General features: G+C 38.4%; 1 non-coding gene across 1 annotated transcript; it reads left to right on the top strand.

Annotated features, from left to right (window-relative positions):
• Window positions 1–50,596: 50,596 nt before the first annotated feature.
• On the top strand, window positions 50,597–50,704 carry LOC112739457 (small nucleolar RNA R71). Its single transcript, XR_003170392.1, has one exon. It is a non-coding gene; the product is annotated as a small nucleolar RNA R71 (small nucleolar RNA).
• Window positions 50,705–72,089: the final 21,385 nt, after the last annotated feature.

Below are 72,089 nucleotides of genomic sequence, written 5' to 3'. Positions count from 1 at the left end.
TACTCCCAAACCCCCAACAAGAAGAGGAACTAAAAGAGCACTAGTGGCAGCGCCTTCTTCAACTGTAGTCAAGCCCTCAACAAAAAGAGTTAAGAGGATCATCAAGGTTGATGAAAAGGAGAAAGCCTTTGCAGCAAAGGACACTGCGTGATTTCCAAATCGCTACTGTGAGCAGATGTTCCCTATTCTGGCTGAAAGGAGCTACAACAACGAACACCTTCTTATCCTCCCGCCCAATATTGCTACTTTTGTTGAGCCGCAAATTGAACGAAGACAATGGGGTTTCCAATAGAGACAGCCAAGGCAGGTCAATCTTTCTTGGGTGGTCGAGTTCTACTCTAACTTCTACCTGCCAACCCTGCAGTCTGTCTATGTCCGTCAGAAGCAAGTCCCTATTACAGAAGAGGCCATTCAACAAGCTCTGGGTCTCCCCCTATTCCAGAAGGAATGGACGCCTTTCAAGAAGCCGCACTCAAGCGCCAGAAGTACCAATTTGACTGGGACACTGTTTTCAGAGTTATCGCATTACCTGGCAGCCGTTGGATCTACGGATACCATCGTACCCGCCCTAAGGGAATATCAGCTTCAGCACTTACCTTGGAGGCTCGCGTATGGGCACAGATCATGTCCCATTACATCTTTCCGAGCACTCACGAGTCCTCCTTCACTACAGACATGGCCGTTCTACTATGGTGCATCCTTACAGACCAACCTCTGAGTCTACCAAGACATATCCGGAATGCCATGGGACACATACAAATTATGGACAACTTACCTTTTCCCGCCTTGGTCTCAGATCTTGTCTCAGCAGCCGGAGTCTCCTACAGAGCTGGGGACACCAAAGCCATGCTTCCACGGGATGATCAGTATGTCCCTAACGGGAAATACCTCAGACTTCCAGCAGCCACTACAAGCCTTCCTACTACACCGATTGAAGATATCCCTTCTTTAACACCACAAGCACCTACAACAAATGAACTGCTCCAGCAGATAATCAAAAGGTTGGATCGGCAAGAACACAAAGCTAAGATAAGAGAGCGCCGTAATGAGCGCCGATTCAAAAACCTCAAGGAACTACTCAAGGGACACTTCAAGGACTCAGACACCCCGGACTCCACTTCCTTTACCAGCACAGGGAGCCATGATGGTCCCAACTGTGGAGATACTGCTACCAGCCCACCCCTGTTCCTAACAGATGGCACCGAGGACGGTGCAAAGCCTTAAGTGTGGGGAGGTCGGTCAGTACCTGACTTCCGGAGGTAATTTTTCTTCCCTAGCACCAATAAATTAGGATATTTTAGTTATATTTTCTTTCTTTTATAGAATAGGATAAATTGCATAGTAATAGGTTAGTTGCATGCATATTCTACTTGATTGAAAAGACAATAAGTTTTTTCTAAGACTCTATCTTTGGAACAAAATTTCACTAATTTTTAAAAAATTTTTTATGATAAATCTGCTTGAAGTTGTATTTGGAACATGATTTTTGAGCTAAAGAACACACAACCTATGAAGATTTGAGCCTTTATGCATGGTTACATTATTTAACCATAAATATTTTATTCTTGTGTGTTTACTTCTCTATGATTGTAATCTATATTTTGTTTCACCCTATATGTCCAATATTTATTATATTTGTATGCTTGCATATGATTGAGGCCATTATTTGTTTAAACTCACTTATCCAAATTAAGCCTACCCTTTTCAATTACCTTTGTTAACCACTTTGAGCCTTTAAATCCTGTTTGTTCTATATTTCACCACATTACTAGCCTTAAGCAGAAAAACAATTGTCTATCCCAAATTGAATCTTTGGTTAGCTTAAGATAGAATTGTGTGTACTAGTTAAATATGGGAAATTGTGGGAACAAAAGTTATTAAGGGAATGTATCATGATAATGCAATGGGAATTCGGATACCTACTCATGTGAAACTAAAAGAATTAAAAATCTATGTGCATTAATAAGCTATGTCTATTTTTATGTCTAAAAAAAATCAATAAATAAATAAGGGGACAAAATTACCCCAATGCTGAATTAAGAATTCAAAGATCAATGCACATATAATAAAATTAAAATAAAAAGTTGATACATGAGTATGGAATGTAAAAGGGAATTCTGGGTAGCTAGGTATGAATTCTAAGGTTACACTAAATATATATAGGTTAGGTTAAAGCTTGGGTTAATTAAAGATTCAATTTATAAGCTCACTTAACCATATATGTATCCCTACCCCTACCTTGGCCCCATTACAACGTTGAAAAGACCTCATGATGTTTGCATTGGTATATTAACTGTTGTTGATTGGTTAGGAGAAAAACAAAAGTTAGAGAGCATTATTAGAGAAGGATAGAGTGATTACCCTATACACTAGAGAGATTAGAGCGTACATACATCATCAGTAAGGGTTCAATGCTTGAATTTCCATGTTCCCTGCTTTCATGAGCTATCTTCTTGCACTTTTATCTGTCTTACTGTATAATGATAGAATTAGTGGAATTTGATTTGCAATTGTTTTGAAGAGCCTATTTACTTTTGATCAAGTAGGTAAGAATCATATAGTTGCATTCATATATATAGGATTGCATTGCATTGCATGAGTTTCTATATGTTCATACTTATTTATTTTATCTCCTTCAATTAAGCGTGAGAACATGCTAATGTTTAAGTGTGGGGAGTTTGATAAACCACTATTTTTTGGTTTATATTGTGTTTAATTGTGTGGTTTTATCATGATCCTTACCCACTTATTCATTAATTTAGCATGCATTTATATTTCCTTCCTGAAATTATTACATGATTAAAAACTGCTTCCTAGGAACTTTTAATTATGCATTTTAATTCTCCTTTATTCCATTCGATGCCGTGATCTGTGTGTTAAGCGTTTCAGGCTTTATAGGGCATGAATGAGTTGGAGATTGGAAAGGAAGCTAGCAAAAATGGAAGGAACACAAGAAATTGAGGAGATAACCAGCGAGAAGTGACGCGGCCGCATGGCTCACGCGACCGCGTGAAAGAGGAGAAATCGCAGTGACGCGGCCGCATGGCTCACGCGACCGCGCGGAATGAAAAATCACAAGCGACGCGGAGGCGTGGACGACGCGAACGCGTGGCAGAGAAAAATGTGAATGACGCGTCCGCATGGATGAGGCGATCGCGTGACATGCGCGATCTGCATAATCTAGAGCCAGAACAGCAGACTAGAGCCAGAACAGTAGAACAGCAGACTAGAGCCAGAGAACATGCAGAAACCAACACAACATTCATTCTACAGAGTTTTAGTTTTAGATCTAGTTTACTCCTCCTCTAGGTTTTCTCTCTACACATTCATAGTTCTTAGGATTTAATTTTTGATTGCTCTTTGCATTGGGACACTGAGAAGAGTTATTACCTCATCAAGACTTCGTCATTCTAGTTCGTTTTCTTTACTTGGTTTACTCTTCCATGTTCTTTGCTTTGTTTAATTTTACCATTGGAATATTTTTAGGATTATTTAATACAATGGTCACTTTTATTTTTAATTGACTATTTTGATTTTTATTTACAATGTCTTTCTTTAATTCCTTTTCATATGCTATGAATTTTACATTCACAATGAGTGAGTAGTTCCCTAACTTGATGGGGAGTTGATTGAAAGGAACTCTTGAGTTGGAAAGCTTAAAAGAAAAATTGTAATTGGGTTTATGGTTGGATTGCCTTCTAGTCACTAACACCAATTTCTTTTAATTAAGTTGATTGCAACTTGTGAACAGACGTAGCATTCCAACTTGTTTGACTTTTCCTTACCTAGTAAAGGATAACTAAGCAGGACAACCTTTAATTGTCAATTAATCTTGAGAGTATTCCAACAATAATAGGGATTCCAACTAATCAACTCCCAGTCAAGGCTTTTATTTACATTATTCAAATTCACCAATTTAATTTCCTGTTTACTCAACTCAAACCTCTTTGAAAACATCTGATTAATAAAATAGCACACTTTTCTGCAACTCGTTGGGAGACGACCTGGGACTCATACTCCCAGTATTTTAATTTCAATTTTCTGTGACACCTTTTTAAATTGATAGGCAGATTTCTGGCAAGTTAAGAACTATACTTGCAATGTATATAAATTAACAATTTTTAATTCGCCAATTTCTGTCCGCATCAAGCACATCACAACCTTAAGCAGAAAACTATGATTTGCCTTGGATTGAATCCTTGATTAGCTTATGTTGAAGGAGTGTGTTACATTTAAGTGTGGGGAAATCTTTTGGGAAACTTTGGTAGTAAAAGAAAATGTTCAACTTGGGTATTTCATTGAAAACCTTGGGAAATGGGTACACTCATGTATGAGCTACTAGAATCGTATGCATTTCACTTGAAAAAAAAAATCATCATCATAAAAAGGGGGATTAAAGTTACCCCTAAGTGAAAGAATATCAATAAGAATTGCATGTGATATGAATGATAAGCCATACATGAGTGTTTGTGAGAAAGAAATGATGGAAGGTTAGGATTGCATTTGATTTTGATTTAATTGATATAGGTTGAGTTGGATACCTAAACTAATCAAGGATTCAACCATTTTAGCCCACTTAGCCATATCTATCCGACCTTAACCCCAACCCCATTAAAATCATATGAAGTCCTCATGATAATTGTATTCATGCATCACTTGTGTTGATTGTTAGATGAAAAGCAATCCCTTGAAAGTATGATTAGAGAAGACTTGAGTGATTGAAACCCTAAACACCGAGTGATTAGAGTGTATACACACCTAGTGAGGGTTCAATTACTCAACTCTATGTTTCCATACTTCTTGTCATGTATTCTTGCAAGTTGCTTCACTTTGATGAGTTGAATCAATTCTTTAGATCTTTGATCGCATTGTATCATTTCCTTGCTTGGCCCTACTTGTCTATACTTGCTTGGGAATTTGATTGTTTGTTTTCACCAATTTCATATAGATACTATAGATAGATAATTAGATAGATGCATAGTATCTACATACTTGCATGCATATAGGTAGTTGCATTTAATAAGTTGATTACCCCTTTCGATCATTCTCCTTATTGGTTTAGCATGAAGAAAAGGTTATTTTTTAAGTGTAGGGGAGTTGATGAGTCCATATGTGATGGTATATTTCGACTCACTTTGAATGGATTTAAGCATATGAACTCACACTTAAGCACCAAAATAGCATACTTTTGTGTTTGATCCCTAATTTGATCTTAAATGTGAAAACATGCAATTTTGTGCTTTAATAGAGCAATTTAATCCCACCTTTGTGCCATTCGATGCCGTGATATGGTTTGTGAGCGATTTCATGCCTTGAAGGCAAGAATACAAGGATAAAAGTGGAAGAAAGCATGTACAAGGGAGAAAACATGAAGAAAACAAGGAAAAGCAGACACAGCGAAGTGTGCGTGCGCACAGCCTTGCATGCGTGTGCACAGACAAGAATTTCCATGTGTGTATACGCACGCACCTGTGCGTACGCACATGTCAATTTTCAGCCGCGTGTGCGGACACACGCGTCTATGCGTCCGCACAGGTCCCTGCACGGGAATTCATTAATGAAGCATGTGCTGCGCGAATTTGGAGGCCCTTGGCTCATTTTTGGAAGGCTGAAATGCTATTTTGGAGTGCTATATAAAGGAGACTTCAATACTTATCAAAGGGGGGAAGCATTGGAGCAATTTTTACATAGTTTTCATAGTAGTTAGGAGTAAGAATAGTGTAGAGTAGATAGCTCTCCTAGGGTTTATCAATTTCCATTGTAGCATTTTATAGCAAGCTTTGATCCTTGATTTTACTTCTTCAATTGTAAGTACTCTCAATTTCCTCTTTAATTAAAGCACTTTTACTTTCATTTCCTTTTGGTTCAAGTTACTTTATTCATATTGTAATTTTGTGTTTCTTGAAGTTTTGATTGATGAATTTTATATTTCATGCTTCCCTTATGGTTGATTGCTTATTTATATTTGGTTTTGTTGATAGTTGGTTATAGTTTTACAATTTACTTTGCAAATTTCCATGTTTCACTTTTATGCACAGAAGGTGTTTGTGAAAATGCCAACTCTAGATTTTGAGTAGATTTTCCAACCTTGGCTTGTGGTCTGAGTTTCTAGGATACTAGAGTCATAATGTCCGACATTTAGTGCTAATTCTTGGGTAGTTAGTTGGCTCTTGTTTCTATTGACGCCAGCCTTTTATCAACTAGTTTGGTAAGTTGGTTAGGACTTATGGATTAAGGTCAATTATGCTTGCTTGACTTACTCCTCGATGGTTGGGGTTGACTAGGCGAGATTGACTCATGATAATTACCATAGTTGTGGTTATGGTAATGATAGGATTCCTTGGATCCTCAGTCGCAAGTCGAGGCTCTTTATTTGCATTTTCACTAGTTTTGATTCTATTTATCCTTGCTTGCATCGATTCTCAATTTTGATAATTGTTTAGTTCATTTATCGCTTAATTCTTTTAATCTTTTGTTCTTTGATTGCAAAACCCCTTTTTGCCCTCTTCACAACCGAAAGAAGTAACATTTCATTTGCATCCTAGGGAGAACGATCCGATGTTTCATTACTCTCGGTTTATATTTTGTTTTGAATTGAATTATTTGATTGGGGAATTCATTATTGATATAGACTATACTTTCGACGACGGAATTCTATTTTGTGAAAATCAAGACTAGCAATAGTTCTCTTCATTAATTACTTTTTATAACTTTCGTCGCTTTGCTTGGTCTGACTTCTTCTGTTATGCTACGATTTAGGAAATTGCACGATCGGCAAAATTCCTTCCGGCAAGTGCACCGGTTATCGTCAAGTAAAAACTCACAATAGAGTGAGGTCGAATCCCACAAGGATTGGTTGAGTGAGCAATTCGAATTAGAAGTATGTTCTAGTTGAGCGGAATCAAGATTTAGATGAGAATTGCGGAATGTAAAATTGCATGAATTAAAGGGCGAGAAGCTAAATTGCTGAAATTAAAAGGGATGGGGGTGATTGCATGAATTTAATTACAGAATGTAAAGAGAAAGTGGAAATCGGAGATGGGGAGTTCATTGGGTTTTAGAAGATATTGAGATCTCCGAATCAAAACATTTTTATCTCTTCCTCAAGCAATGCGTTCATTGAATTTTGCTTGGCAATCTTATATGATTGGATCCCAATCCCTTGGCTCACCAATTCTTTCTAAAAATGAACAAATTCCCAATCCCTTGGTTTAAATATTCATAAGAAGAGATGATGCTCGATCACTGATTATACCACACAGTTTCATGAACCACAATTTGGTAGGATTACATGTCATAATATCCATCCAAACCCCAATCCAATTCACTGTGAGAAAGCTTCTCTAGCATGAATCCTCCATTCCTTTCCCAAGGTTCCGAAGGATTCCAATTATGGATAGTTTCTTTCCCAAGACAACTACCCAATGGAATTAGATTGAGAAGCTTTCTAACAAAATTCAAGAGAAAAGATTGAAGAAGAAGATAAAACTATTATTGATTCATTGAATTACAATAGAGCTCCCTAACCCAATGAAAGGGGTTTAGTGAGTCATAGCTCTGAATTCAAAAACTAAAAGAAAATGATCCAAAGTTCTCCCCCAAAAAGTAAAAGTCCCCCTCAGGGGATGGATTCCCCTTTTTCCCCCCGTGTTCAAATGCAGAACTAAGGCCTTTAAATAGGCTCCCTAAATTACAAAATGAAAATGAAATTCAAAGCAAATTACAATCAAATGAAAATAAACTATTCTAGATGATTCTTGTGGCCTTGATTTGGTGTTGTTGATGGGCCTTGCTTGCTTGAAGGGCTGAGTGACATAATTGATCCAAAAAGGATAATGATCCATTAAACTACACTCAAATGTTGCACCCCCTTTCTTGAGTCGTCACTTTGTTCTCTTGTCAACCTTGCCAATTTGATGCCAAATATAGACTATTATACCTAGTTGGAAAGCTATGGATGTCAGCTTTCTAACGCAACTAGAAGCACCTCAATTGGATCTCTACAACTCGAGTTATACTCCATGGAAGGTGAAGAGGTCAGCTGGCCTGATTGCATGTTGGTACTATGCTCTTCTATGCACATTACGGGGCTGTTTTCTCCCTCAATTTTTAGTATCCACCATGCATGCCATATATGCTTGGAAAGCTCTAGATGTCTTCTTTCCAATGCATTTTGAATCACCTCATTTGGAGTTTTGTAGCTCAAGTTATTTATGTTTGAAGAAGGCATGGTCAAGCTGTTCCATATAACACGTTTAAGCTTCAGTTTAAGGTTAAACTGAAGCTTAAACGTGGAAATGGAAAAGGTAGCCCTGGAGGTCGAACACGTTTAAGCTCCAGTTTAAGGTTAAACTGGAGCTTAAACGTGGAAATGGAGAAAGCAACCCTGGAGGAGAAAACTTGGTCGAACACGTTTAAGCTCCAGTTTAAGGTCAAACTGGAGCTTAAACGTGGAAATGGCTCCCTGGTGCACTTCCCATTTCTGGCGTTTAACCTCCAGTTTAAGGTTAAACTGGAGGTTAAACGTGGAACTCCTTCCTGAGTGGCATTCTCATTCTGGCGTTTAACCTCCAGTTTAAGGTTAAACTGGAGGTTAAACGTGGAATGCTTCTTTGGTGAGACTTTCATTCTGGCGTTTAACCTCCAGTTTAAGGTTAAACTGGAGGTTAAACTTCAATTCCAGCATTTCTTAGCCTTCATGATTCTGGCGTTTAAGCTCCAGTTTAGGCTTAAACTGGAACTTAAACTCCACATGTGATATTCAAGCTTCCTTTATTGATTTTGTTGCTTCCTTGCCTAGCCTCTTCTTTCCTGAAATCATCCAAACAATTGCATCAAAGTCTTGCAAAAATTCATGAGAATTCTTCCATTCATAGCTTTCAAGGAATATAACTAAAAACTCATGGAATTTGCATCAAAATCTTCATGTTGAATGATTTAAGACAAGCATGACTATTTGGCCCAAAATGATTACTTAAGGCTAAAGAAAATGCATAAAACAACTAAAAATAAAAGAAAAAGGCTAGTGAAACTAGCCTAAGATGCCTTGGCATCACAACACCAAACTTAATCCTTGCTTGTCCCTAAGCAAGTTCTGAATTATTGAGAAGAAAGAATGAAACAGAAGGTAAATTCATTAGCCATATCAGTAAGTAATTGACATTGATTAATGGGGTGTTCATGCAGAAAGTTGCTGCAGCATCACTTTATTGTTTCTTAGGTAAGAATGTCACTTTTTATGTTTCCACTAAAACACTGCTATGGCCTCTTGTTATTCACATATCCTTGGCAAGTTTCTTTTCTTTGTTTTTCTTTTTCTTTGAGCTTATTTGCTCCTTGTTGCTCAGTGTCATGTGTTGCACAAGCCTTTGGCATTTTCTTTTTCTTATCAGTGCACTACACATATCCACTACAGGCATTTTAGTTCACATTTCTTCTTGAGACATTGGTACCCAGCACCTCTTTGTGTGACTAAATGTTTTGTATTTAGGTTGCTCTTGATAATGGACTTTTGGTTGATAATCCCGGGTTAGTTAACCCAAGTTACCAAGTGTTGAAACACTCCTCAGAACCTATTCATCCAAGCATATCCTTAATACATAAACACCACAGGCATTTGTCTCAGAAGTTCAAACCATTGGTGCCTAGCTTATTTTCTCAATTTTTTTGCTTTTTGGTTGCCCTTTTTCAGTGGCTTTTTCTTCTTCTTCTTCTTTCTTTTTCATGGCCAAAGACATTTATTCATCAAGATCCATAGACAGCATCCTAATTTCCACTAAAAGTGACAATTCTAACTTTATTTCTTAGTGAGCTGACTATTCAATCAAACATGCATACCACCACTTAATCTTATTTGATTTCTTACCAAATGGAATTGAGTTACTTTTGTTCAAACATTTCTTTTATTTTATGGAAACAGAACAAGCATGGCAAGCATTTGTTTAAGAAGATGAAGTTATCCAGACACTTAGACTATCACTTATTTGAAAATTAAACAAACAGACAAACAAAAACTGCAATGACTCAAACTTAAAGCAGGGGTGCATGCAAACTTCAAATATCAGCAATTCAAAGTACAAGCAATTAAGTGACAATACAACCTTTTAGCATCTTCTTTGTTGTTCATCATCCTTCCTAGCCTTGGTGTTCTCTTTGATGATGATGTATATTCCTTCCATGAGATTGATTGTCTTCCTGCAAAGCTATTAGAAGTTGCTTGTTCCCCAAGCACTTTGAGAATTGGTTAGCATGGGTGGATGTTTGTAGGCCTCTGAACTTAGATTGGTGTGTGAACACGAAACTTAGTTCCTTGCCATATGCAGCAATTGGGATTATATGCAGAAAACCTCATGTGCTTTTATTAAGAAAATAACTATGAACTAGAAATTAAACTATTGTTTAAGTAGTTTCCCTGATTGGTTGGAGCTAGTGACTAGTCATGCTGAGGTAGAAATGTGCTTTTAATGAAGTTTTTGGTGGAACACCAAACTTAGAATCTCACATTCACCCTTGAATTGTTTTGGTGTGCAACACCAAACTTAGCTCCTTGCAATACAGATAAATCTACTTAACTCTTTTATTGAAATAACTAGAAAAGAAAAACTACCTTTGGTTGGCGTTATATGACGGCTAGATACATTCTGCTCCTGAAATTGCTGATATGATGGCTAGGATCCGAGGTATCGTTATATGACGTCATGTCTGGAGCTTTGAACTCTTTTGGAACTTTAGCTTTCATAATCTCTTTGCTGAAGGGATCTTGGTCCTTGTGGGAGTTATCTTCATGGTTTGAATGAGTATTTCTGGTCTTGAGGTCGGCCTCGAGCTTTAGCAGCTTATCCTCTAGATCTTGTCGACACTTAGTTTCTCTGTGGAGGTCTCTTTCAGCTTCCCGCTGATGTTCGGCCTCTTGTTCGAGCTGTTTGAGGCGATCTTGTTGTTCTCGGATGGCTTCCAGGATTTCTGTGTTTGTGTTGGAGGGTTGTTTATCCACTTTTTTTTAGGCACATCTTTTAATGTGGCATCCGTGTTTTTAAGCGGAGTTCTTTCTTCCAAACCAAAGTTGTGATCGTTGACAAGGTTGTCTGCCATGGTGACAGGATGACTTCTAGGATCCCTGGCAACGACGCCAATGTTCCGTGGGTTACCTGAAACTGTAGGTCGATCTCGGTCGAGATCTGCGGTGGTGGTCGGAGCCGTCGTGTCTGACTTGTTGGTTTTGGTTGTACTACTGATCCTTCGTCACCGGAGGGTGGTGGTACCTGCAAGAGACTCCAATGCCTAAGTTAGCATGGGCTTTGAGCAGGTTTTTAGTATAATTAGAGTATGAGTTATACCTGGGTGCTCCAGTGTATTTATAGTAGTGTGGGCTGACCTTTCTAGATAAGATAAATTAGTTATCTTATCTTTATCTTTAGGTGAGATCATCTTATCTCTTAGGGGAACCACCTTTATCTTTCTAGGTTTTAACTGCCTTTAGATTGGCTGTGTCCCTTCGTTTGGGCCTTTCTTGGGCCTTTGTTGCTATTTGGCCGAACTCTTTAACGAAGAGGTCGGTTGCTTTGATCACTCCAGGTCGGATAGCTCGACCCAGGGTATGAACACTAATGTTTATCAACCTCTCACTCCAAGTGGACACACCTCCTCATTACAAATTTTTCCCTCCATATGCTCATGCACCATACCCTCTATATGAGACACAACTATTTTACTCTCAAGCCCCTTTATTATTCCCACCACCAACTCTTTCTCAACCTACATACCCATCACCATATATTGGACAACCTAGCTTCCATCACCATCCCACTCCCATTAACCTCTCTCACGAGGAGCATAACATTCAAGCCCTCATCCAAGAACAACGAGAATTTCAAAGAAAACAAGATGATTGCATGACAACTCTTGCCGAAGTCTTATCCCGTCTGACACCTCCTCATTCCACCCCTAGCAACCTTGCTCCCCCACAACTTGGGATGCTATGTGATCTACACTTGCCACCTCCATCAACTCTAAAGTCTAGCATTGATGCTATAACCCCCAAGGAGGCAAGCCACTTGAAGAGATACTTTCAACCCACTCTACCTATGGGGGAATCCATTGATGTGGGTGAGAACCGTGTTGAGAGTGGAAGAGAGGATGAGCTCAAGATAGGCAACCACCATGAGCCCAAGGAAGGTCTTATTGATGAAGAAAGCTCAAAAGAGGGAGAACTTGAGGATGAAGAGGATGAAATTACTTCACAAGTTTCCCATGACCTAGAGGGTAAGCTACCACTCCAAGAAGCAAGGGAAGATTTGAAACCACTTCCACCCCATGTTAAATATGCATTCCTTGACAAGGAGCACAAGTTCCCGGTGATAGTGGCAACCGATCTTTCCAATCAAAAGGAGCAACGACTCCTTGAGGTTATCTAGAAGTATAAGAAGGCAATCAGATGCAGCCTAAGTAACATTGTGGGGATAAGCCCTCAAGTGTGCCTTCATAGTTTTTCTTGGAAGAAGGTGCTAAGCCGGTCCGACAACTGCAAAGACAGCTAAACCCCACAATCCTTGATGTAGTCAAGAAGGAAGTAACTCGCCTCTTGGAAGTGGACATCATCTATCCCATTTCAAACAGTGAGTGGGTAAGTCTGGTCCAAGTAGTGCCGAAGAAATCTGGAGTAACCATGGTGAAAATAGAAAGTGGAGAGCTCGTTGCAACCCGAATTCAAAATACTTGGCGAGTGTGCATAGATTATCGCAGGCTGAATCAAGCAACGCAGAAGGTAAATCCCATTATTGCTTTCTAGATGGATATACGGGGTACTTCCAGACTCATATAGCTCCTGAGGATCAGGAGAAAACCACTTTTACTTGCCCCTTCGGAACGTTTGCGTATAAGAGAATGCCGTTTAGCTTATGCAATGCACCGGCAATGTTCCAAAGGTGCATGACAAGTATTTTCTCAGATCTTTTAGAGAATTGCATGGAAGTTTTTATGGACAACTTCAGTGTTTATGGTAGCTCCTTTGATGCTTGTTTAGGGAACTTAGCTCAGGTACTAGAAAGATGCACCAACACTAACCTTGTGTTGAACTTTGAAAAATGCAACTTTATGGTGAAACAGGGTATAGTGTTAGGTCATATTATATCTAAAGAGAGAATTTCTGTAGACCCGGCTAAGATCGATGTCATTTTGAGTTTACCTTACCCCTCCTCGGTGAGGGAGATTCGTTCCTTTCTTGGCCACGCAGGTTTTTATCGCTGGTTCATCAAGAATTTTAGCCAAGTCACTTTACCCCTCTCCCGCTTACTTCAAAAAGATGTGGATTTCATTTTTGATGAGGATTGCAAAAAGGCTTTTGACAAGTTAAAGGAAGCTTTGACCACAGCTCCTATTGTGCAAGGCCCAAATTGGGATCAACCTTTTGAGATCATGTGCGATGCCTCGAATCACGCCGTAGGTGCCGCGCTAGTACAGTGCGATGGTAAAACTCCTTACACTATAGCCTATGCTTCAAAGACCTTAGATTCGGCCAAGTCGAATTACACCACTACCGAAGAAGAGCTCTTAGCTATTATTTTTGCGCTAGATAAGTTTCAACCCAATTTGCTAGGCTCTAAGGTAGTGGTGTATTCAAACCATGCCACATTGAAATATTTGCTAAAGAAGAAAGAGTCAAAGCCTAGACTCATTAGGTGGATATTACTCTTGTAAGAATTCGACTTGGAAATCAGAGATAGAAGTGGGTCCCAAAATCTGGTAGCGGACCATTTGAGTCGGCTTGAACATTTAGCTTCGGATCCCACTCCTATCAATGACTCATTTTCCTTCGATACCTTGCAAGCAAAATCCCAAAGTACCCCTTGGTTTGCCCCAATTGCTAATTACTTGGTCACCTGCGTTTTTCCCCCACAATTTTCAAAGCATCAAAAAGATAAATTGAGAAGCGATGCTAAGTATTATCTTTGGGATGATCCATATCTGTGGAGTCATAGGGCTGACCAAGTGATTAGATAGTGTGTGCCAAAATCTGAGTTTCAATCTATCCTTCAATTTTGCCACTCATCTGAGAGTGGGGGTCATTTCGGCCCACAGAGAACAGCAAGGAAAGTTCTAGAATATGGATTCTGGTGACCTACTTTATTTAGGGATGCCAATCAATTTGGTAAATCCAGTATCAATGCCAGAAATTTCGAAATACCTCACAGAGAGATGAAATATCCCAACAACCAATGATTTTTTCTGAGATTTTTTATTTTTGGGGCATAGATTTCATGGGGCCATTTCCAAATTCCAATGGGTTTGTTTATATTTTGTTAGCAGTGGATTACGTCTCAAAATGGGTGGAAGCAATTCCTACCCGTTGTGATGACACCAATACCGTTGCTTCATTCTTGAAAAATAACATTATCTGTAGATTTGGGTCACCACGAGCAATCGTGAGCGACTAAGGAACCCAATTTTGCAACAGGAAAATTGAGGCATTGATGAAAAAGTACGGGGTCATCCACAAAGTCTCTACAGCCTATCATCCTCAAACCAATGGGTAAGCAGAAGTGTCCAACAGGGAGATCAAAAGATTCTTAGAGAAAGTGGTTAATCCACAACAGAAGGATTGGAGTTCCAGATTGGGAGATGCACTATGGGCATACAAGACAGCTTACAAAACCCCAATCAGAATGAGTCCCTTTTGTATTGTTTTTGGAAAGTCTTGTCATCTTCCTATTGAAATCCAACATAGAGCCTATTGGGTGGTGAAGGATTGCAATCTAGATTGATGGAACGCAAGCTCCAATTGGAGGAATTAGAGTCTCTTAGGCTAGAAGCATATGAGAATGCTCAGTTTAACAAGGAGAAAGCCAAGACATTCCATGACCAAAATATTAGGAGGAAGAGTTTTAAGATAGGTGATGAAGTGCTTGTGTATAATTCGCGGTTGTGATTGATGCCCGGGAAGTTGAGATCTAGATGGGACGGTCCATTCAAAGTGGTGGATGTCAAGCCTTATGGAGTGGTGGAAGTGATTCATCCTATCAATGGGATCAAGTTTAAAATCAATGGTCACAGCAGGGTGAAACTCTATCACCCTCAACCCAAGAATGCCAATGAGTTGGAGATTTTCCTCCTTGGAGAAGATTCAAGTGACCAATGAAGCCATGCAAAGTCCAACTTAGGACTCTAAACCAAAGTGCTTGGTGGGAGACACCCCACCATGGTAACATTGTTCCAACTTTATCTTTTGTTTATAGCTTTTTGAATTAGTTGCTTTCTTGTGGTATAATGATTAGCTTAGTTTTGATTTGGTATTTTTGGATTGAATAAGTCGAATTACTTGTGGATCATGAATTTGTGCTTGTTTGAATGATTTGGGGTTGGTATGTTACTATGTTATAGGAGGGAACCTTAGTTTTGAAAAGAAAAAATTTTTTGTGAAACAGGGCACCTGTGCGTGCGCACCAACCCGTGCGCGCACACACAACTGCATTTTTTGCTTTCTGTGCGAGCGCACTCCCCTGTGCGCCCGCACACCCTTTGCAACACCTTCTGGTCGCAGCGCCAGCACTACCTGTTCGTGGGTGCTGCCCTGTGCGTGCGCACTGCCTCGTGTGTACGCACGCAGTCCCTTTATCGCGCTTCTTGTGCAGCCGCACAGACGTGTTCGTCCGTACACCAATTGACGACCCCTCTGGTGGGAGCATCATCACGATTTGTGCGTGTGAACAACCTCCCCCTGTCTTTATCCTTGTGCGTGCACACGGACCTGTGTGCGCACGCACACATGACTTTATACCTTAATCATTCTAAAAAGAGAGAGAGAGAGAGAGAGAGAGAGAGAAAGAGAGAGAGAGAGAGAGAGAGAAAGAGAGAGAGAGAGAGAGAGAGAGAGAGAGAGAGAGAGAAGCTTTCTGTGGGAGCGAACGCCCTTGTGCGCCCGCACGCATTGTTGCGACCCCTCTGGTGGGAGCAATCGCACGCTGTGTGCGCCTGCATCCCTTACGTTTTTCACATTCTGTGCGTGCGCACCAACTTATGCGTATGCACACACCCCTTTATCTTGCGACCTCTATACACGCTGCCTGCTGTGCATCCGCACACGCTTATACAACCACTCTGGTCGCGGCGATCGCGTGCTGTGTGCGATAACAACCCTTCTAATTTTCGTGTCGTGTGCGTCCGCACAGGCCTCTGTTCGCCCGCACACGACTCGTTTTGGGCGTTAATAGGGCAACCTGCCCAGTTGAGCAGCAGTTTTCTTTCCTTCTCTTTTCTCACTGCTGCTGCTCCATTCACCTTAGCCCTCGCTTCCAGGCGACCCTGCCGCCGGCAACCGCCTCCGCCAAGCAGCCGCCACTACCTCTCTCTCTCATAACTACTCTCTCTCATACCTCTCGCTCTTACTTCTCTTTTCTTTTCTTTCTTTCTTTCCTTTCTCTTTTCTTTTCTTCACCACCGGTGAGTTTTCCTCTCCGGCGTTTTTCGGCAAACCCAACCGTCTCAAATTTGCAGTGGCTATAAGAAGTGCCATTGTTTCTTCCCCTTTTTTGCAATTGTTTTGATTTTATTTTTATGTTGCTTAGATTAAATTTAGTGCTTTTTCTTTGTCTCCTTGTATTGCAAGTGTTGATATTTGATTATGGGTTGATTATGATTGAATTTGAGCATCTATTGTGATAAGTTTACACATTGCATACCACATGTTTGATGAAATGCCTCAATGAACACTTTGTTTGATTCATATGACATGGCCATCATATGTGTTCAATTTATCTCTTGTTAGATGAATTATGCAACTTCAATTATGACTTTTGATGTTAGTTAAGTGAACTCACCAATGCATTTCCTTGTTTGTTGATGTTTGATTTTGGTTGCAAATGCATTGTGTTATGTGAAATCCAATTGTCATTGTTCATCTCAGAGTTTTGATTCGGTAATCACTTTACAATTGTTCAACTTTAAATGATGTCTTGATCAAACATCTTTTGACCTTAAATTAGAACATTGCACATGTGGTTACCACTTCTTGAGGATGAGCAATTGACGCTTCACTTTGAGTGAATGGTTATTGTTGTTGTACACTCTTTTGCTAATGAAATTTCTTGCCAGCAACCTCAATGACCATTACATTCAAAGCGTGTTAGTGAATCAATTGGTGCGAGCTTGAAGTTGCTTTTATGTCCATGCTTTAACCTTGCAACTTAAACCCTTATTTGAGAAGCAGTGAGCTTTGACTGTGAAACAGTGTGCTTGCCGTGATATCCGGCCAGTGTGTGTTCCAACCGCGCGCACCATTGGAATATACACACCGTGTTTTTGTAAACCACACTATTTTAAGAGCTTCTTTTAACCTTGTTAGTGCTTCCTCAGTAATTTTATTTTATTGTTGCCCTATGATCTCTAAAATCTTTTATTTCTATTTCCAGGATGAGAAAGAAGGGTAAGGCACCGGTTACTTCACCGGTTGAGCAAACTACCGCTCACTCTCCTGATATTTGGTAGAATCACCAAGGTAATAGATCAAATACCTTGGTTAACCAAAGAGCCGACTCTCAATATGAGGCTATTGAGAAGCGCACTATCCATTGGGAGTGGCCATTGAAGGTTCTAAGCCAATACAAGGTGACTATTCACCAAAGGATTGCCTCGCTTCAGTGGGGATTTCTCGAGCGAGAACCCATTGAAGTCAATGAGACTATGGTGCGGGAATTCTATGTGAACTACCAAGATTGGGAACCGAAGTCAATATTCCTCCGGGGAAAGATATTGGATATATCCAATCAACCTCTAGAAGCTAGTCTGAACATTCCCCACATTCTGCTTGACAAGGATGATTATTTCAAGATAAAAGTGGATGTGTTCAAAGGAAGAATATCTCTGACTCCCATTCTTGAGAGAATAGGCCATCCTGGTACATCTTGGGAGTATAGTAAAGGGAGAAATTCTGTTCCCACTAGTATTGCATACTCTGATTTGAATGCCGAAGCTCGTATATGGCATCAGATTGTGGCGGACTACATCATCCCGAGCACCTACACTACCCATGTGAGATTTAGAACTGCTTTGCTACTGTGGGCTATTATGGAAGGGAAGCATATAGCCATTGTACCTTTATTGCGCAAATCGATTTGGAAATTGGTTGAGAAGAAGAATATTAACATTGCATTTCCGTCGATGGTGATGCGCTTAGCAAATGCAGCGGGGGTAGAGAGGCGACCAATGGATATCATGTTCGAGTTTCCAAGAGGCAACAAGTTCATTCCGAGGGGAGTTTTGGATGGATCATCAGTTAAGACACCCTCAAAGAGGAAGGCACCCGTAGCACCACCATCAAGTTTACCAAGCTCATCAACTCCTTTACCGGTTCTCCGGTCTCTTCTGGATTTATTCCGAGACATCTTGCACGATATCCACCACATGGAGCAATTGGAGCAGCAGCATTTCGAGTGGATATCGGCAAAGTTAGAAGGAAGAGACCCCGGCCCAGCTCTTGAGGCTTCATCCAAGCTAGTTGGGGAGGAGTATATGATGAAGGTGACCCGCCCATTCCCGATACCACCAGCTGAAGGTGGCCCAAAGTTCTTATTCTCCCGGATCCTAAGCAAGCACGGAAGACCGTGTAAGAACTAGGTGTGGGGGAGGATCGACTTCGTAGGGGTAAAAATTTCTTTTCTTAAACTTTGCAATACTCTTTTAGTCTTTTTTACTCAATTTTAGTAGCTTTATCTGTATTGCACCTTAGTTAGTTTGTTTGTATATATCTCTTTATAGTTCATAGTTATATGGTAGTTAAAGTTGCATGTTGCATGATAGAATGAACAAGTTGGTGAAACACCAAGGAATTTCCATGAAATCCTTCTTAAGGCATACCATCGGTTGAATTGAAGAAAAATTTTGTGTTTTCCAACTTGCCTGAAGTATTCTGTTCGTGGAATCTAGAAAAGAGCTAGAACAACATACCTTGTAAGATTTGAGCCTTAATGGATGGTTGCATTTTTCAACCATAATGTTTGTTCTGGTGTGATTTTACTCTTTTTGATTGTGATCATTGATTTGCATGATTTTTTATATCCTGTATTTGTTGCTTGGATGCATTTAGCATGATTGAGGCCATTTTTGATGTTAAACTCACCAACCTATATGGCCAACCCTTGTACTCACCATTGTGAACCCCCTGTTGAGCCTGAAATTCCCTTTTGTTATTATTTTAGCACATTATTTCCCCTTAAGCGAAAAACTATTGATGTCCTTGAAATATTCTTTGATTAGCTTAGGTGGATTAGTGGACATATTCTAAGTGTGGGGGGAAATTGTTGGGAAGCATTGGTGATAGAGGCATGGAACTCATTTTGAAAAATTGGTAATTGGAAAATGCTCATGTGTTCTTTGTTTTAGGTCATATGCATCTCTTGTGCTAACACAAAAAAAATGGCGCATAATAGAAAGTGAAATAAAAAGTTGAAATAAAGGATGCATATGTTCATGTTTTGAAAAGAAAATGCATGAGCAAGGTGAGATAGGAGGAAAATTGGGTAGCTGGGTTGCATTGTTATAAGTATATAGGTGATGTAGGATTAGGTGGACACTTAAGCTAATCAAAGAACTAATTCTTTAAGTCCACTTAACCATACTTATCCTATCTAAACACTGGCCCCATTACAACCCTCAAAAGACCTCATGATATTTGTCTTTCATGCATCAAATACTAGTTGATTGTTAGATGAAGTGCAAATCTTTGAAAAGCATGATAAAAGGAGAATTGAGTGATTAAGCCCTAAACACTGAGCGAATTGAGTGAATACACATCCGGTGAGGGGTTCAATTGCTCAATTCTATGTTCTTGCATCTCATGTTGTATTTTCTTGCAAGTTATTTGTTGATTAGTTTTGAACAATTCAATTTAATTCAGTGTATAAACTCTTTGCATTTGCCCCAAGGCCTTTTTGTGATGGATTGTAATTTTATGGTTTGTTTTACCAACTCTTTGCATAGTACATATTGGTAGTAACCCCTAAGATAGTTGCACGTATTTAGGTAGTACATAGAATAAATCGTTTTTCTTTCATCTATCTCTTTTGAGTGTTTAGCATGAGGACATGCTAGTGTTTAAGTGTGGAAGAATTGATGAATCCATATTTGATGATGATTTTTGGTTGAATTTGAATGGATTTCATCATATAAACTTGCACTTATTCCACTATATAGCATGCACTTGAACTTTCCTCCTAATTTGTGCTTGATTATGAAAACATGCTCTTTTGTGCCTAATTTAATTAATTTTATTCTATTTATCTCCCATTCGATACCTTGATGTTATTTGTGAGTGATTTCAGAGGTATAAGGTAGGAATGGCTTGGAGAAAATCGAAGAAGAGCATTCAAAGTGGAGGAAGCATGAAGAATCAAAGGAGAATAGCTCAGCCTAGTGTGCGTGCGCACAGACCTGCGTGCGTACACACAGCCATCGGATCAGAGCCACGCATGTGCGTGAGCCACGTCCCGCGTCTATTCAAGCATCGCCTAGTGTATGTGCGCACAACCTCCTGTGCGTACGCACGGGTCGAGATTTTTTGCAGAGTGTGCGGACGCACATGCCTTCATTAAAAGATCACGTGGCTCACGATTTTGGTGGATTTGAGGCCCATTTCTGAAGCCATTTAGCTCCTAAGGAAGGGAAAATGGAGACCATAGGATAGCATAACATTAGTGTAGCTTAGGAGTAGTAGTAGATAGCTTTAGTGTAGTTTTCCTTTAAGTTTTTCATCATCTTCTCTACTAGGGTATATACTAGGGTTTTTACATTCAAGTGCCATTTTAATTTTGATTTTGGATTTTGCTAATTCCCATTGTAAGTATCTCTTTGTTACTACTCTTTATAGTTACATTGTTCTTACACTTTCTTATATTTCAAGTTATAATTAAATTTTACTTTTCTCTTGCAATTTCTATTTCTTGTTGATGAATTTGATTATTGATGATTGTTGCATGCTTTCTTGAGTCTTTATTGTTGATTGAGATCATTTGTTGCTTTTGGTTTCAAGCTTTTTCTCATTTTTTCCATGTTTAAGGTTTTCGCCCACCAAGTGTTTGACAAAATGTCAAGTATGATTTTGGGCTAGTTTTATATCTCTTGGCTTGGGAAAAGTGAGCAATTGGGTTCCTAGAGTTGGAATGTCCAATATTTAGTGTCAATTTTGGATTGTTAATTGTTCTTGTTCCCACTAATGCTATGTTGTTGCTAAGTTAATTAGCAAGCAATTTAGGATTTGTGGGTTAAGAACACTTATGATCATTTAACTTACTCTCCGATGTGAGGTTAACCAAGTGAGATTGATCCATTCTACTTGTCATAGTTGTGGTTCCAACAAGGAAAGGATCCTTAGCTCACTCCATGCCAAGATGACTTTTATGCTTCAATTTCTTCATACACATTTACATTAGTTCCTTTTACACTTTACTTGTCTATATTGCATAGTTACGTCATTGATTTCTTTATTAGTTCATTTATTATAATTTTGCATGTTCTTTTATTGTTTTATATGTTCATCTCTTTATTGCAAACCCCATGATTCTCACAACCAAGATTGCACACTCATTGGTCTCAAGTGTCCTTGGGAGACAACCCAGGAATTGAAACTCCCGGAATTGAATTAGTTTTGAATTGTGACATATGCTTTGGATTGAACATTTGATTTGGGGATTAATCGTTGGTCCAGGCTATACTTTCAACGATAGAATTCTAATTTGTTAAAACCTAGATCGACGGTGAATCCGGCCAACATCAGCGATTTTTGGGCCACCAGGGCCCAATTGAGTGCTATATGAAGGAAGGCCTCACTCCATGTGAAAAGGGGGAGAAATTAGGGTTAGATTAGCATTATGTAGGTTGTATTCTAGAGAGAGAAGCTCCATCTTCTCTCTAGAATTAGGGTTTCTTAGTTTAATTTCTTGTAATTTCTAATTTTAATTGTTGTTTTCAATTAATTTCATTTATGTTTCTATGCTTTCTTGTCTTTATCTTCTTCATTTCTTTTGTTAACTTCTCTTTTATGTCACTTTTAATGTTATGAACACTCTTTTTTATTTTAATTTACATTTAATGCAATTTATGTTTTATGTTCCTTTAATGCTTTCTTTAGTTGTTGTTATGATTTTCTTGCTTTTGGTAGTTAGGAATTTATTTTATTGCAATTTAATATTATTTTATTTTCATCCACACTAAGTGTTTGATAAAATGCTTGGCTTAGTCTTTACTTAGTTTTTCTTCACTTTTAGCTTGGAATTGGTGACTTTGGTGACCCTTGAGTCATTGATGTCCATTCTTGTTTGATACATTAGAGTAGCTAGTTGATTTCGTCTCCATTGACTCTATGTGACCCTTAGTGTTGACATAGGACTTATGGATTGAAATCAACTATGCCTATTTGACTTATCTTCGATGTAAGGTTGACTAAGTAGGATTAACTCTTCATAATCATCATGTGTTTGTGGTCAATGTCTAGGATAGGTAGACTTAGTTCTCAATTACTTGCCAAGTGGTTTCTTGCATTTGAAGTTTCCTTTCCTTGCACTTAATTGCTTTGATTTTATTGCTTTGATGTTTTATTTCTTGCATTTTTAGTTTCACACTCTTGGTTGAAAAATTGGGTGTTTTGGTGAAATTGAGTTGTGGATGTCCATTTCGCATTGTGTGAGGATTGTTAATTGGTTTGGTTTTCCTTGACTCTAAGTGACCCACTAGTGTTGACTTAGGACTTAGGGATTGGAATCAATTATGCCCTTTTGACTAACTCTCAAGTAGGATTGACTAATTGGGATTAATTTCACACAATTGCCATGTTTGTGGTCCACAACTAGGATAGGAAACCTAGATTACACACTTCTTGCCAAGAGCCTTTTTACTATTTGATTTCTATTTGTATTGCCTTTACTTGCTTTCCTTTAATTCCTGCATGCTTGTTTCAATTCTTGCTATTTACATTTCTTGATTTCATTCCTAATTCCCCATGCTCTCTCATAGCCAACAACATGACATTTCATTGCAACTCCTAGGGAAGACGACCCGAGGTTTAATTACTCTCGGTTATTTTGTATTAGATTTAATATTTGATCTTGAGAATTCACTGTTTGGTTTGGACTATGCTACCAGCAAATTGATTCTTATTTTGATCGATTCTGAACCGACATAAAATTCTCATTATCAAATTTGATGCCATTGCCGGAGAGTTGCAATGGTGTTCTGTTTGTGGTTGCTGTAAATATGTAAATATGTAAATAGCTTGCTTTTTAGTTGTCTTTGTTAATGGTTAGGATTGGGATCCCGGAGGACATTGGGGATTCAAGCATTTGGTGGGAAAGTCAAGCACAAGCCACCATAGCAAGGGCTCTCCCAATTGTCTAACTTAAAGATATTAAATAAGAGTGCTTGGTAACATTGTTCTAACTCCTCTCTTTTTGTATATATTTTGGCTTAATTGCATGTTTGCTTGTTTTGGTTAGCTTAGGATTAATTTAATTTTGAGTTTAGATAGTTAATTTTGGGTTGGATCATGAATTTATGGGTTTTTGCATGTTTTGGTGTTGAATTTTGGTTGAGTTAAGCCTTAGTGACATAGAATTGGAAGAAAATTTTTTGGGAAAAACAGGGTGATGAGCGGATATTTTATACGCTTTTTGGGGTTAATTTCATATAGTTTTTAGTATATTTTAGTTAGTTTTTAGTTTATTTTCATTAGTTTCTAGGCAAAATTCATATTTCTAGACTTTACTATGAGTTTGTGTGTTTTTCTATAATTTCAGGTATTTTTTGGCTGAAATTGAGGGAGCTGAGTAAAAATCTGATTCAGGCTGAAAAAGGACTGTTGATGTTGTTGGATCCTGACCTCTCTGCACTCGGAATGGAATTTCTGGAGCTACAGGAGTCCAATTGAAGCGCTTCCAATTGCGTTGGAAAGTAGACATCCAGGGCTTTCCAACAATATATAATAGTCCATATTTTGCTCAAGGATAGACGATGTAAACTGGCATTCAACGCCAGTTCCATGTTGCAATCTGGCGTCCAGCGCCAGAAACAGGTTACAAGTTGAAGTTCAACGCCAGAAACAGGTTACAACCTAGCGTTGAATGCCCAAAACAGCCCAGGCACGTGAGAAGCTTTAGTCTCAGCCCCAGCACACACCTAGTGGGCCCCAGAAGTGGATTTCTGCACTATCTATCATAGTTTACTCATTTTCTGTAAACCTAGGTTACTAGTTTAGTATTTAAATAACTTTTAGAGATTTATTTTGGATCTCATGACATTTTTAGATCTGAAATTTGTACCTTTTGGCAGCATGAGTCTCTAAACCCCATTGTTGGGGGTGAGGAGCTCTGCAGCGTCTCGATGAATTAATGCAAGTACTTCTATTTTCCATTCAAACATGCGTGTTCCTATCTAAGATATTCATTCACGCTTAATTATGGAGAAGGTGATGATCTGTGACACTCATCAACTTCCTCAACCCATGAACGTGTGCATGACAACCACCTTCGTTCTATATTAGATTGAATGAGTATCTCTTAGATTCCATAATCAGAATCTTTGTGGTATAAGCTAGAATTGATGGCGTCATTCAGGAGAATCCGGAAAGTCTAAACCTTGTCTGTGGTATTTCGAGTAGGATTCTGGGATTGGATGACTGTGATGGGCTTCAAACTCGCGAGTGCTGGGCGTAGTGACAGACGCAAAAGGATAGTAAATCCTATTCCAGTATGATCGAGAACCTCTAGATGATTAGCCGTGCTGTGACAGAGCATTTGGACCATTTTCACTGAGGAGATGGGAAGTAGCCATTGACAACGGTGACACCTTACATAGAGCTTGCCATGGAAGGAACTTTGCACTTTTGCATGCATGAGGGAAGAGGAATACAAGAGAAAAGCTGAAATTCAGAAGACAAAGCATCTCCAAAACCCCAACATATTCTCCATTACTGCATAATAAGTATTTATTTCATACTCTCTTATTTTTCGTAATTCAATTTGATAAGTGAATTGTTTTCCTGACTAAGAGTTACAAGATAACCATAGATTGCTTCAAGCCAACAATCTCCGTGGGATTCGACCCTTACTCACGTAAGGTATTACTTGGACGACCCAGTGCACTTGCTGGTTAGTTGTGCGGAATTACATAGTGTGAAGTAATTTTCGTGCACCAAGTTTTTGGCGCCGTTTCCGGGGATTGTTCGAGTTTGGACAACTGACGATTTATTTTGTTGCTTAGATTAGGAAATTTTTTTTTCTTTTTGGTTTAGAGTCTTGTATTATTGTTTTTGGTTGAAATTTTCTTTTTAAAATCCTTATTTTCTTTTTTTTTATTTTTCAAAAAATTTTTCCTAGTTATTAAAAATACTTCTTCAAAACAAGTGTTACATTTACTACCCAATTGGCTAGAGCGTTGGTCTATGTTCTTGGTAATTGGGTATATTCTTTTCAAAATCTTCTTTTTCAAAAATAATTTTTCTATTAAATCTTGTGCCAAACTTTAAGTTTGGTGTTTTCTTGTTGATTTTTCTTTGGTTTTCGAAAATTTTAGTTTGGTTTTCTAAAAATTTTAAGTTTGGTGTTCTATCTTCATGTTCTTGTTGTTCTTGTGAGTCTTCAAGGTGTTCTTGACTTTTCCCTGTGTCTTGATCTTAAAATTTTTAAGTTTGGTGTTCCTTGGTGTTTTCCCTCCAAAATTTTCGAAAACAAGGAGCATTAGATCTAAAAAAAAAATTTTAAATCTTGTGCTATTTTATTATTTTTCTCTCTCCTTATCAAATTCAAAAATATCTTTTCTCTCCATTTTAAAGCAAATTTTCGAAAATTGCTCTTAAAATTCAGATTTTTATTTCAAAATTTAAAACCTTTTTCAAAAATCATATCTTTTTCAAAACTTCTTAAACCACTCTTTTCATTTTTCAAAAATCTTCACCCATTTTTATTTATTTTCTTTTGATTTATTTTATTTTCGAAATAAATAAATAAATAAATAAAAATATTTTTTTTACATCTCCCTTTCTCCATCATGGATCTAAGTGGAAATGAACAGTCCAGAAGGACTCTGGGGTCATATGCTAACCCCACTACTGCTTCATATGGGAGTAGTATCAGTATACCCTCCATTGGAGTCAGTAGCTTTGAGTTGAATCCTCAGCTCATTATCATGGTGCAGCAAAGTTGCCAGTATTCCGGTCTTCCACAGGAAGAACCTACAGAGTTTCTGGCACTGTTTTTACAAATTGCTGACACAGTACATGATAAGGAAGTAGATCAGGATGTCTACAGATTATTACTGTTCCCATTTGCTGTAAAAGACCAAGCTAAGAGGTGGTTAAATAACCAACCTAAGGTTAGCATAAAGACATGGAAACAGCTGATAGAAAAATTCCTGAATCAATACTTTCCTCCAAAACGGATGACACAGCTAAGACTGGACATCCAAGGCTTTAAACAAGGAGATAATGAATCTCTTTATGATGCCTGGGAGAGATACAGAGAAATGCTAAGAAAATGCCCCTCTGAAATGTTTTTAGAGTGGGTTCAGCTAGACATATTCTATTATGGGCTTACAGAAAGAGCTCAGATGTCTCTAAACTACTCAGCTGGTGGATCTATCCACATGAGGAAGACAATTGAAGAAGCTCAAGAGCTCATTGATACAGTTGCCAGAAATCAGCATCTGTACTTAAGCAGCAAATCTTCCATGAAAGAAGAGGCTAAAACAGTGACTACTGAACTCAGTCCTGCTGAACAAGCTACTGAATTCAATTAGCAATTGGATTTTCTAACAAAACAGTTAGCCGAATTTAAGGAGAGACTACAAGAGACAAGGACGGCTAATATAAATATGGAATAACAATTAAAGCAAACAAAGCAGCAGCTGTCAAAACAAATAACAGAAGAATGCCAAGCAGTTCAATTAAGAAGTGAGAAAACATTAAATATCCCACCTCAAGGTAGCAGGAAGCCAAGAAATGAGCAAACTACCTAAATTCTATCTGAGGACAGTAAAAGCCCGGGGAAAAATAATTCTGGCACTGAAACACCAAAAATTGGGTAGAAGGCTGGCACTGAACGCCCAAACCATGCTCAGGACTGGCGTTCAATGCCAGAAACAAGCAAGGAACTGGCGTTGAACGCCCAAAGGAAGCACAGTTCTGGCGTTCAGACGCCAGGAATAGATGAGGAGTTGGCGTCCAACGCCACTCCAGCTTCTAACCCTGGCATTCAAACGCCAGTGAGGGATCAGACATACACAAGTACTGATAACAACCCCTCTAAAAAGGCTTCTCCAACCACCTCTGTAGGAAATAAACCTGCAGCAACTAAGGTTGAGGAATACAAAGCCAAGATACCTTATCCTCAAAAACTCCGCCAAAAGGAGCAGGATAAGCAATTTGCTCGCTTTGCAGATTATCTCAGGACTCTTGAAATAAAGATTCCTTTTGCATAGGCACTTGAGCAAATACCTTCTTATGCCAAGTTCATGAAAGAGATCTTAAGTCATAAGAAGGATTGGAGAGAAACTGAAAGAGTTCTCCTCACTGAAGAATGCAGTGCAGTCATTCTGAAAAACTTCCCAGAAAAGCTTAAAGATCCCAGAAGCTTTCTGATACCATGCACATTAGAGGGTAATTACAATAGGACAGCTCTATGCGATCTTGGGGCAAGCATCAACCTAATACCTGCATCTACCATCAGAAAGCTTGGTTTAACAGAAGAAGTTAAACCGACCCGGATATGTCTCCAACTTGCTGATGGCTCCATTAAATACCCATCAGGCGTGATTGAGGACATGATTGTTAGGGTTGGGCCATTTGCCTTTCCCACTGACTTTGTTGTGTTGGAAATGAAGGAGCACAAGAGTGCTACTCTCATTCTAGGAAGACCTTTCCTAGCAACTGGACGAACTCTCATTGATGTCCAAAAGGGGGAATTCACCCTGAGAGTCAATGAAGATGAGTTTAAGTTAAATGCTGTCAATGCCATGCAGCACCCAGACACACCAAAAGACTGCATGAAAGTTGATCTTATTGACTCTCTGGTGGAGGAGGTCAACATGGCTGAGAATCTCGAATCAGAGCTGGAAAACATCTTTAAAGATGTTCTGCCTGAAAGAGCCTCTGAAATTTCCTCAGGAAGAGGAAAAACCTCCTAAATCCGAGCTCAAACCATTACCACCATCCCTGAAATATGCATTTCTGGGAGAAGGTGATACTTTTCCAGTGATCATAAGCTCTTCTTTAAATCCACAAGAAGAGGAAGCACTAATTCAAGTGCTAAGGACACACAAGACAGCTCTTGGGTGGTCCATAAGTGGCCTTAAGGGCATAAGCCCAGCTAGATGCATACACAAAATCCTATTGGAGGATGATGCTAAGCCAGTGGTTCAACCACAGAGGCGACTAAATCCAGCCATGAAGGAAGTGGTGCAGAAAGAGGTCACTAAATTACTGGAGGCTGGGATTATTTATCCTATTTCTGATAGCCCCTGGGTGAGTCCTGTTCAAGTTGTCCCTAAAAAGGGAGGCATGACAGTGGTTCATAATGAAAAAAAAGAACTAGTTCCTACAAGAACAGTTACAGGGTGGCACATGTGTATTGATTACAGAAGGCTCAATACAGCCACCAGAAAAGATCATTTCCCTTTACCATTCATAGACAAAATGCTAGAAAGACTAGCAGGTCATAATTATTACTGCTTTTTGGATGGCTATTCAGGCTACAACCAAATTGCAGTAGATCCCCAGGATCAAGAGAAAACAGCATTCACATGTCCATCTGGAGTATTTGCTTACAGAAGGATGCCTTTTGGGCTGTGTAATGCGCCTGCAACCTTTCAAAGATGCATGCTCTCTATTTTCTCTGATATGGTGGAAAAATTTCTGGAAGTCTTGATGGATAACTTCTCAGTATATGGAGACTCATTCAGCTCCTGTCTTGATCACCTGACACTGGTTCTGAAAAGATGCCAAGAGACCAACCTGGTTTTAAACTGGGAAAAATGTCACTTTATGCTGACTGAAGGGATTGTCCTTGGGCATAAAATTTCAAGCAAGGGAATAGAGGTGGATCAAGCTAAAATAGATGTAATTGAAAAATTACCACCACCCGCCAATGTTAAGGAAATCAGAAGCTTTCTGGGGCATGCAGCATTTTATAGGAGGTTTATAAAAGATTTTTCAAAAATTGCAAAACCTCTAAGCAACTTGCTAGCTGCTGACATGCCATTTGTGTTTGACACAGAGTGTCTGCAGGCGTTTGAAACTCTGAAAGCTAAGCTGGTCACAGCACCAGTTATCTCTGCACCAGATTGGACATTACCATTCGAATTAATGTGTGATGCCAGTGATCACGCCATTGGTGCAGTACTAGGGCAGTGGCATGACAAGCTTTTGCATGTCATTTATTATGCTAGCCGTGTTTTAAATGATGCCCAGAAAAATTACACAACCACAGAAAAGGAATTGCTTGCAGTGGTCTATGCCATTGACAAGTTTAGATCATACTTAGTAGGATCAAAAGTGATTGTGTACACCGACCATGCTGCTCTTAAATATCTACTCACAAAGCAAGATTCAAAACCCAGGCTTATAAGATGGGTATTGTTTCTGCAAGAGTTTGATATAGAAATAAGAGACAGAAAAGGGACAGAAAACCAAGTGGCTGATCATCTATCCCAAATAGAGCCAGTAGAAGGGGCGCCCTCTCCCTCTATTGAGATCTCTGAAACCTTTCCAGATGAGCATTTGTTCGCCATTCAGGAAACACCATGGTTTGCAGACATTGCAAACTATAAAGCTGCAAGGTTCATACCCAAGGAGTACAGCAGGCAACAAAAAAAAATTAATTACCGATGCAAAGTACTACTTGTGGGATGAACCCTATCTCTTTAAGAGATGTGCAGACGGAATAATCCGTAGGTGTGTGCCTAGAGAAGAAGCACAGAGCATCTTATGGCATTGCCATGGGTCACAATATGGAGGTCATTTCGGAGGTGAGTGAACAGCCACCAAGGTCCTCCAATGTCGTTTCTACTGGCCTACACTCTACAGAGACTCCCGAGAGTTTGTACGTAACTGTGACAATTGCCAGAGAGCTGGTAATTTGCCTCATAGTTATGCCATGCCTCAACAAGGAATCTTGGAGATTGAGTTGTTTGATGTATGGGGAATTGATTTCATGGGGCCTTTCCCACCATCATACTCAAACACTTATATTCTGGTGGTAGTTGATTATGTATCAAAATGGGTAGAGGCCATTGCCACACCCACCAATGATACTAAAACAGTACTGAAGTTCCTCCAGAAACATATATTCAGCAGGTTTGGTGTCCCTAGGGTACTAATCAGTGATGGGGGCACTCACTTCTGCAACAAACAGCATTACTCTGCCATGGTCTGGTATGGGATTCGCCATAAGGTGGCGACTCCATATCATCCACAGAAAAATGGGCAAGCTGAAGTTTCTAACAGAGAACTAAAAAGAATCCTGGAATAGACTGTAAGTACCCGTAGAAAGGATTGGACGCGAAGCTTGGATGATGCTCTGTGGGCTTACAGAACAGCATTCAAGACTCCTATAGGGACCTCTCCATACCAACTTGTGTATGGTAAGGCTTGTCACCTGTCCGTGGAACTGAAACATAAGGCCTACTGGGCAACCAGATTCCTAAACTTTGATGGCCAAACTAGCTGGAGAAAAAAGATTGCTCCAGCTGAATGAGCTAGAGGAATTCAGATTCACTGCTTTCGAAAATGCCAAGCTTTATAAAGAGAAATAAAAAAGATGGCATGACAGAAAGCTATCTTCTAGAATCTTTGAACCAGGGCAAAAGGTTCTGTTGTTTAACTCTAGGCTCAGGCTATTCCCCGGGAAACTGAAGTCCCGGTGGAGGGGACCATATGTGATTACAAGCGTATCACCATATGGTTATGTGGAGCTTCAAGACATTGACTCTGATAGGAAGTTCATTGTTAATGGATAGAGAATCAAGCACTATCTTGAAGGTAATATTGAGCAAGAATGCTCAAGGCTGAGGCTAGATTAAAAAGCTCAGCAAGGTCCAGCTAAAGACAATAAAGAAGCGCTTGTTGGGAGGCAACCCAGCCATTGGCATCACTTCCTCTAGCATTTTGCCCTATTCTTGATTTTATTTGTTTATATAAAGTTCATTGATACTAAGGTAAAGAGTCAATTGCATAAGTTTACAGGGTTACAGAAGGATTCAACACACAAAACAGAGAAAAAGAGCTCACTGGCAAGAAAATGCCAGTAAGAGGCACAATTGGGCGTTCAACGCCCAAAAGAAGCATCCACTGGGCGTTGAACGCTAGTAAGGATAGCTATCTGGGCGTTAAACGTCAGAAAGAAGCTCTTTCTGGGCGTTTAACGCCAGATTTACAGCGTCCTGGGCGTTCAGAAAAATGCCCAATGACAAAGGAGTTCCTGGCGTTCAACGCCAGAAAGAAGCAGCAGCTGGGCGTTGAACGCCCAGGAGAAGCAGCAATTGGGCGTTAAACGCCCAAAATATGCAGCATTTGGGCGTTTAACGCCAGGATGGTAGGGAGGAGGTAAATTCGTTTTTACTTCATATTTTTCATTTTAATTTTAATTCTCATGTTTCAATTCATGATTTCTTGCATAAACATGTTACAAACCCTGATTTCTAAAATCCATAATTTCTAAAAACCCTACTTTAAAAATATCAAATGTATCTTAATCCATAACCACAAATTCTTTTTCAATCCAATCCAACACTTTTTTTTAAAATTTCCCAAAACAAATCTATTTCTTTTCCCTCTAAAATCTTTTCAACTCATCAATATCTTTTTCAAATCTCCACATTATCTTTTTCAAAATCCAAATTTATCTTTTTCAAATATCTTTCATATCTTTTCAATTTTAAATCACATCTTTTCATATCATATTTTTTTAAATTATATCTTCTATCTTATCTTTTTAATATTTTCGAAAATCCCACCCCCTCCCTTTTTAAAACCACATTCGGCCCCCCTCTCATCCACCATTCGACACAAGCTCTCCTTCTACCCATCTCCTTTCTTTTCTTTTGCTTGAGGACAAGCAGACCTCTAAGTTTGGTGTGTTTATCCGTGATCACTAAACCATACCCACTAAGATCATGGCTCCTAAAGGAAAACAACCCACTCCAAGAGGCAAGAAAGAGAGTATTCCAAAACCACTTTGGAATCAAGGGAGGTTCTTAACCAAAGAACATTCAGACCATTACTACAAAATAATGGGTCTAAGATCAGTGATCCCGGAAGTCAAGTTTGATCTGAAAGAAGATGAATATCCGGAGATCCAAGAGCAGATTCGAAACAGGAACTGGGAAGTCCTAGCTAATTCTGAAACGAAAGTGGGAAGGAATATGGTTCAGGAATTCTACGCTAATCTGTGGCAAACAGACAGACAGAGAATATTTGGAACTGCCCTCTATGACTATCAAACTTTGGTCAGAGGAAAGATTGTTCACATCCACCCTGACAAAATCAGGGAGATCTTTAAGCTACCTCAGCTGAAAGATGACCCAGACTCCTTCAATAGGAGAATGATGAGAACAAACAAGGGCCTGGATAAGATTCTAGAGGATATATGCATCCCTGGAGCCAGGTGGACCACTAGCAGCAAGGGTGTCCCAAATCAACTCAAGAGAGAAGATCTCAAACCAGTCGCCAGAGGTTGGCTGGACTTCATTGGGCGTTCTATATTGCCCACAAGCAACCGTTCTGAAGTCACTGTTAAAAGAGCAGTGATGATCCATTGCATTATGTTGGGAAAAAAAGTAGAAGTTCATCAACTAATCCCATCTGAATTTTACATACTTGCTAACAAGAACTCCAAGGATGCCAGGTCGGCTTATCCAAGCTTAATCTCTATGCTCTGCAAAGATGCTGGAGTAAAGATGGGAATAACAGAGTATATCTCAGTGGAGTAACCAATTACTAAAATCACAATGGAAAAACAACAAGTGCAGGATGACCCCACCAAGAGGAGGGCGCAAGAATTCCTCCCGAAAGTCCCTCAATTTGAATATTGGGAATAGCTTGAAGCATCTGTTACCAAGTTGCAAGAATCTATGGACCAAATAAAGGAAGAACAGCAAAATTAAAACAGTATGCTTTGCAAACTGCTCAGGGAACAAGAAGAGCAAGGGCGTGACTTAAAGGAATTGAAGCGTCAGAAGTTATCTCTTGAAGGACCAAGCACTCCACAGACTAGAGGAACATCCACATCCCAAACTCAAGGTTGTTGAGCCCTAATCTTAGCCTTAACTCTGTGATAATTGTTCTTATTTGAGTTTTACCTTAGTAGTTATAGTAGTAATTAGTAGTTATTTTATCTCCAATTAAGCTATAATTTATTTTTCTCATCATCATTAAACATGAATAAAATAGAAGATTTTCTTTAGAATAAGGAGGCAATATTTTTCGAGTTTTTAGTACAAGAAATTCTAATTAATTACATATGGTGGCAATGCTTTCTGCCTTCTAAATGAATGCCTGAACAGAGCATATGTCTTTGGAGTTTGATGTTCTTGAATGTTAAATATGTTGGCTCTTGAAAGAATAATGAACATGAGACATGTTATTGATAATCTAAAAAATCATAAAAATGATTCTTGAAGCAAGAAAAAGCAGTGAATACAAAGCTTGCAAAAAAAAAAGCAAGCAGAAAAAGCCAATAGCCCTTAAAACCAAAAGGCAAGGGTAATAAAAAGGATCCAAGGCTTTGAGCATCAGTGGATAGGAGGGCCTAAGGGAATCAAATCCTGGTCTAAGTGGCTAAACCAAGCTGTCCCTAACCATGTGCTTGTGGCGTGAAGGTGCCAAGTGAAAACTTGAGACTGAGCGGTTAAAGTCAAAAAGAAGAGTGTGCTTAAGAACCCTGGACACCTCTAATTGGGGACTTTAGCAAAGCTGAGTCACAATCTGAAAAGGTTCACCCAATTATGTGTCTGTGGCATTTATGTATCCGGTGGTAATACTGGAAAACAAAGTGCTTAGGGCCACGGCCAAGACTCATAAAGTAGCTGTGTTCAAGAATCAACATACTGAACTAGGAGAATCAATAGCACTATCTGAATTCTAAGTTCCTATAGATGCCAATCATTCTGAGCTTCAATGGATAAAGTGAGATGCCAAAACTGTTCGGAAGCAAAAAGCTACTAGTCCCGCTCATCTAATTAGAATCTGAGCTTCACTCAAAAACTCTGAGATATTATTGCTTCTTGACTTATTTTTATTCTATTTTATTTGTCTAGTAGCTTGGGGACAAGCAACAATTTAAGTTTGGTGTTGTGATGAGCGGATATTTTATACACTTTTTGGGGTTAATTTCATATAGTTTTTAGTATGTTTTAGTTAGTTTTTCGTTTATTTTCATTAGCTTCTAGGCAAAATTCATATTTCTAGACTTTACTATGAGTTTGTGTATTTTTCTGTAATTTTAGGTATTTTCTGGATGAAATTGAGGAAGCTGAGCAAAAATCTGATTCAGGCTGAAAAAGGACTGCTGATGCTGTTGGATCCTGACCTCTCTGCACTCGGAATGGATTTTCCGGAGCTACAGGAGTCCAATTAACGCGCTTCCAATTGCGTTGGAAAGTAGACATCCAGGGCTTTCCAGCAATATATAATAGTCCATACTTTGCTTAAGGATAGATGACATAAACTGGCGTTCAACGCCAGTTCCATGTTGCAGTCTGGCGTCCAGCGCTAGAAACAGGTTACAAGTTGGAGTTCAACGCCAGAAACAAGTTACAACCTGGCGTTGAACGCCCAAAACAGCCCAGGCATGTGAGAAGCTTTAGTCTCAGCCCCAGCACACACCAAGTGGGCCCCAGAAGTGAATTTCTGCACTATCTATCATAGTTTACTCATTTTCTATAAACCTAGGTTACTAGTTTAGTATTTAAACAACTTTTAGAGATTTATTTTGGATCTCATGACATTTTTAGATCTGAAATTTGTACCTTTTAGCAACATGAGTCTCTAAACCCCATTGTTGGGGGTGAGGAGCTCTGCAGCATCTCGATGAATTAATGCAAGTACTTCTATTTTCCATTCAAACATGCGTGTTCCTATCTAAGATATTCATTCGCGCTTAATTATGGAGAAGGTGATGATCCGTGACACTCATCACCTTCCTCAACCCATGAACGTGTGCATGACAACCACCTCCGTTCTATATTAGATTGAATGAGTATCTCTTAGATTCCATAATCAGAATCTTCGTGGTATAAGCTAGAATTGATGGCGTCATTCAGGAGAATCCGGAAAGTCTAAACCTTGTCTGTGGTATTCCGAGTAGGATTCTGGGATTGGATGACTGTGACGGGCTTCAAACTCGCGAGTTCTGGGCGTAGTAACAGACGCAAAAGGATAGTAAATCCTATTCCAGTATGATCGAGAACCTCTAGATGATTAGCCGTGCTGTGACAGAGCATTTGGACCATTTTCACTGAGGAGATGGGAAGTAGCCATTGACAACGGTGACACCTTACATAGAGCTTGCCATGGAAGGAACTTTGCACTTTTGCATGCATTCGGGAAGAGGAATACAAGAGAAAAGCTGAAATTCAGAAGACAAAGCATCTCCAAAACCCCAACATATTCTCCATTACTGCATAATAAGTATTTATTTCATACTCTCTTATTTTTCGTAATTCAATTTGATAAGTGAATTGTTTTCCTGACTAAGAGTTACAAGATAACCATAGATTGCTTCAAGCCAACAATCTCCGTGGGATTCGACCCTTACTCACGTAAGGTATTACTTGGACGACCCAGTGCACTTGCTGGTTAGTTGTGCGGAATTACATAGTGTGAAGTAATTTTCGTGCACCACAGGGTATGTGCGTTCGCACACCCTTGTGCGAACGCACACAACAACAAATTTTTGAGCTCTGTGCGTACGCATCCATCTGTGCGTACGCACACTACCTTGCCAAGCCCCTGTTCAGAGCGCTTGCAAGCTTTGTGCGCACGCATTCTCCTGTTTTCTGCAACTTGTGTGTGCGCACCTGCTCGTGCGCACGCACACTGCCCTTTTTTGCACTCTTTGTGTGAGCGCACAAGGTTGTGGGCCCACACGCCAACTTGCTTCCCTTCTGGTAGGAGCGTTGGCATAGCCTGTGCGCGTGAACCGCTGCCCCTTTTTGCTTTTGTGCGCGCGCTGGTGCACGAAATTGCAAGACACTTTATGTGACAATTCAGCACAACTAACTAGCAGGTGCACTGGGTCGTCCAAGTAATACCTTACGCGAGTAAGGGTCGATCCCACTGAGATTGCCGGCTTGAAGCAAGCTATGGTTATCCTGTAAATCTTAGTCTGAAGATTCAAATGATATGAATGATTTTGTTTATGAAAAGTAAATAACATGAAATGAATGATACTTGTGATTCAGTAATGAGGAACAGGTTGAGGTTCCGGAGATGCTCTGTCATCTGAATCTCTTCTTTCCTACTGTCTTCTTCTCCAAACACGCATGGCTTCTTCTATGGCCGGCTATATGTTGGTGGATCACCGTTGTCAATGACTACCATCCTTCCTCTCAGTGAAAATGGTCCAGGCATGGCTTCTGTACGGCTAATCATCTGTCGGATCTCTCGTCTCGGATGAAAAATACCAGGCGCAGCTACCGCACGACTAATCATCTGTCGGTTCTCACTCGTGTCGGAATAAGACCTCTCTATCTGTTTGTACACTGTCACTGCGCCAAACATTTGTGAGTTTGAAGCTCATTTGTTCTAGTCTTCACCATGAAGGTTCTGATCTCATGGGTTTGAATTCTCTGTTGTCAGGAGATGCAAGTCAAACTTGTGGATTAGAAACCCAAGAGATATGCACTCAAGCTGTCGCCCAATGACTACGTTGAGCTCAGATAGAACGGGAGTGGTTATCAAGCACGCGTTCATAAATTTGAGAATGATGATGAGTGTCACAGATAATCATATTCTTTATATTGAAGTACGAGTGAGTATCTTAGAACAGAATCAAGCGTGATCGAATAGAAAACAATAGTAATTGCATTAATCCATTGAGACACAGCAGAGCTCCTCACCCCCACCTATGGGTTTAGAGACTCATGCCGTAGAAGATACAATATGAGATGTAAAATATCATAAGTTTCAAAATGAATCTCTAAAAGTAGTTTTTATACTAAACTAGTAACTTAGGTTTACAGAAAATGAGTAACTAAGTGCAGATAGTGCAGCAATCCACTTCCGGGGCCCACTTGGTGAGTGTTTGGGATGAGCCTTGAAGCTTTCACGTGCATAGGCCATTCTTAGAGTTAAACGCCAGCTTGGGTGTTCAACTCCAGTTTTGGTTCCAGTTCCGGCGTTTTACGCCAGAAAAAGGTCTCTAGCTGGCATTTAATGCTGGTTTGGGCCATCAAATCTCGGGCAAAGTATGAACTATTATATATTGCTGGAAAGCCCAAGATGTTAGCTTTCCAACCCAATCTAGAACATGCCAATTGGATTTCTATAGCTCCAGAAAAATGCGTTTGAGTGCAGGGTGGTCCGAATCCAACAGCATCTGCAGTCCTTTCTCAGCCTTTGAATAAGATTTTTGCTCAGGTCCCTCGATTTCAACCAAAAAATACCTGAAATTATAGAAAAACACATAAACTCATAATAAAGTCCAGAAATGTGAATTTTGCATAAAAATAATAAAAATATAATAAAAAGTAACTAAAACATACTAAAAACTACCTAAAAACAATGCCAAAAAGCGTATAAATTATCCGCTCATCACAACACCAAACTTAAATTGTTGCTTGTCCCCAAGCAACCAAAAACAAAATAAGATAAAAAGGAAGAGAAAATACAATAAATTTAAAAAATATCAATGAAGATTAGTTTTAATTAGATGAGCGGGACTAGTAGCTTTTTGCCTCTGAATAGTTTTGGCATCTCTCTATCCATTGGAGTTCAGAATTGTTGGCCTCTTTAGGAACTCAGAAATACAGATAATGTTATTGATTTTCCTAGTTAAGTTCTATTTGATTCTTGAACATAGCTACTTTATGAGTCTTGGCCGTGACCCTTTGCATTTTGTTTTCTGGTATTACCACTGGATACATAAATGCCACGGACACATAATTGGGTAAACCTTTTCAGATTGTGACTCAACTTTGCTAGAGTCCCCAGTTAGAGGTGCCCAGAGTTCTTAAGCACACTCTTTTGCTTTGGATCACGACTTTTACCACTCAGTCTCAAGCTTCTCACTTGGACCTTCATGACACAAGCACATGGTTAGGGACAGCTTGATTTAGCCGCTTAGGCCAGGATTTTATTCCTTTGGGCCCTCCTATCCATTAATTCTCAAAGCCTTGGATCCTTTTACCCTTGCCTTTTGGTTTAGGGTTATTGGCTTTTTGCTCTTGCCTTTTGGTTTAAAGAGCTATTGTCTTTTTCTGCTTTGTTTTTTCTTTTTCTTTCTTTTTTTCTTTTTTTTTTTGCATTTTTTTTCGCAAGCTTTTACTTTTTCACTGTTTTTTCTTGCTTCAAGAATCAATTTTATGATTTTTCAGAGAATCAGTAACATGTCTCCTTTTTCATTATTCTTTCAATAGCCAACTTTTCTTAATTCCAATTTCAAATATGCACTGTTTAAGCATACATTTAGAAAACAAAAAGTATTGCCACCACATCAAAATAATTAAACTATTTTCAAGATAAAATTCAAAATTCATGTACTTCTTTTTTTTTTGCAAATAAAAGTATTTTTCATTTAAGAAAGGTGAGAGATTCATGGAATCATTCATAGCTTTAAGACATAGACTCTAAACATTAATGATCATGTAATAAAAACAAGACTTAGACAGAAAATAAACATAAAAATAGACAAATAACAATAAAAGCAAGGAAATTAAGGAGTGGGTCCACCTTAGTGACGGCGGCTACTTCTTCCTCTTGATGGTCCAATGGAGTGCTTGAGCTCCTCTAGTTTGCTCCATCCTCTTTCTTAGTGATGGGCTTTGGTGATGAATTTCTCCATCTTCCAAGGTTCGGAGGCGGACGGAATTGCCTTCCATTTCCTCTTAAAAAGTGGTAATGGAAAGTAAAAAGCAGAACTTTTTCACACCAAACTTAAAATCTTTGCTCGTCCTCGAGCAAAATAAGATAGAAGGAAGTAGAAGAAGAATGAGGTAATTAATTTTGAAAAATTGTTAATGTTAAAAAAATTAAAAGGATTTGAAAAGAATTTGAGAAGATATGTAAGTTTGGAAAAAGATATGGACAAGAATTAAAAAGAATTAAAAAATAATTAAAAAGAATTGAAAGAATTATTAGTTTTTGAAAATAGAAATTGAAATGAACATTTGAAATATTTTTTATGCAAAAAAAAATTATGAATTAAAACATGAAAAATTGAAAAAAATTGAATTGGAAACAAAATTAACTCCATTTTGCTGTTCTGGCGTTAAACGCCCAGAATGATAGCCATTCTAGCGTTTAACGCCCATCTGGCAGCCAATTTGGGCATTTAATGCCTAGCCAGGTATCCTGGCTGGCGTTAAACGCCATAATTTCTTTGTTACTGGACTTTATTTTTTCTGAACACCCAGGATGCTGCTGTTTCTGGCGTTAAACGCCTAGAATGCTGCACATTCTGGCGTTTAACGCCCAGAATGATAGCCTTACTAGCGTTAAACGCCCAGAATGATAGCCATTTTGGCATTTAATGCCCAAAATGCCCATTTACTGGTGTTTTAATGCCAGTGAGCTTGGTGCGCAGAAATTGTGACTGCATGGTTCACAACTTCGCACAACTAACCAGCAAGTGCACTAGGTCGTCCAAGTAATACCTTACGTGAGTAAGGGTCGAATCCCACGGAGATTGTTGGTGTGAAGCAAGCTATGGTCACCTTGTAAATCTCAGTCAGGCGGATATAAAATAGTAATGGGGTTTTCGAAAATAATTAATAAAATAGTGATAGAAATACTTATGTAAATCATTGGTGAGAATTTCAGATAAGCGAATAGAGATGCTTTCGTTCCTCTGAACCTCTGCTTTCCTGCTATCTTCATCCAATCAGTCTTACTCCTTTCCATGGCTGGCTTTATGTAATGCATCACCATTGTCAATGGCTACTTTCGGTCTTCTCTCGGGAAAATGATCCAAATGCCCTGTCACGGCACGGCTAATCGTCTGGAGGCATCACCCTTGTCAATGGTTACATCCTATCCTCTCAGTGAACATGGTCAACGCACCCTGTCACGGCACGGCTATTCATCTGTCGGTTCTCGATCATACTGGAATAGGATTTACTATCCTTTTGCGTCTGTCACTACGCCCAGCAATCGCGAGTTTGAAGCTCGTCACAGTCATTCAATCATTGAATCCTACTCGGAATACCATAGACAAGGTTTAGACTTTCCGGATTCTCTTGAATGCCGCCATCAATCTAGCTTATACCACGAAGATTCTGGTTAAGAGATCTAAGAGACACTCATTCAATCGAAAGTAGAACGGAAGTGGTTGTCAGGCACGCGTTCATGGGGAATGATGATGATTGTCACGTTCATCACATTCAGGTTGAAGTGCGAATGAATATCTTAGAAGTGAAATAAGATGAATTGAATAGAAAACAGTAGTACTTTGCATTAATCTTTGAGGAACAGCAGAGCTCCACACCTTAATCTATGGAGTGTAGAAACTCTACCGTTAAAAATACATAAGTGAAAGGTCCAGGCATGGTCGAATGGCCAGCCCCTTTGATCTAAGAACCAGGCGTCCAAAGATGTCTAATACAATAGTAAAAGGTCCTATTTATAATAAACTAGTCACTAGGGTTTACAAAAGTAAGTAATTGATGCATAAATCCACTTCTGGGGCCCACTTGGTGTGTGCTTGGTCTGAGCCTTAACTTTCCACGTGCAGAGGCCATTTGTGGAGTTGAACGCCAGGTTTTGATCCATTTCTGGCGTTCAACTCTGGTTTTTGATCACTTTCTGGCGCTGAACTCCAGAATTGGGCAGAGAGCTGGCGTTGAACGCCAGTTTGCGTCATCTAAACTTGAGTAAAGTATAGACTATTATATATTTCTGGAAAGCCCTGGATGTCTACTTTCCAACGCAATTAGAAGCGTGCCATTTTGAGTTCTGTAGCTCCAGAAAATCCACTTTGAGTGCGGGGAGGTCAGAATCCAACAACATCAGCAGTCGTTCTTCAACCTCTGAATCTGATTTTTGCTCAAGTCCCTCAATTTCAGCCAGAAAATACCTGAAATCACAGAAAAACACACAAACTCATAGTAAAGTCCAGAAATGTGAATTTAACATAAAAACTAATGAAAACATCCCTAAAATTAACTAGATTCTACTAAAAACATACTAAAAAAATGTCAAAAAGCGTATAAATTATCCGCTCATCACAACACCAAACTTAAATTGTTGCTTGTCCCCAAGCAACTGAAAATCAAATAGGATAAAAAGAAGAGAATATACTATAAATTCCAAACTATCAATGAAACATAGCTTCAATCATATGAGCGGGACTTATAGCTTTTTGCCTCTTGAATAGTTTTGGCATCTCACTTTATCCATTGAAGTTCAGAATGATTGGCATCTATAGGAACTCAGAGTTCAGATAGTGTTATTGATTCTCCTAGTTCAGTATGATGATTCTTGAACATAGCTATTTTATGAGTCTTGGCCATGGCCCTAAGCACTGATGGTTTTTTTTATGGAAAACTGAATTTCCCAAAACACCAAAAACTAACCGGCAAGTGTACCGGGTCGTATCAAGTAGTAAAACTCACTTATAGTGAGGTCGATCCCACAGGGATTGATGGATCAAGCAACTTTAATGGGTGATTAGTTTAGTCAAGCTAACATTGAGTGAATTATGTGAAATTGTAGCCAACAAAAAGTAAATGGCAATGAATTTAAAGTTGCAGAATGTAAATTGGCAAGTAACTTAAAGAGCAAGAAATGTAAATTGCAAGAATCTTAAATGACAAGAAATGTAAATTGCATGAAATATAAAGGGGAGTGGGTGCTGAAAATTAAAATTGAACAGGAAAGTATAGATAGCAATCAAACAGAGAAGTAAAAGATGCAAAATCATGCAACAGATCTAAAGAAAAAAGGGAAATTGCTTGAAGAATTCAAAACAGAAAAGCAGTGCTTAATTTGCAGCAATCTAAAAGTGGTTCAAGATCTCAGGAGTGGAAAAGACTAGAAAACAAGTCTAGATCTCAAATCCTTCCTTGATCCAACAAGAACAATTGCAAAATGAAAATGGAAGAGTAAATTGCAGAAGAAGAACAAGATGAAAGTAATCAAGGAAACTCAGATTTTATGCAGAAGAGGAATAAGAGATTTCAGATCAAGTGAAACAGAATTCCTTCAATTCTTGATCCAAAATTTAAAACAGAATGGAAAACTAAAGAGAGAGAGAAAAATGAAAACTAAAGAGTGCAAAACTCCCTATTGGAGCTAGCCTCCATACAATTGAGCTCCCCCTTTTGAAAATGAGAGTGATGCCTTTATATAGGCTTTTTACAAAATAAAATGAAATTGAAATGAAAAACAAATTAAATGAAAATCTTAATTCTAGCTTGTTCTTGTGCCTTTGAGTGATGATGTGGGCTTTGCTTGCTTTGGATTTGAAGAGAGATGGGTTTGGTTGGCCTTGGTTTAATTGGTGAAGAATTGAATTAAATTTGATTTTTGGACCAAGAATATGCCATGAGACACTCCCAGGGCACGGCTCAGTTGAAAAAGTTAACTGAGCACTCAATCCTCGCTTTTGGCCTTGCAATTTGTTGCGCACCAAGCCTTGCTTGTGGGCGGCCTCGATAGAGCTCAGTTACTTTACTTAACCGAGCGCCCTTGTGCCTTTGAGATGAACTCCACCTTCGAATCATGGTGAGCACCTTTTGTGGCCAATTTCCTTGCTAAAGTAGTAGCGCTTCCTCCTTGCTCCCTTATGTACACGGTTCGAGCCTTGCTGAGTGAAATTTTGTGTGAAGTAGCGCCTTTCTTTGTGCTTTCATTTTGGTGAGGCTCGAAAAAGTTAAATGTTTTAACTGAGCACTTTTCCTTGCCTTGCTCTCCTCTTGTGCACTCAGTTGGTTTAATGAACCGAGCTTCATTGCCTTGGTCCCTCCTTGGTGCATGTTGCTCTTATTAATAATGCTAATGCATTATAAAGCCTGATGAAATGCATAATGAAATGCATGCTTTCAACGCATTTGGCACTCATTCATTAAATGAATAAGTTCATTCATATTATCCATTCTTAATTGGCATTAATATTTAATGATTTAATGCATGTACTCATCAACGCCTTATTTAATAATGCCGATTAACAATGAATGTTTCATGCATGCTTCCATGTACTTAAAAATGTAATGTATTAACGTAATGCCAATTGCATTAGTAATTAAAGTTGCATGCTTTCATGACTTTAATTAATAATGCTTTAATGCATTAACGTTATTTGCTTTAAACATTTCATGCATGCATGCATATGATATTGATGCATGTGCCAAGGCTTCATGGTCATGGGTCATGCTTTTAAAAGCGTGGCCTAAGGCTCCAAAGCGTGCTCAACTTCAAAGTGTGCCCCAAAACTCTTTTTTTCTTCTTTTTAGCTTATTTTGTGCTTTTTGCTTCTTTTTCTTCTTATTTCCTACAAAATTTTTCAAATCAAAAGATCAAAGAAATATAACATTTAAGCATAAAAGCATTCAATATTTAAGCACAAATCATCAATTTCTTATATGAAAAAGCATAGAAAAACATGACATGGTGACATGTCATCACAACACCAAACTTAAACCTTGCTTGTCCCCAAGCAAGAAAAGAATCATGCAATAAAGATTGACAATCCAAGGTAAGAAGAATAGCAACTCAATGTTCATGGTTAGCTAGTTTTCTAAGCATGCTACAATCACAAAAGAGATGTAAATGATTGATGCTTCCATCTAGCTCAATTTATAAAATCTTTTTCTTATATTTCTTCCTTGAAACAAGCTTTTGATTTTCTTATTAGCTTCTCCTTTTGGGTGCTTTGCCCCATGAGTTGATAACAAAGCTACGACTTCTAAATGCTTTGTTTTCAAGTATTACCACTTGATACATAAGCACCACAAGCATTTGATTAGAGGACTTCATTAAGCTCATTTTTTCTTTTCTTTTCTTGACTCTCTAATCATTGATGCTCAGAACCTTGAGCTTTGAGGGAGTGCTTTTGCACTTGAGCCTAGCCTTGACTTCTAAGTGTTTTGTTTTCAAGCATTTGGCTTGATACATAAACACCACAAGTACTTAACATATTGTCATTGGTACTCAGAGCCTTCAGCTTTCTCATTCTTTCCCTTTTTCTTTTTTTGCTTTAATTGTACTTGCTTCTTCAAGGTTTTCATGATTTTCAAAAGATTTCACAAAATGTCCTAGATGAAAACTTCAATTAAATAAAATCCAATGCAATTGAGCAACAATTAATCATACTAGCTTTCCAGTACTTGTATGCACATGCTAAAATCTTCTTTAATTCCTTGTTTGTTTATGATCATGATGCTTTATTGCTTTTGAACCCACAAAACTCAAGTTGGTAGTCATAATGCCACAGCAACATGTTACAAATTAAGATTCAAGCTATGCTTTATTCATTCACACATGCATACAGAGATTATAAAGACAATCATGCAAAATAAAGTGCTAGAAACAAAGGAGAGGAAAAGGAACTTTACAACCTTGTAGTCCATCTTCTCTATTGTTGTCATTTTCCTCTTATTCTTCCCTTTCCCTTGCCAAACTCAGAATGCTTGCTCATCCTCAAGCAACAATTAGAACAATGGCTATGGGGCTAAGATGGATCATGAATGTCTTATACAATGAAAAGTTAGTAGTACATGTGTTCTAAGCAAGCAAAATTAAAGATAATAATCAAGGCACAAGAGACAGAGACATTGTGATTGCAAACTTAAGAAGGTGACCACAATACATTGCATAAAAGATAAGTGGCACACCAAACTTAGTGTGACACTTTCACTTGGAATTAATGCAAGTATCTTGTAAGAATTTAAACCAAATTTTGTTGCATAGCAACACCAAACTTAGAATGCAATCATATGTCAATTTATTTGAATTAAAACTAAGCAAGTGAAACTGTTATTTGTTAAGTATAATCACCAAGCCAAGAATCTGTCATGAATAAAGCTCTCTTGGTAATGTCTTAACAAACACAGTAAATAAGCAAACTAAAATGAAAGCATTTTAAAACAGAAAAATGACTAAAGAAAGTAGAATGAAAAAGTGTCAAATTAAAAGAGAAAAATAAAACTGCAGAGGCATTATGATTATGCAAACAAGTGGTGTTGCTTGAATGAATTGCATAGAAAATAAGTGGCACACCAAACTTAGAATCTTGGTGTGTCACTTTCATTTTTGATTTGATGCAATCATCCAAAAAGATTGAAAACAATTTGTTGCAAGGCAACACCAAACTTAGAATGTAACCATATGCCAATTTATTGAATTTAAACAAAGCAAAGAAAGAAAGCAAAGCAAGGAAGAGAAACATTACCTACTGTTGGCATGTTGCTCTTCACTTTCTTCCTCTTCTTCCAATTTGTTAAGAGGAATGACCTCAAGGGAGGAGAAGATTCAGCTATTGCCCCCTGTCTTGGTTTCCTCTCAGCAAGCTTTCTTTTGTACATGGCTTGACTGAGCTTGCTTGCTAGTGGTTTAGGGGTTGGATTGCTTGTGGTTGACCTCCTCTTGAATGTTGTCCTTGGTATTTTGGTCACAATCCTCTTCTCGGTGCTTTTGTTAATTGCCTTCACATCCTTGAATTCAAGACATGGTTGCTGTGTGATTTTTGGAGTGTTTCCTTCATTAAGGGCCTCTTGAACTGGTGGTTCCATGAGCCCTTCCTTCATGTGATTTTCTGCTTCACTTGAGAATGGACGTCCTTGATTGTCCTCCTCAATTTCTTGTTCTTCCACTTCCTCTCCAACAAATTGGTCTTCATTTTCCTTGCTCAGTGGATCTGAGCATTTCCCCATGTTCTCCAATTGCTAATCCATCTTCTGAAGACAGATTTCTTGTTCTCTCCAGGATTGTTGTTGTTCCTCCATGAGTTGTTCTTGTCTTTTCAACAATTCTCTGGATTTTTGAAGGGGATCTTCATTTTGCTCTTCTACCTTCTCCCTTGCACTTAACAATTGGTTTACCAGCACTTCTATGTTTTTGAATGACTTCTCTTGCTCGTTCCAAGATATTTGCGCCTCCCTCTCATATTTTTCAAACATGATCTCAAGCTTTGAGAGGCCTTGGTTCGTGGAAGTTTGTGTTGAGGCATATTTAGGTGAAGAAGAATTTTCAAATGTAGAAGTGGGAGGTGAGGTTAGACAATCTCTCATGTGAGTTGACTGCTCAGAATTTGCAGTTTCTTGGTAATACTCCCAGCCACCATTGGAATAATGACTTGAATCATTTTGTGGTGGAGGGAAATATTCCATATGATTTTCTTTCTCATCTTGTGTTTCTGAAGCAATTCTCCATGGATTGGAGTGCTTAGAATTTGTATTTTCTTGGTGATACTCCCAGCCACCATTAGAGATTGGTGATGGTGGGCAGTATCCCATAAAATTTGTTTGATCATAAGATGAGTTGAACTCCATTTGAATTTTGGAAAACACAACACCAAGGAAAATTGAAATTGCTCATATCAGAGATGAGAATTTCTTAGTGAGGCAAAAACTCAAACACCTTGGTTTCAATCTAAAACAGAAAACAAAAATAAAGAAAATACTTGATCTAGACTTCTCACCCACTTAATCATTGTTGATCTAAATCAATCCCCGGCAACGGCGCCAAAAACTTGATGGTATTTTTTATGGAAAACTGAATTTCCCAAAACACCAAAAACTAACCGGCAAGTGTACCAGGTCGTATCAAGTAGTAAAACTCACTTATAGTGAGGTCGATCCCACAGGGATTGATGGATCAAGCAACTTTAATGGGTGATTAGTTTAGTCAAGCTAACATTGAGTGAATTGTGTGAAATTGTAGCCAACAGAAAGTAAATGGCAATGAATTTAAAGTTGCAGAATGTAAATTGGCAAGTAACTTAAAGAGCAAGAAATGTAAATTGCAAGAATCTTAAATGACAAGAAATGTAAATTGCATGAAATATAAAGGGGAGTGGGTGCTGAAAATTAAAATTGAACAGGAAAGTATAGATAGCAATCAAACAGAGAAGTAAAAGATGCAAAATCATGCAACAGATCTAAACAAAAAAGGGAAATTGCTTGAAGAATTCAAAACAGAAAAGCAGTGCTTAATTTGCAGCAATTTAAAAGTGGTTCAAGATCTCAGGAGTGGAAAAGACTAGAAAACAAGTCTAGATCTCAAATCCTTCCTTGATCCAACAAGAACAATTGCAAAATGAAAATGGAAGAGTAAATTGCAGAAGAAGAACAAGATGAAAGTAATCAAGGAAACTCAGATTTTATGCAGAAGAGGAATAAGAGATTTCAGATCAAGTGAAACAGAATTCCTTCAATTCTTGATCCAAAATTTAAAAGAGAATGGAAAACTAAAGAGAGGGAGAGCAAAATGAAAACTAAAGAGTGCAAAACTCCCTATTGGAGCTAGCCTCCATACAATTGAGCTCCCCCTTTTGAAAATGAGAGTGATGCCTTTATATAGGCTTTTTACAAAATAAAATGAAATTGAAATGAAAAACAAATTAAATGAAAATCTTAATTCTAGCTTGTTCTTGTGCCTTTGAGTGATGATGTGGGCTTTGCTTGCTTTGGATTTGAAGAGAGATGGGTTTGGTTGGCCTTGGTTTAATTGGTGAAGAATTGAATTAAATTTGATTTTTGGACCAAGAATATGCCATGAGACACTCCCAGGGCACGGCTTAGTTGAAAAAGTTAACTGAGCACTCAATCCTCGCTTTTGGCCTTGCAATTTGTTGCGCACCAAGCCTTGCTTGTGGGCGGCCTCGATAGAGCTCAGTTACTTTACTTAACCGAGCGCCCTTGTGCCTTTGAGATGAACTCCACCTTCGAATCATGGTGAGCACCTTTTGTGGCCAATTTCCTTGCTAAAGTAGTAGCGCTTCCTCCTTGCTCCCTTATGTACACGGTTCGAGCCTTGCTGAGTGAAATTTTGTGTGAAGTAGCGCCTTTCTTTGTGCTTTCATTTTGGTGAGGCTCGAAAAAGTTAAATGTTTTAACTGAGCGCTTTTCCTTGCCTTGCTCTCCTCTTGTGCACTCAGTTGGTTTAATGAACCGAGCTTCATTGCCTTGGTCCCTCCTTGGTGCACGTTGCTCTTATTAATAATGCTAATGCATTATAAAGCCTGATGAAATGCATAATGAAATGCATGCTTTCAACGCATTTGGCACTCATTCATTAAATGCCCTTGCACCAAATTAGGCATGTAAAATGCCCTTGCACACAACTCTGGGCATTCAGCACCAGGTTGGTGCCCATTTTGGGCGTTCAACGCCCATTTGTTGGCCATTTCTGGAGTTGAACGCCAGAACCATGCTTGTTCTGGGCGTTCAGCGCCAGCTCCTCTCCAGGGTGCATTTCTGGCGTTCAGCGCCCAGATGATGCCCATTTTGGGCGTTCAGCGCTCAGACACTGCCCATTTTGGGCGTTCAGCGCCAGAACCATGCTTTGTTCTCGCGTTGAACGTCAGGTAGATGCTTCCTCCAGGGTGTGATTTTTCTTCTGCTGTTTTTGATTCCGTTTTTAATTTCTATATTTATTTTGTGTCTCCTCATGATCATGAACCTATAAAGACATATAACTAAGAAAAATATAGTTAGATAAATAAAAATTGGGTTGCCTCCCAACAAGCACTTCTTTAATGTCAATAGCTTGACAATGGGCTCCCATGGAGCCTCACAGATATTCAGAGCATTGTTGAGACCCTCCAACACCAAACTTAGAGTTTGGATATGGGAGTTCAACACCAAACTTAGAGTTTGGTTGTGGCCTCCCAACACCAAACTTAGAGTTTGACTGTGGGGGCTTTGGTTGACTCTGCTTTGAGAGAAGCTTTTTCTGCTTCCTCTCCATGGATGCAGAGAGAGATCATTGAGTTGTAAACACAAGGTTGTCCTTATTCAATTGAAGGATCAATTCTCCTCTGTCCACATCAATCACAGCTCTTGCTGTGGATAGGAAAGGTCTTCCTAGGATGATGGATTCATCCTCTTCCTTTCCAGTATCTAAGACTATGAAATCAGTAGGGATGTAAAGGCCTTCAACCTTTACTAACACGTCCTCTACTTGTCCATAAGCCTATTTTCTTAAATTGTCTGCCATCTCTAATGAGATTTTAGCAGCTTGCACCCCATAGATTCCCAGTTTCTCTATTACAGAGAGGGGCATGAGGTTTATCCCTGAACCAAGATCACACAGAGCCTTAAAGATCATGGTGCCTATGGTACAAGGTATTATGAACTTTCCAGGATCCTGTCTCTTCTGAGGCAATGTCAGTTGATCCAGATCACTTAGTTCATTGGTGAACAAGGGAGGTTCCTCTTCCCAAGTTTCAATACCAAATAATTTGGCATTCAACTTCATGATTGCACCAAGAAACTTGGCAGCTTGCTCTTCAGTAACATCCTCATTCTCTTCAGAAGAGGAATACTCATCAGAGCTCATGAATGGCATAAGGAGGTTCAATGGAATCTCTATGGTCTCTATATGAGCCTCAGAGTCCTTTGGTTCCTCAAAGGGAAGCTCCTTATTGATCACTGGACGTCCCAGGAGGTCCTCCTCCTTGGGAGTCACGTCCTCTCCTTCCCTTACAGGTTCGGCCATGGTGCTTATGTCAATGGCCTTGCACTCTCCTTTTGGATTCTCTTCTGTATTGCTTGGGAGAGTACTAGGAGTGATTTCAGTGATCTTTTTACTCAGCTGGCCCACTTGTGCTTCCAAATTTCTAATGGAAGACCTTGTTTCATTCATGAAACTCACAGTGGCCTTAGATAGATCATAGAATAAGTTTGCTAAATTAGAAGTATTTTGTTCAGAGTTCTCTGTCTGTTGCTGAGTGGATGATGGAAAAGGTTTATTATTGTTAAACTTGTTTCTTCCACCATTATTAAAGCCTTGTTGAGGCCTTTGATCCTTCCATGAGAGATTTGGATGATTTCTCCATGATGGATTATAGGTGTTTCCATAAGGTTCACCTAAGTAATTCACCTCTACTATTGCAGGGTTTTCAGGATCATAAGCTTCTTCTTCATAAGAAGCCTCTTGAGTACTGTTGGATGCAGCTTGCACTCCATTCAGACTCTGAGAAATCATATTGACTTGCTGAGTCAATATTTTGTTCTGAGCCAATATGGCATTCAGAGTATCAATTTCAAGAACTCCCTTCTTCATAGGCGTCCCATTATTCACAGGATTCCTTTCAGAAGTGTACAGGAACTGGTTATTTGCAACCATGTCAATGAGTTCTTGAGCTTCTGCAGGCGTTTTCTTTAGGTGAATGGATCCACCTGCAGAAGTATCCAATGACATCTTTGATAACTCAGACAGACCATCATAGAATATATCCAGGATGGTCCATTCTGAAAGCATGTCAGAAGGACACTTTTTGGTCAACTGTTTGTATCTTTCCCAAGCTTCATAGAGGGATTCACCTTCTTTTTGTCTGAAGGTTTGAACATCCACTCTAAGCTTGCTCAGCTTTTGAAGAGGAAAGAACTTGGCTAAGAATGCCGTGACCAGCTTATCCCAAGAGTTCAGGCTGTCTTTGGGTTGAGAGTCCAACCATATTCTAGCTCTGTCTCTTATAGCAAAAGGGAAAAGCATGAGCCTGTAGACTTCAGAATTTACTCCATTAGTCTTAACAGTATCACAAATCTGCAAGAATTCAGTTAAGAACTGAAAAGGATCTTCATATGGAAGTCCATGAAACTTGCATTTCTGCTGCATCAGAAAAACTAGCTGAGTTTTCAGCTCAAAGTTTTTTGCTCCAATGGCAGGAATGGAGATGCTTCTTCCATGTAAATTGAAATTAGGTGCAGTAAAGTCACCAAGCATTCTCCTTGCATTATTGTTGTTAGGTTCGGCTGCCATCTCCCTTACTTGTTCGAAATTTTGAATAAGGTTGTCTCTGGATTGTTGTAATTTAGCTTCTCTTAGTTTCCTCTTCAGAGTCCTTTCAGGTTCTGGATCAGCTTCAACAAGAATTCCTTTTTCTCTGTCCCTGCTCATAAGAAAGAGAAGAGAAAAAGAAAAGAAGAGGAATCCTCTATGTCACAGTAAAGAGGTTCCTTATTGTTAGTAGAAAAGGAAGAAGAAGAAAAATTCGAACACAGATAGAAGAGGGGGTTCGAATTTGGTGAGTGATGTGAGGAAGAGGTGTTAGTAGATGAATAAATAAATAGCATAAGATGAGAGAGGGAGAGGATTTTCGAAAATAATTTTTGAAAAAGAGTTAGTAATTTTCGAAAATAGTTTTTGAAAAATGTTAGTAATTTTCGAAAATTAAGATTTTTAAAAATTGAACTAATTAGTTAATTAAAAAGAAATTTTGAAAAAGAGGAAAGATATTTTCGAAAATTAGAGAGAGAGTTAGTTAGGTGGTTTTGAAAAAGATAAGAAACAAACAAAAAGTTAGTTAGTTAGTTGAAACAAATTTTGAAAAGATAAGAAGTTAGGAAATTAGAAAAGATATTTTGAAATCAAATTTTTGAAAAAGATAAGATGAGAAGATATTTTTGAAAAGATATGATTGAAATTAGTTTTGAAAAAGATTTGATTTTTAAAATCACAATTAATGACTTGATTCACAAGAAATCACAAGATATGATTCTAGAACTTAAAGTTTGAATCTTTCTTAACAAGCAAGTAACAAACTTGAAATTTTTGAATCAAAACATTAATTGTTATTGTTATTTTCGAAAATTATGATGTAAAATTGAGAAAAAGATTTTGAAAAATATTTTTGAAATTTTCGAAAATAACTAAAAAGAATTTGAAAAAGATTTGATTTTTGAAAAAGATTTTGAAAAAGATAAGATTTTTAAATTGAAAATTTGATTTGACTCATGAAAACAACTAGATTTTAAAATTTTTTGAAAAAGTCAAATCTAATTTTCGAAATTTTAAGAGAGAAAAAGGGAAAGATATTTTTTTTTATTTTTGAATTTTTATGATGAGAGAGAAAAACAAGAAAAATGATGCAATGCATGAAAGTTATGGATCAAAACAATGAATGCATGCAAGAATGCTATGAATGTCAAGATGAGCACTAAGAACACTTTGAATGTCAAGATGAACACCAAGAACATATTTTTGAAAAATTTTTAATGCAAGGAAAACATGCAAGACACCAAACTTAGAATTCTTTAATGTTTAGACATAAAGAATTCAGGAATGCATATGAAAAACAAGAAAAGACACAAAACATGCAAATGCAAAGATCAAACAAGAAGACTTACCAAGAACAACTTGAAGATCATGAAGAACACTATGAATGCATGATTTTTTCGAAAAATGCAAGATGCACATGCAATTGACACCAAACTTATAACATGACTCAAGACTCAAACAAGAACACAAAAAATATTTTTGATTTTTATGATTTTCTAATTTTTTTGTATTTCTTTCGAAAATTATTTGAAAAACAAAAATAAGGATTCTAAAATTTTTAATATGAATTCCAAGAATCTTATGCTCTTTATTCTAAAGCTCCAATCAAAGGGTCAGGCATGGCTTAATAGCCAGCCAAGCTTTAGAATGGATTTACATCCATTGAGGTGATTAGTTGAAGACCAATCCCAAAGGAGTTTGGGTATGGCTTTTCAGCCAGATAGGATTCAACATGTTACCATGAAACTCTAGAATTCATTCTTAAAAGTTTTGAAGCCAAAGAATAATTTATTTTTGAAAACATTATTTTTATTATTTTTTTGAAAACTTTTTTTTTATTTTAAGATTTTTTTCGAAAACAAAGGAGAAATTTTTGAAAAATTTTTGAAAACAAAACAAAAAGAAAATTACCTAATCTGAGCAACAAGATGAACCGTTAGTTGTCCAAACTCGAACAATCCCCGGCAACGGTGCCAAAAACTTGGTGCGCAGAAATTGTGACTGCACTTTGATTATATAAAATTCATCGCTCTTTCTTTCCCTGGTAATGGCGCCAAAAACATGATGCCAATACCATGGTTCACAACTTCGCACAACTAACCAGCAAGTGCACTGGGTCGTCCAAGTAATACCTTACGTGAGTAAGGGTCGAATCCCACGGAGATTGTTGGTATGAAGCAAGCTATGGTCACCTTGTAAATCTCAGTCAGGCGGATATAAAATAGTAATGGGGTTTTCGAAAATAATTAATAAAATAGTGATAGAAATACTTATGTAAATCATTGGTGAGAATTTCAGATAAGCGAATAGAGATGCTTTCGTTCCTCTGAACCTCTGCTTTCCTGCTATCTTCATCCAATCAGTCTTACTCCTTTCCATGGCTGGCTTTATGTAATGCATCACCATTGTCAATGGCTACTTTCGGTCTTCTCTCAGGAAAATGATCCAAATGCCCTGTCACGGCACGGCTAATCGTCTGGAGGCATCACCCTTGTCAATGGTTACATCCTATCCTCTCAGTGAACATGGTCAACGCACCCTGTCACGGCACGGCTATTCATCTGTCGGTTCTCGATCATATTGGAATAGGATTTACTATCCTTTTGCGTCTGTCACTACGCCCAGCAATCGCGAGTTTGAAGCTCGTCACAGTCATTCAATCAATGAATCCAACTCGGAATACCACAGACAAGGTTTAGACTTTCCGGATTCTCTTGAATGCCACCATCAATCTAGCTTATACCACGAAGATTCTGGTTCAGAGATCTAAGAGACACTCATTCAATCGAAAGTAGAACGGAAGTGGTTGTCAGGCACACGTTCATGGGGAATGATGACGATTGTCACGTTCATCACATTCATGTTGAAGTGCGAATGAATATCTTAGAAGTGAAATAAGATGAATTGAATAGAAAACAGTAGTATTTTGCATTAATCTTTGAGGAACAGCAGAGCTCCACACCTTAATCTATGGAGTGTAGAAACTCTACCGTTAAAAATACATAAGTGAAAGGTCCAGGCATGGCCGAATGGCCAGCCCCCCTGATCTAAGAACCAGGCGTCCAAAGATGTCTAATACAATAGTAAAAGGTCCTATTTATAATAAACTAGTCACTAGGGTTTACATAAGTAAGTAATTGATGCATAAATCCACTTCCGGGGCCCACTTGGTGTGTGCTTGGTCTGAGCCTTAACTTTCCACGTGAAGAGGCCATTTGTGGAGTTGAACGCCAGGTTTTGATCCATTTCTGGCGTTCAACTCTGGTTTTTAATCCCTTTCTGGCGCTGAACTCCAGAATTGGGCAGAGAGCTGGCGTTGAACGCCAGTTTGCGTCATCTAAACTTGAGTAAAGTATAGACTATTATATATTTCTGGAAATCCCTGGATGTCTACTTTCCAACGCAATTGGAAGTGCGCCATTTTGAGTTCTGTAGCTCCAAAAAATCCACTTTGAGTGCAGGGAGGTCAGAATCCAACAGCATCAGCAGTCCTTCTTCAACCTCTGAATCTGATTTTTACTCAAGTCCCTCAATTTCAGCCAGAAAATACCTGAAATCACAGAAAAACACACAAACTCATATTAAAGTCCATAAATGTGAATTTAACATAAAAACTAATGAAAACATCCCTAAAAGTAACTAGATTCTACTAAAAACATACTAAAAACAATGTCAAAAAGCGTATAAATTATCCGCTCATCAAAGCTCTTTTTCTCTGTGATTCCTCTGCTTTATGTCCTGAACCTTCATTTCCCTGACTTATTCACTAAAATGCATTAATGAACATGAATAACAAAATTAAATAGACTCATATAATTGTTATAAACATCTAATTTTTTATAATGGCTGGGTTGCCTCCCAGCAAGTGCTTCTTTACTGTCTTTAGCTGGACTTTATTGAGCTTTTAATTTAGTCTCAGTTTTGAGCACACTTGCTCAACATTGCCTTCAAGATAATATTTGACTCTCTGTCCATTAACAATGAACTTTTTGTCAGAGTCAATATCCTGAAGCTCTACATATCCATATGGTGACACACTTGTAATCACATATGGTCCCTTCCACCGGGATTTCAATTTCCCAGGGAACAATCTGAGCCTAGAGTCAAACAGCAGAACCTTCTGCCCTGGCTCAAAGACTCTAGATCACAGCTTTCTGTCATGCCACCGTTTTGCTTTCTCCTTGTAAATTTTAGCATTTTCGAAAGCATTGAGTCTGAACTCCTCCAGCTCATTCAACTAGAGTAATCTTTTCTCTCCAGCTACCTTAGCATCAAGGTTTAGGAACCTCGTTGCCCAGTAGGCCTTGTGTTCCAGTTCCACTGGCAGATGACAGGCTTTTCCATACACAAGCTGGTATAGAGAGCTCCCTATAGGAGTCTTGAATGCGGTTTTGTATGCCCACAGAGCATCATCCAGACTTCTTGCCCAATCCCTTCTACGGGTACTTACAGTCCATTCCAGGATTCGTTTTAGTTCTCTATTTGAGACTTCAGCCTGCCCATTTGTCTGAGGATGATATGGAGTTGCCACTTTGTGGTTAATTCCATATCGGATCAGAGCAGAGTCAAGCTATTTATTGCAGAAATGAGTGCCTCCATCACTGATCAGTACCCTAGGGACACCAAACCTGCTGAAGATATGCTTCTGGAGGAACTTTATCACTGTCTTAGTATCATTGACAGGTGTTACAATTGCCTCTATCCATTTAGATAAATAGTCTACTACCACCAGAATATAAGTGTTTGAATATGATGGTGGGAAAGGCCCCATAAAGTCAATACCCCATTCATCAAACAACTCAATCTCTAAGATCCCTTGCTGAGGCATGGCATAACTGTGAGGCAGATTACCATCTCTCTGGCAACTATCACAGTTACGTATAAACTCTCGGGAGTCCCTATAGATAGTAGGCCAATAGAAGCCACATTGGAGAACCTTTGTGGCTGTTCGCTCACCTCCGAAATGTCCTTCATATTGTGATCCATGGCAATCCCATAGGATTTTCTGTGCCTATTCTCTAGGTACACATCTACAGATTATTCCGTCTGCACATCTCTTAAAGAGATATGGTTCATCCTACAAGTAGTACTTTGCATCAAAAACTAATTTTTTTGTTTGCTGTCTACTGTACTCTTTGGGTGTGAATCTCACAGCTTTATAGTTTGCAATGTCTGCAAACCACGGTACTTCCTGAATGGCAAAGAGTTGCTCATCCGGAAAGGTTTCAGAGATCTCAGTAGGAGCGAGGGACGCTCCTGCTACTGGTTCTATCCGGGACAGGTGACAGCTACTTGGTTCTCTTTCCCTTTTCTGTCTCTTATTTCTATATCAAACTCTTGCAGAAGCAACACCCATCTTATGAGTCTAGGTTTTGAATCCTACTTTGTGAGGAGATATTTTAGAGCAGCATGGTCAGTGTACACAATCACTTTTGATCCTACTAAATAAGATCTGAACTTGTCAATGGCATAAACCACTGTAAGCAACTCCTTTTCTGTGGTTGTTTAATTCTTTTACGCGTCATTTAAAACATGGCTAGCATAATAAATGACATGCAGAAGTTTGTCATGCCTCTGTCCCAATACTGCACCAATGGTATGGTCACTGGCATCACACATTAGTTCGAATGGTAATGTCCAGTCTGGTGTAGAAATGACTGGTGCTGTGACCAGCATAGCTTTCAGAGTCTCAAAGGCCTGCAAACACTCTGTGTTAAAGACAAATGGTATATCAGCGGCTAGTAGATTGCTCAAAGGTTTTTCAATTTTTGAAAAATCCTTTATAAACCTCCTATAGAATCCTGCATGCCCCAGAAAGCTTCTGATTGCCTTAACATTGGCAGGTGGTGGTAATTTTTCAATTACCTCTACCTTAGCTTGATCCACCTCTATTCCCTTGTTCGAAATTCTGTGCCCAAGGACAATTCCTTCAGTCACCATAAAGTGACATTTCTCCCAGTTTAAAACCAGGTTAGTCTCTTGGCACCTTTTCAGAACAAGTGCTAGATGGTTAAGACAGGAGCTGAATGAGTCTCCAAATACTGAGAAGTCATCCATGAAGGCTTCTAGAAATTTCTCTAGCATATCAAAGAAGATAGACAGCATGCACCTCTGAAAGGTTGCAGGTGCATTGCACAGACCAAATGGCATCTTTCTGTAGGTAAATACTCCAGATGGACATGTGAATGCTGTTTTCTCTTGGTCCTGAGGATCTACTACAATTTGGTTGTAACCTGAATAGCCATCAAAAAAGCAGTAGTATTTATGACCTGCTAGTCTCTCTAGCATCTGGTCTATGAATGGTAAAGGAAAATGATCCTTTCTGGTGGCTGTATTGAGCCTTCTATAGTCAATACACATACACCACCCTGTAATTGTTCTTGTAGGAACCAGTTCATTCTTTTCATTATGAATCACTATCATGCCTCCCTTCTTGGGGATAACTTGGACAGGGCTCACCCAGGGGCTATCAGAAATAGGATAAATAATCTCAGCCTCAAGTAACTTAGTGACCTCTTTCTGCACCATCTCCTTCATGGCTGGATTCAGCCGCCTCTGTGGTTGAACCACTGGCTTAGTATCATCCTCCAATAGGATCTTGTGTATGCATCTTGCTGGGCTAATGCCCTTAAGATCACTTATGGACCACCCAAGAGCTGTCTTGTGTGTCCTTAGCACTTGAATTAGTGCTTTCTCTTCCTGTGGCTCTAAAGCAGAGCTTATGATTACCAGAAAAGTGTCATCTTCTCCCAGAAATGCATATTTCAGGGATGGTAGTAGTGGTTTGAGCTCGGGTTTAGGAGGCTTCTCCTCTTCCTGAGGAGTTTTCAGAGGTTCTTCTGTTTTCTCTGGTTCCACCAGATTAGGCTGAACATCTTTAAAAATGTCTCTAGCTCTAATTCGAGACTCTCAGTCATATTGACCTCTTCCACCAGGGAGTCAATAATATCAACGCTCATGCAGTCTTTTGATGTGTCTGGATGCTGTATAGCTTTGACAGCATTCAACTTAAACTCATCCTCATTGATTCTCAGGGATACCTCCCCTTTTTGGACGTCGATGAGGGTTCGTCCAGTTGCTAGAAAAGGTCTTCCTAGAATGAGAGTTGCACTCTTGTGCTCCTCCATTTTCAGCACTGCAAAGTCAGTGGAAAAGGCAAATGGCCCAACCTTGACAATCATGTCCTCAATTACGCCTGATGGAATTTTAATGGAGCCATCAGCAAGTTGGAGACATATTCGGGTTGGTTTGACTTCTTCAGTCAAACCAAGCTTTCTGATAGTGGATGCAGGTATCAGGTTAATACTTGCCACAATATCACATAAAGCTGTCTTGGTACAAGCATCCTCTAATGTGCATGGTATCATAAAGCTTCCGGGATCTTTAAGCTTCTGTGGTAAGCTTTTTTAAAATGACTGCACTACATTCTTCAGTGAGAAAAACTTTTTCAGTCTCCCTCCAATCCTTCTTATGACTTAAGATCTCTTTCATGAACTTAGCATAAGAGGGTATTTGCTCAAGTGCCTCTACAAACGGAATCTTTATTTCAAGAGTCCTGAGATAGTCTGCAAAGCAGGCAAATTGTTTATCCTATTCCGCTTGGTGGAGTTTCTAATGATAAGGCATCTTGGCTTTATATTCTTTAACCTTAGTTGCTGCAGGTTTATTTCCTACAGAACTGGTTGGAGATGCTTGCTTAAGGGGGTTGTGAAGAACTGAAGATTGATGGTTTAGAAGTTATAGTAAACTCTCATTGCAAGTATAGTTACTAAACCAAGCAATCAACCTTTCTTACAAACGTTTTGGTTGTCACAAGTAACAAACCCCTTAATAAATTGATAACCGAAGTATTCAAACCTCGGGTCGTCTTCTCAAGGAACTGCAGGGAGGTATGTTCTTATTATTGGTTATGAGTTTTGTAAATTGGGGGTTTTTGAAAGTAAGGAACCAGTATGTTAAATGATAAGAAAAATAAAATAGTAATAATAAAATAAACTCTTGGCAAGGTATAAGAACTGGAAGTCCTATCCTAGTTATCCTTATCAATTGTGATGAGAATTGGATTTTTCTCCCACTTTGTTAACCTCTAACTATGAAGGTAAGTTAAGTGGATGAATTAATTTTGATTCCTCAGGTCCTAGTCTTTCCTTGGGAAAGGCTAGAGTTATTGGAACTCGAATTAATTCTTGAAGAATTCTAATTTTTAGTCAACAATGAGTTTGATAACTCAAGTGTCTCCAATGACTCAACCAAAGCCAAAAGGGAAAAATTCAAATTATTTATATCATAAATAAAAGAGAGCAATCATAAATCTGAAATACCTCAAGTTGCACTAATAAAGATATCACATGTGACATGGAAGAGTTCATAAATTAAATTGGGAAAATAAATAAAAGGAACATTGAACCTGACAAAAAGAGACAATCATGAAGGCAAGAGAAATCCTAAATCCTAATCCTAAGAGAGAGGAGAGAACCTCTCTATCTAAAACTACATCTCATCCTAAAATTTTGAATATGAGCTTATGATGATGAATGAATGGATTTCCCACTTTATAGCCTCTAATCTGTGTTTTCTGGGCCGCAAACTGGGTCGAAAACAGCCCAGAATTCGCTGGTTGCGAATTCAAACACGCTGATTTTCGTCACTGCGACGGGTCCGCGTGGAGCACGCATTCGCGTCACCTATCGTCCAAGCAACTATGGCATATTATATATCAAATCGAAGCCCCAGACGTTAGCTTTCCAACGCAACTGAAACCGTATTGTTTCAACCTATGTAGCTAAAGTTATAGCCGTTTGAGTGTAAAGGGGTCAAGCTGGACAGCTCAGCAATTTCTCCAACTTCTTGTATTCCTTCCACTTTTGCATGCTTCCTTTCCATCCTCTAAGCCATTCTTGCCCTGTAATCTCTGAAATCACTTAACACACATATCAAGGCATCTAATGGTGGTAAGAGAGGATTTAAACATAGGGAACTTAAGGCCAAAGGAGCATGTTTTCAATCAAAGCACACAATTAGGAAGGCAAATGTAAAACCATGCAAATAGTATGAATAAGTGGGTAAAGAGTTGATAAAAACCACTCAATTGAGCACAAGATAAACCATGAAATAGTGGTTTATCAATCTCCCCACACTTAAACATTAGCATGTCCTCATGCTAAGCTCAAGAGAAGCTATAAAAGTGAAGAGAAATGGTAGAATGTATGAAATGCAACCTATCTATGTGAATGCAACTACATGCAAAAATGTTTCTACCTAAAAAGTAAATAAATTCTCCAAGAATAAATATGAACTAGATTTCACTAATTCAAATCATAAAAATGAAGTACAAATAGGCTTGTAGAAGAAAATAGCTCATGAAAGCCGGGAACAAAGAATCGAGCATCGAACCATCACTAGTAGTGTATACACTCTAATCACTCAAGTGTTTAAGGTTCGATTCTCTTAATTCTCTACTAACCTTGCTTTCTAAGGCTTGCTCTTCATCTAACAATCAACAAAAAATTTAGTGCATACATACACATATCAATAGGTCTTTTAAGGGTTGTAATGGGGTTAGGGTCAAGGTAGGATTGTATTTGGCCAAGTGGACTAAAATCTGAATCCTTAATTAACTTAAACTTTCTACCTAACTTTAGACAATCCATGTAATCATAATACCACATCTAACTATCCATTAACCATGTTTTTCACATATTCATGCATTCTAATTTCAAGTACAGTACATATGCATTGCTTTCACCACTTACTTTGGGGCATTTTGTCCCCCCCTTTTTTTTTACTGTTTGCTCTTCTTCTCTTTTTCTTTTTCTTTTTTTTTTATATTATATTATATATATATTTTTTTTCTTTTATTTTTTTTCAATGCATATGATTAAATTATTGAATGCATGAACATGTCCTAAACATTTCTTTCACATTTTCAGAAAATTCTAACATACTCAATTCTCAAACCAAATGTTTTCAATCCCAATTTTCCCACACTTAATTCATGAGCACTCTCACTAGTCTAAGCTAACCAAGGATTCAAATTAAGGACATTATTGTTTTTCGCTTAGAGTTAATGATGTGCTAAAAAAAATAGAGGGGTAAAAATAGGCTCAAATTGGTTTGCAAGGGATAATGAAAAGGTTAAGGCCATATGGGTATGTAAGCTTAGTGAAACAAGGGCATCAATCATATAAGTGCATGCATACATCAAACCATGGAAATATAGATTTAAGCAAGACAAAGATTACAATTTTAGAGAGAAAAACACACACCAAAATAAAATATTAGTTGATAAAATGCAACCAATTCAAATAAGCTCAAAATCTTACATGTTTTGTGTGTTTGAGCTCTAACCCATGTTCCAAAATAATATTTCTTCAAACAAGTGTAACATTAAATTTTATTCAAATTAGTGAAATACTCTAAAAAGTTTCTTGAAAAAGAAAATATTACTTCAACCAAGTGGTAAAATATGCACAAAATCAAACAAATATGTAATCAAACATGTAAATGCAACAAGTAATAAGAAAAATTAACTATTGGTGTTGAGATAGAAGACTAACTAACCCATGGAGATCGGTATCGACCTCCCCACACTTAAAGATTGCACGGTCCTCGGTGCATGCTAAGATGTGCAAGTGGATGGGTTGCTTCAACTGACGCTTTTCTCATCAAGGATTTTGCAGATGGACTTGTCTTGGCTCCCCATGTAAACGTCTTCCGATTCTCTTCCAGGTGGCCATCCTGAAAGAAAAAGGGAAGAAAAGTAACCCAGAAATAAAGATAAGAAAATAAATGAAGTATGGGTGGGTTAATACCAAATGATAAGGGTCTCATTTACATGAAAGCTTCAACATGTACGTGAGAAAACAATAGAAGCCATGGCATACCAGTGGTACAAAATTTGTAACAATGGGGAAGAGAGTGCAAGACAATATAAATTAATGTCAATGCAAAATTAATACAAATATCATAAAAGATTAGCATTGACTTAAATAATATTACCCAACAGTGTAAAACAAGTCACTGAGCACCAAAAATAAATTCAAGAAAAGATGCAACAGTTGAATAAGAAAATTTTAACACCAAAGGAAAAATAATTAATTTAAAAAAAGAAAATAAAAATATGCACAAAATTAAGATGCAATGAATGAAATACGCAAATAAATTAAGTAAAATAAAATGAAAGATAAGAAGAATGGGAAGGGAAAGAAGGGAAGAAGAAGTAAGTAAGAAAGGAGGGGGGAAAATTAGGATTTGGGAAGAAAAGAGAAGATATTTGGCAGATTAGGTTAAGCTGTGCGGCGCAAGCGACGCGGACGCGTGGGGTACGCGTTCGCGCGGATGGCGCTTAAATGAATCGACGCGGTCGCGTCGGTCACGCAGATGCGTGACTCGTTTTGTGCTACTGGCGCGAGGGCAGCCTCGCGCTCGCATAACTCTCTGTTCAAAACTCATTATTGCCAAGTTCGAGGGTACGCGGTCGCGTGGTTGACGTGATCGCGTGAGTGGCCATCATTGGGATATGATGCGAACGCGTGAGTCATGCATCCGCGTGGTAAGGTTTGTGCATTCAGCACCATTCCAGCACCACCCTAGCACAACTTTCGGTCGTGCACCCTTCTTACGTCGAATTCCAGGTCACGCGGCCACGTGAGTGACGCGGACGCGTGGGAGGCATTTTTCCCATGTGACGCGGACGCGTCGGCGACGCGGTTGCGTGAGGTGATTTGTGCCAGGGGCACGCCTCCAGCCACGCTCTCGCATGACTCTCTGCTCACTTTCTTTTCTTCACAACGCACTGGTGACGCGGACGCATCAGTGACGCTGCCGCGTCGCGTGCGTGGCTTTTTTTTTTTAAATAATGCAGTATGCAGAATGCAATGCTAATATGAATGTTATGCAAAACTTCAGTTTCAATACAATAAAATAAAACTCGAAAACAAATAAAACTAAATAAAAAATGAAAAAGGAACGATCATACCATGGTGGGTTGTCTCCCACCTAGCACTTTTAGTTAAAGTCCTTAAGTTGGACATTTGGTGAGCTTCCTGTTATGGTGGCTTGTGCTTGAATTCATCTAGAAATCTCCACCAATGTTTGGAATTCCAGTAGCCTCCTGGATCCCAAACTAGGCGTAGAAAGCCTTCAAGTAAGTTGAAGCAAGTGACAAGGCCCCAAGAGTGTTGATTGCCAGAATGAATTCCGGGGTCCCAAATCTTGCTTCTGCACCCGTCTTCTTGTTGATCATTATGATTCCATCCGGGTAGCAAGCAATCTGAATTCTCACTAAAGCGGCCAAACAACTTCCTAGACCTATTCAGTTGAGCTCTACACCAACCTTTGCATTTAAACTTAAAGCTTCCAACCATAATGAACCTTGCAGGACAATTCTTACCACTGACCATCTTCCTCTTACTCTTAATGCCACAAAGAGCTCTAAGTTGACCATCCGTCTCCAGTAGACCATATTCAAGTGGGATTAGAAAGCTAAGGGATATGAATTTTACCCACTTGAATGTTGTGAAGGATGATGGCAACTTAGGGGGAGGGGTCTCCAATAACTTCGGCAAGGTGATTTCAAGCTCCATTCCCCTGGGTTCTTCTTTAACAGCTTCCACCTCTTTGCAAGCTTCTTCAATTTCAACCTCTTCCTCTTGGTAGCTGTCTTCCAATTCAATCTCTTCTTCATTGTTCACCAAGAGTGTGGGAGGTTGTGCTTTTTCTTCTTCCATCTCCATGTCAAGTTCAATGGGAGAGGATTCAATTGCAGATAAGAATTCATCAATGATTGAATCCATCTCTTGATCAACCTCTTCAAAGTCTTCAACCATGATATGTCTTGGAGGTTGTACACCCTTTTCAACATCAATTTTAAACATCTTTGAAGGAGGCTCTATGTCTTGACTTTCCCAAGGAGGTTCAGCATCTCCTAAGTCATCAACCACTTCTTCTTCTTCAATAATTCCGGCTTCCTCCACTTGTTCCAGTACAAATTTATGCTCATTGTTGTCCACCGGAGTTTCTAATGTCTCCTTCATACTACGTTCTTCATTAGATTGTCCACATGAAGCCATGGGGGTTCCTTGAGTGTCCGAACGTCGGGAAGCTAATTGATTTATCGCTTGATTCAATTGGTGAAGGGTTGCATGAAATCTTTCCACTGTTTCCTTGTGACGATCCTTTGATTCTTGTTATGCTCGGCTATCATAAGTAGGATCATAGTGCTCTTGGATTGATGGATATGGAGATGGTGAATATTGAGGTGGTAGTTCTGGCGTGGTTCATATAGTGGTTGGTGTGGTGGATAAGGATTAGGGTTATATGGTGGTGTTTGGTGGTAAGGGGCTTGTGAGTATGGTGGTTCAAAGTTGTGTTGAGGAGATGGTTTATTGGCATATGATGGAGCTTGCTGGTAACTACAAGGGGGTCCACCATATCTATTGTCTTGGCATGCATTGTAGGATGGTCGTTGTCCATGGTATTTTGAAAGGTGATGTTGCCGAAAGGGTTGATCAGATCCTCGTGGCTCCTTCCATCTCTGATTGTTTTGACCTCGATGCATGTCCTTGTTATAATTTCCATTCCTTGCAACAACATTGGAACCAAACTCAAAGCGAGAGGGGTGAGAACTCATAATAGTAAATAAAAATTAAAAACGAAAATAAAATCAAATTTTAAATTAAAAGGTTATTTAAATTTTGAATATGAAAATTAAATTTTTGAAATTTGAATTTTGAAATTTTGAAATTTGAATTCTGAAATTTGAATTTTAAATTTTTTGAAATTTGAAATTTGAAATTTGAAAATTTTTAAATTGAATTTTGAAAATTTTTAAATTTGAATTTTGAAATTTGATTTTTGAAATAAGATAAGATAACAAAATTTTTGAAAATTTTTTTTAATAACTAAATAAAAACCAATAACCTCTTAATTTATGAAAAAAAAAGCAAAAATAAAAATAAAAATAAAAACAAATAAACAAGTAAAAAGCAAATATTTACAATAACCAAAAATAAGGCACCCGTTTGCAATTCCCCGGCAATGGCGCCATTTTGAAGAACTGAAGATTGATGGTTTAGAAGTTATAGTAAACTCTCGTTGCAAGTATAGTTACTAAACCAAGCAATCAACCTTTCTTACAAATGTTTTGGTTGTCACAAGTAACAAACCCCTTAATAAATTGATAACCGAAGTATTCAAGCCTCGGGTCGTCTTCTCAAGGAACTGCAGGGAGGTATGTTCTTATTATTGGTTATGAGTTTTGTAAATTGGGAGTTTTTGAAAGTAAGGAACCAGTATGTTAAATGATAAGAAAAATAAAATAGTAATATTAAAATGAACTCTTGGCAATGTATATAAGAACTGAAAGTCCTATCCTAGTTATCCTTATCAATTGTGATAAGAATTGGATTTTTCTCCCACTTTGTTAACCTCTAACTATGAAGGTAAGTTAAGTGGATGAATTAATTTTGATTCCTCAGGTCCTAGTCTTTCCTTGGGAAAGGCTAGAGTTATTGGAACTCGAATTAATTCTTGAAAAATTCCAATTTTAAGTCAACAATGAGTTTGATAACTCAAGTATCTCCAATGACTCAACCAAAGCCAAAAGGGAAAAATTCAAATTATTTATATCATAAATAAAAGAGAGCAATCATAAATCTGAAATACCTCAAGTTGCACTAATAAAGATATCAATTGTAACATGGAAGAGTTCATAAATTAAATTGGGAAAATAAATAAAAAGAACTTGAACCTGATAAAAAGAGACAATCATGAAGGCAAGAGAAATCCTAAATCCTAATCCTAAGAGAGAGGAGAGAACATCTATATCTAAAATTGTGAATATGAGCTTATGATTATGAATGAATGGATTTTCCCACTTTATAGCCTCTAATCTATGTTTTCTGGGCCGCAAACTGGGTCCGAAACAGCCCAGAATTCGCTGGTTGCGAATTCAAACACGCTGATTTTCGTTTTGCGATGCGTCTGCGTGGAGCACGCGTTTGCGTCACTTATCGTTAGGGAAACTATGGCATATTATATATCAAATCGAAGCCCCAGACGTTAGCTTTCCAACGCAACTAAAACCGCGTTGTTTGGACCTCTATAGCTAAAATTATAGCTGTTTGAGTGCGAAGAGGTCAGGCTGGACAGCTTAGCAATTTCTCCAACTTCTTGTATTCCTTCCACTTTTGCATGCTTCTTTCCATCCTCTGAGCTATTCCTTCCCTGTAAAGTCTGAAATCACTTAACACATATATCAAGGCATCTAATGGTAATAAGAGAGGATTTAAACATAGGAAACTTAAGGCCAAAGGAGCATGTTTTCAATCAAAGCACATAATTAGGAAGGCAAATGTAAAACCATGCACATAGTATGAAAAAGTGGGTAAAGAGTTGATAAAAATCACTCAATTGAGCACAAGATAAACCATGAAATAGTGGTTTATCAGGTTGTTATCAGCACTTGCAGGTGTCTAATCCCTCATTGGCATTTGAACGCCAGAATTGGGTGCTTTTTAGGCGTTCAATGCCAGATTGTCACCCTTTTCTGGTGTTTGAACGCCAGATTGGCCATCCACTGGGCGTTCAACGCCAACTTCTGACCCTTTTCTGACATTTGAACGCCAGAATCATTCTTCTCTGGGCTCCTACTGTCCTCCGAGGGATTTTAGGCAGTGGTTTGGTCATCCTCTGTCAGATGTTCCATTTTTGGCTTCCTGCTGCTTTGAGTTGAGACATTCAATGTCTTTCCACTCCTTAAATGAACAGCTTAGCATTCTTCTGTTATCTGTTTAGATAACTGTTGTCTTGTCTGATTTAATTATTTTTCCATATTCTGGTTAGCATCTTTGGTTTCTTGTAGCATCTCTTTAAATTTTGCTAACTGTTTTGTTATAGAAAATAGTTGCTGATTGAGTTCAGCAATTTGTTTTGGAGGACTAAGTTCAGTGGATGCTACCTCAGCCTCTTCTTTCATGGAGGTCTCACCACTTGAGTACAGGTGCTGATTTCTGGCAACTATATCAATGAGCTCTTGAGCCTCTTCAATTGTCTTTCTCATATGTATAGATCCACCAGCTAAGTGTTCTAGAGACATCTGGGCCTTTTCTGTAAGCCCGTAGTAAAAGATATCTAACTGCACCCATTCTGAAAACATTTCAAAGGGGCATTTCCTTAGCATCTCTCTGTACCTCTCCCAAGCATTATAAAGAGATTCATTATCCTCTTGTTTAAAGCCTTGGATGTCCAGCCTTAGCTGTGTCATCCTTTTTGGAGGGAAATATTGATTCAGGAATTTGTGTGATAACTGTTTCTATGTTCTTATGCTTGCAGTGGGTTGGTTATTTAACCACCTCTTAGCTTGATCTTTTACAGCAAACGAAAACAGTAATAATCTATAGGCATCTTGATCTACTTCCTTATCACGTACTGTGTCAGCAATTTGTAAGAACTGTGCCAGAAACTCAGTAGGTTCTTCCTGTGGAAGACCAGAATACTGGCAATTTTACTGCACTGTGATAATGAGCTAAGGCTTCAGCTCAAAGTTGCTGGCTCTGATGGGGGGTATAGAGATACTACTCCCATATGAAGCAGTAGTGGGGTTAGCATATGATCCCAGAGTCCTTCTGGACTGTTCATTTCCACTTAGGTCCATGATGGAGAAAGGGATATGATGTGGATTGTAAATAAAAATTTTATTCCCTTTTTTTTAAATTAAAGAAATTAAAATAAAGTAAATAAAAGAAATTGATGAAAGTTTTGAAAATTAAGAAAAGAAAAAAAATAAAAGAAATTAGAAAACTAAATTAATTAATTAATTAAAAAGATTTGAAAATTTTTGGTGTGGATTTTCGAAAAAAATGAGGAGAGAGAAATGGTTAGGAAGTTTTGAAAAAGATTTAAAAAGATAAATTTTTAAAATTAAAATTTTGACTTAACTAATAAGAAACTACCAAATTTTAAAAATTTTGACTAAGTCAACCTAAGGAATTCGAAAATGATGAGTAAATAAAGGAAAAGATATTTTTGAATTTAATGAGGAAAGAGAAAAATAATAAAATGACACCAAATTTAGAATTTTTAGATCAAAACAAAGAAACAAACAAGAAAACTTTTAATGTCAAGAAGAACACCAAGAACACTTTTTGAAAATTTTTAAGGAAATAAGGACACAAAAAACACTAAACATAAAAATTTTATACTTTGGACACAATAATTCGAAAATGTATAAGATAAACAACAAAAGACACCAAACAAGAAAATTTAAAGATCAAATAAGGAAAATTATCAAGAACAATTTGAAGATCAAGAAAGAACTAAGAACATGTAATTAAAAATATGAAGAGAAATAAAAACATGCAATTCGAAAAATTGAAGGAAAATAAAAACATGCAATTGACACCAAACTTAAAACATGAAACTAAACTCAAACAGAAAACTCAATTATTAGTTTATTGGTTTTTATCTATTTATTAAAAATTTTCGAAAAAATCTAGAAAAAGAAAACAAGAATTTTAAAATTTTAACAAAAACAATAATAAAAGACTCAAAGGAAAATTAAAGATTAACAAAGAAAAATAAGATTTTTGAAAAGAAAATAAAAGACTCAAATTTAGTGACTCTATACCAAAAAAGATAAAATTTTCCTAATCTAAGCAACAAGATGAACCGTCAGTTGTCGAAACTCGAACAATCCCCGGCAACGGCGCCAAAAACTTGGTGCACAAAATTGCAAGACACTTTATGTGACAATTCCGCACAACCAACCAGCAAGTGCACTGGGTCGTCCAAGTAATACCTTACGTGAGTAAGGGTCGATCCCACGGAGATTGCCGGCTTGAAGCAAGCTATGGTTATCCTGTAAATCTTAGTCAGGAGATTCAAATGATATGAATGATTTTGTTTATGAAAAGTAAATAACATGAAATGAATGATACTTGTTATTCAGTAATGAGGAATATGTTAAGGTTCCGGAGATGCTCTGTCATCTGAATCTCTGCTTTTCTACTGTCTTCTTCTCCAAACACGCATGGCTTCTTCTTTGGCCGGCTGTATGTTGGTGGATCACCATTGTCAATGGCTACTATCCTTCCTCTCAGTGAAAATGGTCCAGGCACGGCTTCTTTACGGCTAATCATCTGTCGGATCTCTCGTCTCGGATGAAAAATACCAGGCACAGCTGCCGCACGGCTAATCATCTGTCGGTTCTCACTTGTGTCGGAATAAGACCTCTCTGTCCTTTTGCACACTGTCACTTCACCCAACATTTGTGAGTTTGAATCTCGTTTGTTTTAGCCTTCACCATGAAGGTTCTGATCTCATGGGTTTGAATGCTCTGTTGTCAGGAGATGCAAGTCAAACTCGTGGATTAGAAACCCAAGAGATACGCACTCAAGCTATCGCCTAATGACTACGTTGAGCTCAGATAGAACGGGAGTGGTTGTCAAGCACGCATTCATAAATTTGAGAATGATGATGAGTGTCACGGATCATCATATTCTTTATATTGAAGTACGAGTGAGTATCTTAGAACAGAATCAAGCGTGATCGAATAGAAAACAATAGTAATTGCATTAATCTTTTGAGACACAGCAAAGCTCCTCACTTCCACCTATGGGGTTTAGAGACTCATGCTGTAGAAGATACAATATGAGATGTAAAATGTCATCAGTTCCAAAATGAAACTCTAAAAGTAGTTTTTATACTAAACTAGTAACTTAGGTTTACAGAAAATTAGTAACTAAGTGCAGATAGTGCAACAATCCACTTTCGGGGCCCATTTGGTGAGTGTTTGGGCTGAGCTTTGAAGTTTTCATATGCATAGGCCATTCTTGGAGTTAAACGCCAGCTTGGGTGCCAGTTTGGGCGTTCAACTCCAGTTTTGGTGCCAGTTCCGGCATTTTACGCCAGAAAAGGGTTTCTGGCTGGCGTTTAACGCCAGTTTGGGCCATTAAATCTCGGGCAAAGTATGAACTATTATACATTGCTGGAAAGCCCAAGATGTTAGATTTCCAGCCCAGTTGAGAACGCTCCAATTGGACTTCTGTAGCTCCAGAAAAACGCGTTTGAGTGCAGGGAGGTCAGAATCCAACAGTATCTGCAGTCCTTTCTCAGCTTCTGAATCAGATTTTTGCTCAGGTCCCTTGATATCAGCCAAAAAATACCTGAAATTACAGAAAAATACACAAACTCATAGTAAAGTCTAGAATTGTGATTTTTGCATAAAAACTAATAAAAATATAATAAAAAGTAACTAAAACATACTAAAAACTTCCTAAAAACAATGCCAAAATTCGTATAAATTATCCGCTCATCACGTGCACAGACCTGTGTGCGCGCGCACACATGATCCAACCCAAAAAAAAACCCCTTCTGTGTAGGCGCACACACCTGTGCACTCGCACACACCTGTGCGCTCGCACACGCCTTGATTCCTCTTCTGCCAGGAGCGCTCGCATAGAGTGTGCGCTTGCACACCCTCCCTTTTTCCTCATTCTGTGCGTACACACACTTTCCTGTGCATACGCACACTCCTATTTTCTCCCACTTTACTTCTTTTCTCCTCTTTTCTCTACTTCTTCTCTTCTTCTTCCTTCCACCCCTCTCTTCTCTTACTTTTGCTCTCTTTTCTACTTATTCTAGTTGCTTTTCATTGCATTTTATTTCTCATTTTAGTAAGTATATTAGGTTTAGTTTAATTATTCTTAGTTAAATAAGTTGTAAGTGTTTGATTGATGATTGATTGGGTTGCTTCTTACTTAAGTCTTGGTTTAATTGTTGATGAATATGTGCACTGCGCATTAAGTCCTTGTTTAATTGCCTAATTGATTTGTGAGTTTAATTCACATGTTGTCGCGACCATATGTGTTAGGCTATATCCTTGTTTGGCATCTTGAATTGTGCACGTTTAAATTAAGTGATTTGTGTTGAAATTACTTGTTCATCATGATTTTCATATCAAATTCATCACATGTCCGGTACTTGTTCCTTGTTAATGCTTTGCATTTGTTTGAGTGACTTAATTTGATTTTTATCAAGTTTATCACTTTTTGTAACAAATACCTTTCCATGTGACTTTTTCATTATGTTTTATGATGAATAAGGAGTTTCCATTCATTATTGATTTGGTTATTGTTAATTGTGACATTTTTTTATTAATTTTGCGCTTTCACTTGCACAATTTCAATATCCAATATCAAATACTCAATTCACTTTTATGTTACCTAGGGTTGCTTGTGCCTTAAGTTTTGCTTATGCTTCACTTGCAACCTAGGGTACTAAATTGAGGAATGCATGATATTTCTTTTGAATAGGTGGTTGTTGTTTTTACCCTGCCAATGTTTGTGTTCTAAATTGTGCGAGCATTTAGCACACACATATTGTCTTTTATCATACCACACAACTTACTTTTCCTCAATTGTTATTTATTTATTTATACATAGCAACCTGGAGCCCCCAGAGCCCACCAGCTGAAGGTGGAGCTTCACAGTCCTTCATCCCCCGGATCATGTGCATGCACAGAGGACCGTGCATTATTTAAGTGTGGGGGAGGATCGCTAACTTCAAGGGGGGTAAAATTTCTTTTCTTAGACACTTTGCAATACTTTTTTTTGTCCTTTTTCCTTAATTTTTGCAAATTTTTGTTCTTGTTTTCATCCTGTTTTGTTTGTTTGTATATATCTCTTTAATGCTTATAGTTATATGATAGTAAATACTTCCATGTTGCCTGTTAGATTGAATAAGTTTAGCGAAAACAACAAAGAATTTTCAAGAAATCCCTTTTAGGGCATTCCATTGATTAGGGTTGAAAACTTGTTTTTGAACTTGCATGAAGTATCTTTTATATGGAACATAGAAAAGAGCTTGAACAAATACCAAGTGAGATTTGAGCTTTGATTGTGTGGTTGCATATTTTCAATCACAATTTTTATTCTTGTGTGTTATACTCCTTTTATGATTGTGATCTTAG

The sequence above is a fragment of the Arachis hypogaea genome, chromosome 13 (assembly GCF_003086295.3).
Source record: "Arachis hypogaea cultivar Tifrunner chromosome 13, arahy.Tifrunner.gnm2.J5K5, whole genome shotgun sequence".
Lineage (NCBI taxonomy): Eukaryota > Viridiplantae > Streptophyta > Magnoliopsida > Fabales > Fabaceae > Arachis > Arachis hypogaea.
The sequence above is the reverse complement of the archived record's forward strand: the minus strand, read 5'-3'. Positions and strand labels throughout refer to the sequence as shown.